General features: G+C 39.9%; 2 pseudogenes across 2 annotated transcripts; both read right to left on the bottom strand.

The window, feature by feature from the left end:
* Window positions 1-18,224: 18,224 nt before the first annotated feature.
* On the bottom strand, window positions 18,225-19,859 carry LOC308515496 (pleckstrin homology domain-containing family G member 5-like; annotated as a pseudogene). Its single transcript has one exon. The product of its transcript is annotated as a pleckstrin homology domain-containing family G member 5-like (transcript).
* A 29,969-nt stretch (window positions 19,860-49,828) lies between these two features.
* On the bottom strand, window positions 49,829-50,200 carry LOC308516000 (ubiquitin-like FUBI-ribosomal protein eS30 fusion protein; annotated as a pseudogene). The gene has a single exon. The product of its transcript is annotated as a ubiquitin-like FUBI-ribosomal protein eS30 fusion protein (transcript).
* Between the last annotated feature and the right edge of the window lie 21,889 nt (window positions 50,201-72,089).

Below are 72,089 nucleotides of genomic sequence, written 5' to 3' on the forward strand. Positions count from 1 at the left end.
CTAAAGGGAAACTAACAACTAAACCATGATGTTACCAATAGTACTAAATATCTGAGGAATGACAATAAACATATATTTGTTATAAAATGATGCTCAGATTAAATTTTTAACCAAGCTCTATTTAAAAGTGATACTTAAAGCCAAGTAATCAGAACTGTTTTAAAGAGAAAAATGGAAAAAGATATATTGGGCAAACACAAGCAAACTGAAATTAGGCATAACTTTATGTGTATCTATTAAAATTAATATTAGTTGTTGTAGTTACAGGACGCAAGAATGACTTAGTATTTTTAACTATTAATATAATCAAGTTAATTGGTATAAAGGGGGAAACAAAAAGCTTAATGAGTATCTCAATCGGTCTAAAAATTACATATATATTTATTTATATATGACATATTTTTTTAAAAATATGTTTTTTATTGATTTTTAGAGAGAGAGGAAGGAAGAAGGATAGAAAGATAGAAACATTGATGAGAAAGAAACATCATCAATAGGCTGTCTCCTGCACACCCCCTCCTGGAGATTGAGTCTGAAACCTGGGCATGTGCCCAGACTGGGAATAGAGCTGGTGACCTCTTGGTTCATGGGTCAACATTTAACCTCTGAGCCACACTGGCTGGGCTATAGATAATATTTTATATAAAAAAATTCGTCTTTTTTGCCTGTATTTTCTTCTCTGTCCATTAATTGCCAAATTTTTTAAATGCCCAAATTTATTTTCATCTGATAATAGCAGAATTACTATTAAATCATGGATATTCCTGTGATGAATTACTAGGCAGTCATGATGGAATCATGATTTTTGTTCTGTTGTCTTAGATTCTATATTTGTCTATTTGGCACCTATTTATCATAAGGCCAATTATATATATATGGATATGGGTGCTATATCCATAATTTAAATATATATGTTTTAGTCCTCGCCTGAGGATATTTTACATTTATTTTTAGAGAGAGTGGAAGAGAGAAGAAAAGTCAGAGAGAAATATCAATGTGAGAGAAATACATCAATTGGTTGCCTCCTGCATGAGCCCCAACCAAGTCTGGGGCTGGGGAGGAGCCTGCAATGAGGTATGTGCCCTTGGCCAGAATCAAACCCAGGACCCTTGAGTCCATAGGCTGACGCTCTAAGTACTGAGCCAAACTGGCTAGGGCTATATGCTATATATTTTTATTTCCTATATTCTTTATGCTCTGTTAATCTATGAGTCAATTATTATTATTATTTTAATCCTCATCCAAGGATATGTTCTTACTTTTTTTTTTGAGAGAGAGAGAGTTAGAGAGAAACATTGATGTAAGAGAAACATTAATCAGTTGCCTCCCATATGGGCCCTGACTTGGAATCAAACTCACAACCTAGGTGTGTGCCCTGACCTGAAATCGAACCTGCAGTCTTTTGGTGTACAGGACAGTACTCCAAGTGACTGAGTTACCAGGCCAGGGTTATAAGCCAATTTTTAAAGATAACAAAGGACTCGGTCTGGGGCAGATTTTTCATATACAAACCAACCAACCTCAGCTCAATGTTCGCCAACCACTTCATTATCCCACTCTCAAACACCAAACCAATATTTTTTGTGCCGTAAATCAACATAGGGTCAGGAAACTAAAGACCACCTCCATGCCTCAGAGTCCACCAGAATCCTTCAAACCATCCATTCTACGCTGATTACCTTGCTCTGCCTTTTCTTTCCTATAGAAACCCCAAGAAGGACTCTGGTCTTGGCTTTCCACACCTGTCTTATGCCTCATGACCAAACATGGGCTTCCCTGTGGCCCTGCTTGGCACGTGGAGACCTCAACTCTGAGTCCTGTGACTATAAAAACTTCTTTCCAGACCTCATTCTTATTTCCTCATGTGGCCACACTAACTTTTCCCTACATATCCAACATGTACATTCTTAGAACATCTTTCAACGATATTCATGTCATTGGAAACTGATACAAAGCAGTACTCCAGTTTCTAATACATATATATATGTTGCATATTTAGGAAAAATATTGGATGGAATTATACCAAAATGTTAATAGGGATTATTATCAGTGAGATAATACAGAATGGATTAAATATTTTTCTATATTTTTCAAAGTTTCAAGTTTTATAATAAATTTAAGTATTGCTATGTATATCTCTACCTCTACCTATTATTTTACATTCACAAAATGGAATTAAAACCTGTTCTCTAAGTTCCAGAATCCAATTCATATAATAGATTTTCAAAGCTGAGATTTTTAGAATGGCTTACAAGTCATGCATTCTCTTATCCATTTTACATCTGACTTCTGATTTATTTTTGTATTATGATTCTGACTTCTCAAATTAATAAAAGGGCAAAGAATGACACATTTATCCTGGCTGCCATGATATAGAAGAGATACCATTGTGACTAGAATTGATGTCTTATAGAGTCAGCAAGTTTCCAAAAGAAAAACTGAGTAACAGGAGAAAACATGAACAGCTCTAATCTAAGAGATTATGACTCAGTCTTTGATCTCCCTGAAAAATGAACTTTTTGTAAACTATGAACTATGAATGTTCGTGTTTGCAGAAAATATTTTCATATGCCTGCTGATTTAATTTTGAACCAAGCTAGTGATTTTCAGTGTGTGATGAGGCAAAGCCCAACGGTAAATAGAGGCCTGCTGTGGAAAAGGGTTTTATCATTTTAATTTGAACCAACTGAAATAGAGCCTTTGATTCTCAAACTTTGACTAGCCCGCACCCAAACTGAACATAAACAAGGATTTGATGCTATACCCATAACTGAACTAAAAAATATTAAGTGTGATGAGCTAACCAATTGTGCAAGACAAATAATCTTGGGCAGAATGTACAGAAATGTTCTTGGGGTCTTCCCAGTTCTAGAAATTTACTAGTGTAGAGCTGAGGCCAGGGTATTTCTTGTGCCATTGAAAATGTGAATCTAATGCTAGAAAATGAGAAATAAATGTATGCAAGAAATATTAATACATGTCAATTCTATCAGTCTGGATAGGAGCTTAGATTTCAGTGAATTATAAAAAAAATTCATGCTTCTTATTAAATTTTCTTTTCTATACAGGAATCTAGGTGTGTGTGTGTGTGTGTGTGTGTGTGTGTGTGTGTGTGTGTGTTTCAGTATGCAGTAGAACTAATGAATAGAGGTGGAGAAAATGTTTGGTTATGAATCAGACTTTTACAAGAATTTCCTTCATTTTATTTGTTTTTAGAAACAACTACAGAAAGATGTTCATCTAACTGAGGTATAGTGGAATGGTTTCTTCTAAACATTGAGTTACATATTTTCTTAAAAGTAAGATCTGTGATTAAAAGTGTTCTGCCTTTACAAAAAAATTGGAAATAATTTGGAATTGCAACTTTTATAGCACATTGTGGAGATTTAAAAATCTGTTATACAAATATAGATAATATGATCTATACTAAAGAAAAGAAAAATGAACATATGTTGAAAATATTCATATAAGATGCATGATTTCCTACTAAGTAACAAAACCCATGCCATCTAAATCACTCAAGTTGTCTATCAATCTATATATATTTTAAGTGCATCCTGCCAGAATGCTTATCACCTAAGAGGGAAAATATGTATATTTATTTTTTCTTCTGAGTATAGAATCTTTTTTCACTGTCCACTCCTTATAGTTTCTCTTATAAAACATTGAATATTGCCAACAACCATGAAAAGTCTAAGATTTTACTCTACTCACATGATAATATATTAGCTTGACACAATTTCATGGGTGCTGGCAGAAGACATGAGATGCCAAAGTCAGAAATGAAGGACAGTTTACTACTCACAGCAGTAACAGTAGCCAGGCTGATTGGTCAATTTCCCTTTGTCCCATGTTCTACAGAGATTTAGCAGATGAATCCAGATGAATGTCTCATATACAGAGAACTGTGTTCCAGGAAAGGGATATCAACTTGGGAGTCTGAATGTTTTATAATGGGCAGGAAGCATGCCTGCCCTTTGCTTTGAAAGGAGATACTATTTTTATTAGACATGCTGGTAAGCAAACATGCTCTTTCCTCTGGAGAGAGACACAATACCTATCTTCCAAGATTGTTTGCTTTACAAATATTTTTTTAAAAATACTACAAAAGGTAGTATTTACCTCTCTGCTTGCAACATGTGCAGAAATGCAACATATGGAGAATTGTCTTACAGCATTCCAACCCTTTAGGAATGGATTTCCAAATGAAAAAAAGAACAAAAAATTTTTCCTAGGAAAGCTGTATTAGTTGTCACTAAGGGTTGTATGTGCCATGTTTCTCATCATAGGTTAGTTGGCACTAAGGGTTGTGTTTTATATTCCATAGATGCCTCCTATACTTCACTTCCATGAATCACATCTTGAGACGCTGCTATGCTCAACATGTAGGAACTGTGAAGAGATGTGGTAGGCAGAATTATTAGTGATTGCCGATGATCCTCACCTTTATATAACCCTCTCCTGGTAAGTGTGGGTGGGAACCTCTGAATATGAGATATCACTCCCATGATTATGTTGTGTTGTATTGCAAAAGGGAGTTTATCTGGGGTGGGCATGAGCTAATTAGGTGATCCCTTTAAAAGCATATGGTTTTCACTGGCTGGTCATGAGGAAGAAGTCAGAGAGTAGCGTTCTCACTGTCCTGGAAGGAAGCAGACATTCATGTTGTGACCTGCCTTTGGGGGTCATGAGGCAAGGAACTGTGAGCAGTTCTAGGAGTTGAGAGAAGCTCTTGATTGACAGCTGCCTCACAGCTGGAAGGAAGTAAATTCTGCAATAACCACGTAAGATTGGAGGAAACCTGAACTCTGTGACACGTGAGCCGTGTGAGCCAGTGCAGTTGGAAAATGTTTTAAGCCACGTGGTCTGTGATAATTGGTTATGCAGCACTAAAATGCTAATATAGGAAAGAAACAAGGAAAAGAATCCCTTGTTTATGGCATATTCTAATTTATTTCTGCTTCTGCTTCACTGAATATTTCATTATATAACCTAAGGCAGTGGTCGGCAAACTCATTAGTCAACAGAGCCAAATATCAACAGTACAACGATTGAAATTTCTTTTCAGAGCCAAATTTTTAAAACTTAAACTGTATAGGTAGGTACATTGTTATTAACTTAATTAGGGTACTCCTAAGGCTTAGGAAGAGCCACACTCAAGGGACCAAAGAACCACATGTGGCTTGCGAGCCACGGTTTGCCGACCACAGACCTAAGGTAATCACTCTAATCAGCTGTTTTATTACAATCTTTTTTTTTTTTTTTGCAAAATCTGCTCTTGACTTTTTCTAAGTTGTAATTTCTTGACCAATCCAAAATAAAACCACTATTGATTGGGATCATACTATTTCATAAACACTTATGTGTTTAATATGTGATTTCATTTAAACCTCAAAATAGTCTTGGAAGGGTAATGTCCCTATATTTACAAAAAGAAACAAGAAAAAAAAAACACACAAAAAAATGCAGTTTTGAGGGTTAAGTATCTTGACCAGAATAAATGAGCTGTGGAGTTAGGATTCTAACCTGGTTATGAATGACTTCAAATCATATTTTTATGTGCTGCATGCTATTACCTTTTAATACTAAAAGATATCATTATGGTGTGCATTACTCATAATTACTAATATCCAGTACTGCTCGACTTCAAAGTACAAGTGGGAGTGTACTTCCTGCCCTTCTAAAGTCAGGCCAGATTATGTAACTATTGTTGGAAAATGAAATATGAGTGAAAGTGACATACATCACTTCTGGGCCAAAGCGTTTAACCACTGGGGCTTGACGCTACAATCCTCTTTCATGCCAGAAAAATTTCGGAAGCCATGAGTTAAGGTGGAGCCCACATTAGCCTTGATCTCTGTGTGGCTCTCATAAGCAGAGCTTCTCACATTGGGCATGTCATATGAGCAAGAAATAAACATTTGTTGTTTTAAGCCACAGAGATTTTGGAGCTGTGTTGTTATAGCAGCATAGCCTCAGTCTTTCCTAACTAATCCAATCACTTGAACCAACAGAGCCTGCAATCCTCATGGATAATTTTAGATTGATTTTAGGTGCTCATTAACTATCTTATACACCATGCTTTAACTATAATGTTATATTTGCTGATCTCTGAATGCTTATTGTTTTTCTAGATCTCAGAGCTTTTGAACCCATTCTTCCCTCTGCTTGAAAGAGTTCATCATAATGGGTGGTTAAGAATGAGCTCCAAATTCAGGCTAGTCTAGATTCATATTTGGAAACTTCAGTTTCCTCTCTGTATTGCCTTGGGCAAATAACTTAACCCTCTTTGCCCCTAGCTCCTTATATATAAATTAGTAATATATATATAAATTATATATTAGTAATCCCTTATATATATATATTTTATATATCTCTTATATATAAATTATATAATATTAGTAATCTCTCATGGGGCTGCTGTAAAAGTTAAATGGAAAAAGAAATGTGAAACATTTAAAAAGCATAGTTGTTATTATCACTATTAATATTTAAAACTTCACTGAGGTGTCACCTCCTCCAGGAAGCCTTCCTGATTTTTCAAGGTTTGATCAAGTGGCCCTCCATTGTGCAACTGTAAAAAGATGGTCAAGACATTTATAAAACTATATTAAATACATCTCTTTTGTCTAATGTTAGCATCTGAAAAATGTCTATTAGAAATAAAACAATGTTCTATTCTTTGCATAGAACAGTCAATACATGTTTTCTGAATGAAAAAGAAACTTTAGAGTCAATAGCTGTGTGTTTAAGCTAGTGATTACAAAGGAAATATGTCTTATGTAAAATTAATCTTATAAAAGATAATCACATGCTTTAATCTAGTTATAGAAATGCTCTTTCAACTAACTTGATTAATAGAAGCTTCATTTTTTTAGTTATATTAAATAGAATGTAATTCTCAAAAATTGCAATCATTCTTGCTTTTCTGAAGTTTGTATTATAAATAGTTTAAAATTGAGCTGATCATTCTGGCATTAGCAACCTGCATTATGTTGAGAGAGGTATTCTACTCATTACATTTAATAAATGTCAACCATTAGCATTATTGTTTATGAACACCCCAAATTACTGCAAAGCAAAAATAAATGCATTATTTATATATTTTAAAATATTTTTGCTATTGTCCAATTTGCAATCACGAATTGATTTAGACATTTGGTAAGACTGTCCCCTTTAGCTTAGTGAGAAAAAAAACACATTTTTGGTTTTAATGAGTTTGTAATTTCTCTAAAGAAAACATTGGAAAATTTTTTTGCTGGAGTCTGATTGTAAAGTTGGTGACTTACCTCCTGGTGTAAACACATTTGTAGTTGGCAATGCCTCCCCCACAAAGCTAACCTTTCTAACAATAATCTTCCAAGTTAAAACTTGTTAAATATGGAAAATGGATTTCACTCTGGATATTAAACATTTACCATGCTAAAGTTTGGAGACTTTTTTCACTCATGATATTTAGAATTGCTGCTTCACCATGTGGAGCCATCTCTCCCATTGCCTGATCTCTGAATGTAATATATTTCGCTCTCCAGAGGGACAAATGTCTTTTCTGATCAGGGGCTGCTGCTGGCAGAGGGGGAAGCTCCTTTTCTCGTGCTTGAGGAAAATGAAGGTTGTTAGAGAAGGTAACTAGGTTTTACTTGTTAATATGGAAACACATGACGGTAGTGAATAAATTGAGAGAGGAGAGGAGGAAGAAACCAAGATTCATATCATTATGTAACTTGTGTAGGGCAAGAGGTGACAGGACATGGTTCCCTAGAATCTGAACACTTAAAAAGCAAAATGCATTTTATTTTATTTTATTTATTTATTTTTTTAATATATTTCATTGAGTTTTTACAGAGAGGAAAGGAGAGAGATAGAGAGTTAGAAACATCGATGAGAGAGAAACATCGACCAGCTGCCTCCTGCACACTCCCCACTGGGGATGTGCCCGCAACTCAGGTACATACCCTTGACCGGAATCGAACCTGGGACCTTTCAGTCCGCAGGCCGACGCTCTATCCACTGAGCCAAACCGGTTTCGGCAAGCAAAATGCATTTTAGTTACCAGCATGTTTAGGTTTGCAACTAATGAGAATGTCTCCAATCCGTCAGTGTGCTCAGTATTTCAAAGTAATGCACTGGCCAAGCATTAAAACCCTTTCACATGGGTGGGCAGTGGAAGTTTCATTTGTACCCCCAGACAGAGATGTGCTGGCTGCTGCGGTTAATATTTTTGGGAAACGTAGGAATGTTGTGGTGAGGATGATGCTGTGAGCTTCCACTTCCATATTTCAGAATTTGGTGATGGAATGCAGGAGGAAACATTGACAACTGTCAATAAGACTTCAGCTTCTACTGTAGTCTTTATGTAATAACCCAGATTTGTAAAAGCCAGTTTGTCCTAAATTGTACAATAAATAGTTTAACCTGTGTTCATTTCCCATGCAAGTTTTCTAAACAGCTAGAAATTCTGTGAGCAAATTCAATGTGTCAAAACAACAACAGAACAGCCCTTGCCAGTGTGGCGCAGTTGGTAGGAGTGTTGTCTTGTACACCAAAAATGCAGGTTGATCTCCAGTCAGGGCACGTGCAGGAGGCAACAGATCAATGTGTCTCTCTTTCCCTCTCTCTCCCTTCCTCTCTCTCAAACTAATTTAAAAATTTTAAAAAAGCACACTCCCCTGCCCAGTTTGTGGTAATATGTAGAGGACCCAGCACTATATGTCTGTGACTTCTATATTCTGTTGGTATTTATGTGCAACTTTTTCTTAGTGCAAGAAAAAGCAATTTTCATTTCTAAACTTTTTTCTCAGTTGTTCCACAAAATGTTTTCCTAATTCTTGTGTCTAACAGTTGCTATTGAAACATAGATTAAATGTACAAAGCAGATATATTGAAAAAAAATCCTTAACATGCTTTATATATTCAGCATTTATAATTTGTTTTTCCATAAATAATTCTGGGATTGATCAAATGATAAGGTGAGTTATAAGTTTTTGGTCTTTGTTCTTCTCATAATCCTCACTGTTACCTCCTTTTCTTAACCTAAATATTATTCTTGATTTCCATGGCTCTCTTTCTTCAGTATTTTCTAATTCACTTCCTTCTTTTGACTTTATTCTTTTCTATATTCTTTCCTTTCCCCAGTTTTCTCCCTTTCATTTTCGAATTTCCCTTTCTTTCTTGGTTATCTTTCTCCTTTGTTGTATCATAAAACCATAAAGAAATAAGTGATGTACACCAGAGGGCAGTCTGATCACACACACACACACACACACACACACACACACACACACAGTCCTCTTTTCCTTCTGATACACTAGCTTTCTGGAGGAATGTGATGCTTTAGAGAGTAGGTGGTTAAAGAACTCTAATGTATAAACTCCTTTCACTATTGCTTATGTGTGGGCACGGTGTGTTGATATGATTTGTGAAGACTTAACCATTTTCCCTGGGTTTGTGTGAGGAGTATATAGACCCTTACTCTCATAGTCTGAAGGAAACAATAAAATGATCTGGTCTTGTCTCAGAGGCTCCCAAAATACATGGTGAAAATGAAAACTTGGGCCATGAGATTTGGGGTATATTAGATATGAAAAGTTAGTAGACTCATTTCTGTGATCCCTGTAAATATGTGTGACTCCTGAATTCAAGAATTTTTTACACTCTCATTTAAAAAATTAATAATCCAGACTTAGTATAGTCAGGCTTTGACTAACAGGCTTTCTATGTAATTAGCATGAACTTCAGAATTGATTGGAATCTCTGAGCAAATTTGATGTTATAAAGGGGAATTTAGAGTTCACTAGCTTCAGAATATTAGGATATTTAATAGGTAGCTCTGGACATTCTAATTTAGGTCAAAATAAAGTAGATGGAGAAAGTATCTGTGAATTTCAAGCGAGCTTTCTGTTGAATTTGGATGTAATGATCTAGTGCTCTTTCCAAGGATTTCAATGGACAGACACTTCCTGTCATGGGAATAATTTCTCTAAAGACTTGATCTCTCTGTGGTACAGAATGGGACCCTCCTTATGCACAACTTACTCTAGGAGTAGCTGGGTTGGTAGCTATTTTGGAACGTGAAGTGCAGTTCTGAACTCCTGCCTGCGGGAACACTGACGAGATACAAGTGAAGCGGTATTTTCGATTTGGTCCTGATCCAGATTAAAAACAAATTGCTAAATATACTGAGCTCAGAATTTTAAAAAGCTGCAAATCTGAATTCTTACCAGGAACCAAACATGTTGACTCAAAAAGAAAATTGGGATCCATGTTGTGAAATCTTAAAACTAGAGGGAACCAAGGTTTGTTTGTGCTCCTTTTTATTTCTTTATTGTTGAAAGTATTACAGATGGCCCCTTTGTTTGTTTGTTTGTTTGTTTGTTTGCTTGTTTTTCCCATTGACCCCTCCACCAGAACTTGCCCTTCCCAGGCCTACACCACTCTATTGTCTGTGTCCAAATAAACATATAAGTTCCCCAGTTAATTACTTTACCCACCCCCGCCCCACCTTCTGAAATTCATCAGTCTGTTCCATGCTTCTATGTCTCTGGATCTATTTTGTCCATAAGTTTAATTTGTTCATTGGATTCCACATATGAGTGAGATCATGTGATACTTTCTCTGACTGGCTTATTTTACTTAGCATAATACTCTCCAGGTCCATCCATGATGTTGCAAATGGTAAGAGTTCCTTCTTTTTTACAGCCACATAGTATTCCATTGTATAGATGTACCACAGCTTTTTTATCCACTCATCTGCTGATGGGCATTTAGGCTGTTTCCAAATCTTATCTATTGTAAGTTGTGCTGCTATGAACATAGGGGTGCATATATTCTTTCTGGTGTTTCAGGTGTCTTAGGATATATTCCTAGAAGTGGGATCACTGAGTCAAATGGGAGTTCCATATTTAGTTTTTTGAGGAAACTCCATGCTGTTTCCACAGTGACTGCACCAGTCTGCATTCCCACCAGGAACCAGGGTTTTTAAGTGGGTTTCCACATTTTGCAGGCAAGGAACTGCAGTCTACATAGGTTAAAACAAATTGTTCCCTAGTCATAGTGGTAATGTAAAATATTTAGTTCAGAATACTTTTAGATAAACTAAAGACTAGAAAAGACAAATAATCTGTGACATCAACACATATGCATTTAATGACTTCAAATACTTATCAGGCCATTGTTCCTATGGCTCAGCATATGGCAAGTTATCCTTTATCCTAGATAAATGAAGACAAATTTTCTTACGGTCAGAGGATGGCATTAAGGAGTCATGTCCTAAGCAAGAGAGTCCCTTTTTATATTATAAATAAACTGTTTATAAACATTCTTGCACTAATGAATTTCACTAAAACAAACAAATTTTTCAGTTATTGTGAGTAAATAAAATAAAGATAATACATATAAAGTGTTTCATTCTAACTTTTAAATAACTTACTAAGATGATTATGTATAACATTTTTAAATTTTATTTTTGTTAATCCTCACCCAAGTATATTTTTCCATTGATATTTAGAGAGACTGAAAGGGAGGAGGAGAGACAAAGAGAGAGAGAAACATTGATGTGAGAGAGACACATTGATCAGTTGCCTCCTGCATGCACACTGACCAGGGCAAGCGATTGAGTCTACAACCTAGGAACATGCCCTTGACTGTAATCAAACCAAGGACGCTTCAGTCCCCAGGCTGACACTCTATCCACTGAGCCAAACCAGCTAGGGCAATATTTTGTTTTAAAAGGCAAGGACTAGCTCTGGCCAGTTTGACTCAGTTGGTTGAGTGTTGTCCTATGCACTGAAGGGTTATAGGTTTGATTCCCATTCAGAACACATGCCCAAATTGTGAGTTCCCTGTCAGGGTACAAGATGTTTCTCTTTCTCTTTCCCTTTTCCTTCCCCCTTTCTAAAATCAATAAAACCTATCTTTTTTTAAAAAAAAAAAAAAAGCAAGGAGTAATTATTTCTTTTAGGGATTCCGACCTACTATTTGGATAGCTTTCTCTAGGAAAGTGGTTTTCAAAGTATGGTCCTTTTGCTTCATTAGAAGTATCAGTATCATCTGGGAAATTGCTAGAAATGCAAAGTCTAGCCCATCCCAGACCTATTGAGTCAAAAACTTGAAGGAGGAGAGATGTGAACCCAGCAACCTGCATTTTCACAGCTCTCCAGGTGACCCTGATGTTCGCTCTAGTTTGAAAAACACCAAGAACCACAATGTTGGTTTATGAGAACAAAAGTCTGATGACTTCAATATTGAAATGTTTTTTTGCTAAGTATATCTGGATAGAATGTTTGTGTTGTGGTTTTTTTTTGTGTTTGTTTCGTGTTTTTTTTTTTTTTTTTTTTTTGCAAAGGTTTAGGCAATTTCTCTTTATAAGAAAGAAGCATGAAAGGTATGAAGAATTTTTCCTTTTCAGATTTTTAGATTCCTTCCTTTTATTCCTTCATTTGTGGATTCAAAGTTTGCTTGTTTGTAGCTTTTTTTCTTTGTAAGAATAGAGTCCTACATGGACATGTCAGTCTGTGTAGGCACTATCATGTGTTCACTTTGACTCCTAGTTGTACGTCCACAACTTCCCTGCCAGAAACAGTCCATCTCTCCTTGTGGTTCTCTGATGGTCCTGCTACACACAGTTCTGAGCATCTCATGACTGTATTGTTCCCACAGCCCCGCAAAGCCTTTACCTAGAGTCCAGTGTTATCTAACTCCACGTTCAACGTTTCTTCCAGTTAATGATGTGAAATGTAGAAGTGTAAAAGCCCTACTTGAGTTTCTTGAAGGTGGCAATAAAGAACTAGTTGAGGGACTGGGCCTAATTGAAATGCAGCAGGTACAGTAGTGAAGGTACCTGAGCCTCACTGTGCCACGTCTCCGGCAATCAGCAGTCCCCAGTTGCCCCACACTAATTGACAGGAGACGCCGTGCTCCTGAGTGCGCACATAGCGCGTGATAATGGAGTCTGCACATGCTGCTCTTCCTGCCTGACTTGTCTCATTATCGACCTTGAACCGTCAAAGGTCAGAGGACGGTGCTGCTTTCATCAACATGACAGGTGTCTGAAGAGCTTCTCTCTGTAGTCTAGTAATTTGGCAGTTGTCTTATCCTGTACATGAATTAGTGATCTGATGCTTGAGGTATGATAGATAAAAAGAATGTCAGCTCTGGGTAGGGATGTAGGTCTAGGTATCTGTATTAGCCCCATCACTAACCCAGACCGGGAAGTGTGTGTTGTAGGGGCGCCTTTTTTCCCAGGGAAAGAATGAGCCAACATGCAATCATTACATCAAAAGAGCATTTTCCTAAAAAATTACTATCTATGGTATTAACATTGTTTACCAAGGTATTAACATTCACAAGTCAATTTCTTTCTACCAAGCAGACATTGACATCTGACACTTTTCCATTGTGGCCATAATGATAATAAATGTTCTTTGATAAAACAAATCAATTAATAATCTCTCTTGAGCATCCCTTATGTGCTGAAAACTATTACAGGCATTGTATAGGGGTGCAAAAGAGATAGAAGATGTTATGCTGCAGCATACACTGTATATGACACACACCAAGATATACCAGTATAAATATATTATAAAAATAAAGAACATCATCAAAGACATGTACGTGTAAGCATCTATTTATGTAAAGGGAACAGTGAAACTGGCATTGTCATTTAGCAAAGATCTGAGAACACTTATAAGCAACACACAAATGGCCTACCTTCTTATGAGTGAGCTACAGACCAGAGGAGGGAATTGGAAGGTGAATAAATGAGAAAAGACATCTTAATTAGAGACAGAATTGTGCAATGCTGGGTTTTGGTCCAGTTTTTCAAAGAGAGAAAGCATACAGTTAGGGAGAAAGAAAAGAAGGATAATTCTTACCAGAGGCAAAAATCCTGAGACAGAGACAAAGAGTATTTTGGCGTTTTCTAATTGTCACTGAGTGTTCTTTCTTCCCTGTCCATTTGTAAAATTCCTACCTAATTTCAAATTGCATTGCAGAATTCACCACTCTATTTAGGCATGTCTGAGCCACCCCAAGGAGCAAAGTTGATCACTCCTTCTCTGTCACTTCTCTGTGTTGTTGAGTACTTCTAGTATCACTTATGTTATAGTGGGCTGTAATTATTTAGTCCCACATTTATCTCCAGTGTGTGATACAGCTTGGTTTAATTTAATACATCATGGTAAAGTTAGAGACAGAGTAGGAATTTGGATCAGATGAATTGGAGTAGAAATTAGATCTTTATGTTTCACTAATAGTTAATATGTATGGTTGAGGGCATTTTATGGATGTTTCACACATGTGTTTAGTTAAAATTGTCATGAAAATATGTTTCTTCAAAAATATGGATACATTGACTTTGTATTAACATATCTAAGACCAGAATAGCTATTATTTATCTAAGATTAATTTTCTTATATTTTAAAATAGCTATTATGATTACTGTAAATATAAAGATATTTCTATGAGATGATAGTATAGAAATATGAATATTATTCTTTCAACATAGGCATTGAACAGGAACTATACAATTGCTCCATTGATATTTGTATACATAGGACTTTTCTAAAACATCTCTTGAAATAATAGAGCTTATATAGTATTCTTAATTTTTTTATTGTAGCAAAATATACAAGCTAGAGACTAAATGTTTGTATCCTCCCCACAATTCATATGACATAACCTAACCCCCAATGTGATGGTATTATGAGCTAGGGTGATTAGGTCATGAGTCTGGAGTCCTCATGAATGGGTTTAGTGTCTTTATGAAAGAGACTCCAGAGATTTCCTTTGCCCCTCCCACCATGAGAAGACACAACAAGGTGATGGTTATTAATGAACCAGAAAATGGGAACTGACCAGACCCCAATCTGCTGTTACCTTAATCAATGGGGAGGAAAGAAGCTTTTCTTGCAACAGAATACTAATTAATAATTGTAAAAAAGAGATTGTGCTAGAAAACCACCATTAGGCAACTCTGATGATGATAATTAATTCAACCAAAAAATGTCAATGGAAGCTAAACATGAATGGGTGAAATTTGATGAGGTACTGGATATTCATAAATTCAAAGTGTATCCTTTTTCTTATGGGGAAAAACATTGCAATGGAGAAACCTGGCAAACAAAACCTGTATCAAGCAACCAAAGTTAACATCACCAGTAATGAAACATAAGAAGATCATGTGCTGTATCTTGAGATGCAACCAGAAGAATCCAGCATCACTCTGTGCTCTTCTTGCCCTGAATATAATCATGAGGAAACTTGTTATAAACTTAAACTGAGGTTATTGCATAAATTAAGTAGCCAATAATTTTCAAGTGTCACAAATTTAAAAGTCAAAGGAAGACGGAAGGACTATTCTAAAGTGAAGGTAACTTAAGAGACATGTCAATTACATGCACTTTGTTTATCTGAGGAGATTATTTTTTGTACAAAAGGCATTAGAACAATAGGTGACTTGACTGGAGTTTGTGGATTAGATGGTAATAACCACTTCCATTGATGGTTGTATGGTGGTTAGGTAGAAGAATATCTTTATTTGTGTTCAGGGATAATGGAATGTTATGACATCAACTTACTCTTAAATACCTCAGGAAAACAAGTATTAGTAATATTCTTGCAAAAATTATTTTAAATACTAAATAGGAAATATATAAAAGTGGGAAAAATAGTGGATATTCACTGGAAAATGAAGTCTTCCAGGGTCCAGTTTGAAGGCAATAACATTTAGAATGTAACAGCTCAGATGTCCTTAAAAATCATTGCTTGTATTTAAATGTCACTCTTATCTCCTTTAAAATTTTTAAGATATCAATAATCATGGAGAAAAACCATGGATAAAGTTACCCAAGAAAACACTAAATGAAACTACAACCAAGACCATCAGTAGTAAGTCATGTTGATATCAGATACCTCTGATATGATGCAATAAAAATGGCACTTCTCCTCTGTGTAATTCTCTTCCCAAATTCACAACCAAAGTCTAATCATGAGGAAACATCAGAAAACACAAATTGAAGGAGGGACATTCTACAAAGTGCCTAATGAGTATACTCTTTGGAAGTGTCAAGGTCATGAAATACAAAGAAAATGAGAAACTGTCACAGATAGAAGACTCAGGACGTGGTCACTAATTGTGATGTGGTGTCCTGAACTTGATACTGGGACAAATAAAGGGCATTAGTGGAAGAACTGATGGAATCCAAATACAATTTGTAGTTTAGTTAGTAGTATTGTACTTATGTTAAACAAATCTACCAAATGTGAACATCAGGGAAGCTGGGAATGTGTATATGGGAATTCTCTTTACTCCCTTTGCAACTCATCTGGAAGTCTAAAATTATTTCGAAATAAAAGGTAAAAAATATGTATGCACAAACCAGAAACGAAGTTATAGGAAATATTTAATATTTGTTCTCTTAAAAATGCAAATGAAATATCAATGAAATATATTCATATTATTTCATTAGCCAAATATACATGTGGCTCTACTATTTTGACTCAGAATGACAAGTACAAACCCAGTCTATAATCAGAAATACAAATTTGGCTTGTCTTATTTCTTCAAACCAAGAAGATATTTTAATAAATATTTCTATTATGCTGACCTCGGCTGGCCCGTTTTTTTAGGGTTGAATCTACTTATTTTGAATGTATAGAATTCTATCTCTCTCTTCCATTGTTTTCTTCCCTTCTTCCTTTGTTTATTTTATTTTATTTTATTTTATTTTATTTTATTTTATTTTATCCTTACCTGAGGATATGTTTATTGATTTTAGACAGAGAGGAAGGGATGGAGATATATATATATATATATATATATATATATATATATATATATATATATATACTAGAGGCCCGGTGCATGAAATTCGTGCACTGGGGATGGGTGGGGGGTCCCTTAGCCCAGCCTGTGCCCTCTCGCAGTCCGGGACCCCTCCCTCCTTACCACCCACCTGCTTGCTGCTTCCTACTGCTTGGCTTGCTGCTCTTTAGTGCTGCCGCAAAGGCCTTGGGTCTGCTGGGTGCTGGGGCTGCGGATCTGTGTCTTCGATAAGGGCCCCAGCAGCCCAAGCACCAAGGTGGTGGGCCTTGGGGCTGCTGGGTGCCAAGCCTGCAGGTTTGTGTCTCTGATTCTGCCCCCAGCATCCCCAGCTCCGTGATGGCGGGGTTTGGGTCTGCTGTGCTGGGACTGCTGGGTGCCAGGCCTGTGGGTTTGTGTCTCTGATCAAGCCCCCAGCAGCCCCAGCACTGCCTCAGCGGGGCTTGGGGCTGCTGGGTGCCGGGCTCCCCTGCATGTTTGTGTCTCTAATCCGGCCCCCAGCAGCCCCAGCACCGCCTAAATAACTTAAGGGAAACTTTATTTAGTCTTCTTTTAAAAGCAATCTAGTTTAAAAATGAGTTGCAGTTAAGAGAGAACAAAGAACATGGCACCTAAGAGTGAGATAGGCAGACAGAGGAGAGGCTGGGCACTGGTCAGGGGCTTACATGCCAACAGTTCTCCACCTGGGAAATGATGTAAAATCGGTTTCTTTAGTTTTCTGCTCAGTGGTCTTCTCCAGCGAGTGGAGTGGCATCCGCTCGCCTCTCCCTGGGGCCTGGCTTGGGGGTCGCCTTGGGGTGTGGCTGCGCTCCAGCGGGCTCCGCACGGGCCTGCCTGCTCCGCCTGGCCCTGTCCACACGTTGCTTCCTCCGAGTCTTCCTTGGGCGCAGCCCCGGTCCATCACCTCCTGTGTCTGCACCGCTTCCACAGGCCGTGAAAGAGGCCCACACGGAGCTCAGGTCTGCAGGGAGCTGGTCCTCTGCTCTCAGAACCTTTGGGATCTCCGCTTGCAATTATTCCCTTCCATGACCTTCCTTCCCTACCTCCGGCATCTTCCCGGAGCACCGCATGCCTGCCCTCCAGCAGCAGGTTGTCTTTGTGTGGTTTTCAGGGCAGCCTTCAGGGCCTGGTGGCCTCACTGAGGACCTTCTGGTTGGGCGCAGGGCCTGAGGCCCGCCCGGGTAGGCGGGTGGCTCCCCAGCAAGTCCCACTGCACCAGGTGCACGTGCGCACACCCCTGACCGCGCCCTCCAGGCATGGAGGCTCCACACTGTGCTCAGGGCCTGGGAGTTAAGCAGCGGGGTGGTCCTGATGAGGTAGAGCTGGGCCAGCGTCAGCTTCCTGTGCTGGGCAGAGATGGGGGGGGGGGGGGGAGGCGGCCCAGGCTGGACCCTGGGGGAGGTCCCTAAGGGCAGTTCTCTGCTCTGACCAGCAGGCCCTTTGGGCTCCCCGCCAGGCAGGAGGTCCTGCCCTCCATCTTTGATAGCTGGGAGCCACTGCCAGGGCTTGGTGCACCCCTGCAATTCCAGCAGGGCCCAGCTTCGTGAGGGGAGCCCCAAGTCCTAGTGCCGGTGGCTGAGGCAGCCAAGCAGAGTTTCAACAGGCTGCGGCTGGGGGCTGGGGGCGCCCCCTGGGTGGCGGCCGCTGCCAGCAGCTGCAGGAGGCTGGCCTCAGATTTGGACTTGAGCAGGTGGGGCAGGTGGGGCAGCGGCTGGACAGGGGGGCGGCGGCGGAGGCGGGGCAAGGGCGGGGGTGAAGGGGCCTGTGGTAAATCTAGGGGCCGGGCGATGGCTTCACCACAGCGGCTGTGACAGATGAGGCGGGAGGGACGTCTCATCGGACTGGGAGCTGAAGGGGCTGCCCTCGAACTCGGGAGAGGAGAGCGTCTCCCCGGGCTCCAGCACCACCACGGCCAGGGTCTCCTTGGAGCCGTCCGAGGCGCAGTGCTGGGTGTCCAGGCTGTTGTAGCTTTTGCGCAGGATGGTGCGGGAGCTGGCGGCGAAGTGCTACTCTCCCCACCTCCTCTTCCTCCTCATCTTCCTCCTCATCCTCCTGCTCCTCCTCCTCCTCCTCCAGGCTCTGCAAGTGCTGCTGGCTGCCCGCGTGCTCCTGCACATGCAGCTGCTGCAACTGGTTCTGGGCACTGTAAATGGAGTCCACCCAGCCCCGGCACAGAGCCTGCCCGCTGGCCTGGAATGCGTAGGCCCCCACGGCACTGTGGACTCGTTCAGGTAGATGAGGAGGAAGGAGCCAGGGTCCCGCAGCTCCCGGCACACGATCTTGTCCAGCAGCAGGGGTGGCCTGTTGACCCTGGTCCCCTCAGCCTTCTTCACTGCCTTGGTCACTAAGAGTAGGTCCGTGAAGAGGAAGCAGTACACATCCATCTTGCTGTCCTTTCCCTCCTTCATCCTCAGGCTACCCACATCCTCAAGCTGTCAGCATCAGCTGACGCGTCTCCTCTGGGGAGGCACCTGGGATGGGCACGGTCAGGTCCAGGTGCAGAAATTCCTTCAGGAGCTTGTCCACCTCCTCGTTGCTACCCTCCACCACCTCGTAGGCGTCCATGCTGCTCACCACGGCCGCCAGCTGCTGCCGCTCCTGTCGCTGCCGCATGCACACGTTCACGTGGTGGATGAAGCGCTTCACGGATCTGATCATGGTGATGACGGCCTCCTTGGCACGTGGCTCGTCCCTCTTCCTCGGCACCGACTTGAGCAGCAGCGGTACTTGGTGAGCTGCTGGTGGGGCTTGGCGAGCATGTCGCTCAGCTTCAGCCGCTGGCACTGCTGGTGCTTCTCGGCCCACGTCACGTAGGCCCGGAAGAGGTTGTTGTCGTGCAGCAGGCTGCGAGTGTACTCCATTAAGCCCTCCTCCATGCAGTACCGGATGTAGGGCTTGAAGAGGGAGCCCGACATCTTGAAGCCTTTGAGGAGGTCCTGGGCTGCAGCAGCGCCCGCGTGTGCAGCGCCTTCTCCACCATCGGTGGCATCACGCTGCCCCACAGCCCTCGGTGCAGTCAGGCGATCTCAGGGATATTTCTGAACAGGAGCAGGGCGTGCAGGTGTGGGGAGTCCTCTCCAAGGCGACCCTTCACCCGGGAGTGCTGCTCCATTCACCCTCTCGACCAGCGGGGAGCTGCCCTCGGTGGGTCCGCTGCTCTCGGTGCTGGGGAAGAGGAGGCAGAGGAGACCGAGGCCCTGAAGCAGGAGGAGGCCCCGCCGGCGGCTCCCCAGCACGTCCAGCTGCACCAGGTGCATGTGCACCTGCCCCCACCCACGCCCTCCAGGCCTGCGCGGCTCCACGCTGCGCTCAGGGCTTGGGCAGCGCTCCAGCAGCAGGGGTGGAGGTGTGGGGACTCCTCCCCAGGGTGACCCTTCACCCGGGAGTCCCCGCCGCTCCATTCATCCCCTCGGCCAGCGGGCAGCGCTCTGGGTGGGTCCACTGCTCTGGTGGCAGCGGAGGGCCAGGCCCTGAAGCAGGAGGAGGCCTCAGAAGGCAGGCAAAGAGCCCAGGATGCATGGCGCCCCCGCCACCACACCGCATCCTGCAGGGGCGTGCACCCAGGAGTGCCATGGTTGCGGCAGTGCCACCGACTGGGCTTGGAGGTGAGTCCTCCATGCACAGTCCCAGCGGCCTGCCTGGTGTGGGTAGGGATTTCGGGTCACTTTGAGGGAGTCTCTGGCCTTTCTCTGCTCCTCTCCTGGTGGAGCGGCGGGACTCCAGTGCTGAGGTCAGAGGAGCCGCCTTCCAGCCCCCAGGCCGCTTCTAAGAGTTGGAAGTTGGGCCATCGGCTTCTGCTTAGGAAAGGACCTCTGCACCCCCAGGGTGCATAAACACACAGGGCTTCCATCAGGCTCCGCTGATCCCGGCCGTGAGGCCTCCTGGCTCTGCTGATCCAGGGACTGTGAGGCCTCGGGGCTCCACTGATCCCGGGAGAGAGGCCTCCTGCTGGGCTGGCTTCCAGCTGTTTGGCTTCGCTCCACCGCTTGGAGCCGAGTATGCAAATTAACCGCCATCTTTGTTGGCGGTTAATTTGCATATCACTCTGATTGGCCAATGGGAAGGGTAGTGGAGGTATGGTTAATTACAATGTTTCTCTTTTATTAGATACTAGATGCCCAGTGCAGAAAAATTTGTGCACTGGGGGGGTGGGGAGGGGGGTCCCTCAGCCCGGCCTGTGCCGTCTCTCAGTCTGGGACCCCTCGGGAGATAACAACCTGCTGGCTTAGGCCTGCTTCCGGGTGGCAGAGGGCAGGCCCAATCCCTAGGTGCAGCCCCTGGTCGGGCTCAGAGCAGGGCCGATTGGGGAGTTGGGGTGCCGCCCCCTGTCATGCATAGAGCAGGGTGGATCGGGAGGTTGTGATGCCACCCTCAGTCATGCTCAGGGTAGGGCCAATTGGGGGGTTGGGGCACCGCCCCCGTCACACTCAAGGCAGGGTCGATGGGGAGGTTGTGGTGACAACCCCTGTCACACAAAGAGCAGGGCCGATCAGGGGGTTGGGGAGCTCCCCCCTGTCACACAAAGAGCAGGGCCGATCAGGGGGTTGAGGAGCTCCCCCCTGTCACTCACAGAGTAGGGCCGATAGGGGAGTTGGGGCACCATCCCCTGTCACAAACAGAGCAGGGTGGATCAGGGGGTTGGGGTGCCGCACCCTGTCACACTCAGGGCAGGGCCAATTGGGGAGTAGGGGCACTGCCCCCTGTCAGACACAAGGCAAGGTCGATGGGGAGGTTGCGGTGCCAACCCCTGTCACGCACAAAGCAGGGCCAATCAGGGGGTTGGGGCACTCCCCCCGTCACACACAGAGCAGGGTCGATCAGGGGGTTGGGGAGATCCCCCCTGTAACTCACAGAGTAGGGCTGATAGGGGAGTTGGGGCACTGCCCCCTGTCACACATGGAGTAGGGCGGAACAGGGGTTTGGGGCACCGCACCCTGTCACACTCAGGGCAGGGCCGATGGGGAGGTTATGGCTCTACCCCGTCACACACAGAGCAGGGCCTGTGGGGGGGTGGTTGGGGCACTGCCCTCTATCACCCACAGAGCAGTGCTGATCAGGGAGTTGGGGTGCCGCCACTGTCACACTCAGGGCAGGGCCGATGGGGAGGTTATGGCTCTACCCCATCACACACAGAGCAGGGCCCATGGGGGGGCAGGGGTTGGGGCGCCGCACCCTGTCACACTCAGGGCAGGGCCGATCAGGGGGTTTGGGTACCACAGTCTGTCACACACAGAGCCGCAGGGTGATCAAGGGGTTGGGGCACCTTCCCCTGTCACGAACAGAACAGGGCGGATAGGGAGTTGTGGCCCCGCCCCCTGTCACACACAGAGCCACAGGGCAATCAGGGTGTTTGGCCCCTGTCATGCTGATCCCGGTGCCGGGAGGCATATTACCCTTTTACTATATAGAATAGAGGCCTTGTTCACGGGTGGGGGCCGGCTGGTTTGCCCTTAAGAGTGTCCTGGATCAGGGTGGGGGTCCCCACTGGGGTGCCTGGCCAGCCTGGGTGAGGGAATGATGGCTGTTTGCAGCTGGTCACACCCCCTTCAAGGTGGGGGTCCCCACTGGGGTGCCTGGCCAGTCTGGGTGAGGGGCTGAGGGCTGTTTTCAGGCTGGCGGGTGACTAAAGCTCCCAACCGCTCCTTTTTTTCTTTTTTTTTTTTATACTGGGCCAGCTTTAGCTCTGAGGCTTGGCTCCAGCTCTTAGGCCTCTGCTCCTGAAAGCAGGTATCTGGTTTGTTTGGGTTCTACAATCAAAACACTCTTTCAACTCCAGCTCTGAGATCCCGGCTGGCTGAAAGCAGTTTTCTGGGGTTTGTTTAGATTCTATGTTTGTAACAATGTTTCAAACTCTAAGCTCAGAGGCCGGCAGTGGCAGGAGGGGAATGTTGGAGTCCTCCGTCACTGAAGCAAGCAAGCCTCATGTTCGCTTCAACCTGCCTGGCTGCCGGCAGCCATCTTGGCTGGCAGTTAATTTGCATATCGCTCTGATTAGCCAATGGGAAGGGTAGCAGACATATGGCTAATTACCATGTTTCTCTTTTATTAGATAGGATATATATTGAGGGAGAGAGAGATATTCTATTGAAGAGTTGCCTCACATATGCACCCCAATGGGGGATCGAACCTGCAATCTAGTTATGTGCCCTACAACCTTTTGGTGTACAGAATGACGCAACAACCAACTGAGCCACAGGCCAGGGCTCTCTTTCTTCCTTTGGATCCCACTTCACCCTGCTGCAGTCTTTGGCATTCAAGCAAGCAGGCCCAATTACTCTGGCTTTTCACATTGTTGAGACTCATAAAACAAATAAACTACCCAATATATCTCTTGATAATTTTTTTTTTGTCTTTCGTAGCATAAATTTGAGGCATATTCCCATTCTAGAAGATCTTCTCCCAGGAGTGAGACCAAAGACAAAGACAGTAGATGATGAGATAAAATTCCATCCTACTTTGAAACTGCATTTTCTTGTAGGGGTTTGGTACAGTATGAGGATCAAGTCTATGAGTTAGCAGTGAGAGGAAATAGAATTGGGATTTTATTTTCTAGTATAAAAACAACAACAACAATGAAACAATATATACCACCTGAAATCAAGGAAAGCAAGCAAACCCAAAGACACGAAATCAACAGAAGCAAACAAAATAACAACAATAACAAACTTTGGAAAGCTGATGCCTAAGAAGGCTGGAAGGAAGTCAGGAATGATGTGCAAATGCAAGGCTGGGCTGGGGTGTGCTCACTGTTACTGACTCCCATGCATTGCCAGAGGCAGGGTAAAATCATTCAGTGTTTTTGGAAAGCAACTTGAAAATATGTACCAAAATCCATTACTGTGTTTGAACCTTTAATTAGACTACTCATTCCACATCTGTAAAAGTAGTCTAATTAAATACTAATTCAAAATATGGAAACATAAATCGATTGCTGTATGATTTACAATTGTGGGAGGAAATGGAGCTAACTTACAGGTTCAATAAAAAGAGGATGTCTAAGTAAATCCAATGGCATATTATGAAGGCTTGAAAGATGATAACTGTAAAGACTACAACTTTTAGAAACATGGAAAAGTGCCCTTTCAAAATGCAACTACCCTTTCCTGTACAGTGACCACCAGCTTTATATGGCCTTTGAGCATGGGCGATGGTGTTCACCCAAGCTGAGACATATTGCAATAATTAAAATAGATACTGATTTTAAAGATTTGGTATCAAAAAAATACCCCACTTTATTAGCAATTATAATAATTACTAATAATTATCAGCATAATATATCAATTTTTAGATTGATTACATGTTAAGATGATAGAATTTTTGTATAGTGGTTTAAATAAAATATATCAATACATTTAATTTTACTCATTTCTTTGAAAATTTGAACTTACGTATGTGGCCTCACATTATATTGTTATATTGTTAACCTCTGGTTGAACCCATTGAAGACAGGGTTTTGTTCTTGGTTATGTAAGTCACATGTCCAGAAGAGCACATGGCTCATTATTTGTGCTCATTGAATTTTTGTTAGCCACCTGATAAATGAGTAATTATAATATTTACTTAAAAATATATGTAGATTTTTTTTTATTTTATTTTTTCTTTACCTGCCCTGTGGCTATTGGGAGAAGCTAGCTCCTCTCAGAAAAAAATGGCTGTTTTGGTGTTTGATGTGTACGAAAGATCAAATGCAGGATTCTCGGCTGTTGCTTTTTCACGCCTCCCTGCAATGCTTCCCATCTCAGCCTCTTCTTAGACACCTCAAGTCTGCACCTCCTTTCCTGGACCAAAGCCTCAATTTCAAGATTCCCAAGAACCCACAGGGAGCCAGCGAGTCCGATGCAAAAGCAAAGAGTCATTCATTTCAAACCTAGGTTTGGCTCCCCTGCCACACTCACCGATGCAACAGTAAGCTCCAGTGGCCGAGAGAAACTATCTTCCGGGAAGAAGCTTGCTGAGCACATGGCCAAGTGCCTGGTACGTTGTGCCTTGTTGTGTTGTATTTTGTGCCTTTAAATCAACGCAACAGATCCAAGCAACAGCGGCCTCCTGATCTCCACACGCTCTGTCTGAGGAACAGCTGCTGTGGGTGAAGCCTCCCTCCACCAGCCAGAAGAGCCACAACAGCTGTGAACAGCACCCATCAGAAGACCCGCTAACAACAGAGGAGCAGCTGCTACCACAACCGCCCAAGGAGCAACCACAGCCCGGGGAGCCACTGCCACCTAGGGAGCAGCCACTGAACGACTCAATATCTATATACGTCAGTGAGATCAAACATGGGTAGACAAAGAAATCCCCAAAGGAAAGAAAAGGAGGACTCACCAGAAAAGCAGCTAAGTGATACAGAGGCATACAACATGACAGAAAAAGAATTCAGAATAAGGGTCCTAGAGTGCATACACCGGATGGAGGAAAAAATCGACAACTTATCCAAGAAGCAAGAAGAAACAGATGAAAAAATCGACAACTTAACTAAGACCCAAGAAGAAATGAAGTGCGATATAGCTGCAATAAAGAACACCATTGAAAGTATCAACAGTAGACTAGGAGAAGCGGAAGACCGAATTAGTGAATTAGAAGACAGGGAAGCAAAACACACCCAAACTGTACTTCAGTTGGAGAAAAAAATTAAAAGACAGGAGGAGAGCCTAAGGGAGCTTTGGGACAACATGAAACGAAACAACATATGAATAATAGGGGTGCCAGAACAACAGAAAGAGGAACAAGGATTAGAAAACCTATTGGAAGAAATAATATCAGAAAACTTCCCTGAGGTGGGGAAGAAAAAAGTCACACAAGCCCAGAGAGTCCCAAGCAAGGTGAACCCGAAAAGACCCACACCAAGACACATCATAATTACCATGGCAAATGTTCAGGACAAAGAGAGAATCTTACAGGCTGCAAGAGAGAGACGGAAAGTTACATTCAAGGGATCTCCCATTAGATTATCAAATGATTTCTCAACAGAAACACATCAGGCCAGAAAAGAATGGACGGAAATTTACAAAGTGATGCAAAGCAAAGGACTGAATCCAAGAATACTCTATCCAGCAAGGCTATCATTCAAAATTGAAGGGGAAATAAGAAGCTTCACAGACAAAAAAAGGCTAAGGGAGTTTATCACCACCAAGCCAGCAATGCAAGAAATGCTAAAGGGACTGGTGTAAAAAGAAGAAATAAAAATCCCAGAAAGAAAACAGCCACACACACAAAAAAAGAAATGGCTACAAACAAGTACCTTTCAATAATAACTTTAAATGTAAACGGGCTAAATGCTCCAACCAAAAGATATCGAGTGGCTGAATGGATAAAAAATCATGACCCATACATTTGCTGTCTACAAGAGACCCACCTCATTAGAAAGGACTCACACAGACTGAAAGTGAAGGGATGGAAAAATATCTTTCAGGCTAATGGAAAAGAAAAGAAAGCTGGGGTAGCAATACTTATATCGGACAAAATAGACCTCAAAGTGAAGGCCATAACAAGAGATACGGAAGGCCACTTCATAATACTAAAAGGATCAATACAACAAGAAGATATAACCCTGATAAACATATATGCACCCAATGCAGGAGCACCCAAATACATAAAAAATCTTCTGGAAGATATCAAAGGAGAGATCGACAACAATACAATCATAGTAGGGGACTTTAATACACCACTGTCATCACTGGATAAGTCCTCTAGACAAACAATCAGCAAAGATACAGCAATACTAAATGACTCACTAGATCAGATGGACTTAATAGATATCTTCAGAACACTTCACCCCAGTGCTACGGAATATACATTCTACTCAAGTGCTCATGACACATATTCAAAAATAGACCATATATTGGGTCACAAGCAAAGTATCCCCAAATTCAAGAAGATTGAAATCATAAAAAACGTCTTCGCAGACCACGATGGCATAATATTAGAAATAAACTGCAATAAAAACAACCCAAAATACTCAAACACCTGGAAGCTGAATAGCATGCTATTAAATATTGATTGGGTTACCAATGAAATCAAAGAAGAAATTCAAAACATCCTGGAAACTAATGACAATGAAAACACAACAATCCAAAACCTATGGGACACAATGAAAGCAGTCCTGAGAGGGAAGTTTATAGCTCTACAGGCCTATCTCAAAAAACAAGAAAAAATGGTAGCAAATCAGCTAACTCTACAACTCAAAGAATTAGAAAGAGAGCAACAAGAAAACCCCAGAGTGAGCAGAAGGAAGGAGATAATAAAGATTAGAGCAGAAATAAATAACATAGAGACCAAAAAAATAATACAGAAAATCAATGAAACCAAGAGCTGGTTCTTCGAAAGGATAAACAAGATTGACAAACCTCTAGCCAGACTCACCAAGAAGCAAAGAGAGAGGACCCAAATAAACAAAATCAGAAATGAAAGAGGCGAAATAACAACAGACCCCACAGAAATACAAATGATTGTTAAAAAATACTATGGACAGCTCTACTCCAACAAACTAGACAACCTGGAGGAAATGGACAAATTCCTAGAAAAATACAACATTCCAACACTCAATCAGGAAGAATCTAAAAATCTCAACAGGCCAATAACTATGGAAGAAATTGAAGCAGTCATCAAAAAGCTTCCAGCAAACAAAAGCCCAGGACCAGACGGCTTCACAGGGGAGTTTTACCAAACATTCAAGGAAGAACTAAAACCTATCCTCCTCAGACTACTACAAAAAATTCAAGAGGAAGGAACACTTCCAAGCTCATTCTATGAAGCCAGCATCACCCTAATACCAAAACCAGGTAAAGACAACACAATGAAAGAGAATTACAGGCCAATATCCCTCATGAACATAGATGCTAAAATCCTCAACAAAATCTTAGCAAATCGGATCCAGCAGTACATCAGAAAGATCATACACCATGACCAAGTAGGATTTATCCCAGGGATGCAAGGATGGTACAATATCCGCAAATCAATAAACGTGATACATCACATAAACAAATTGAAAGAAAAAAACCACATGGTCATATCAATTGATGCAGAAAAAGCATTTGACAAAATTCAACACTCATTTTTGATAAAAACTCTCAGCAAGGTGGGAGTAGAAGGATCATACCTCAACATAATAAAAGCCATATATGACAGGCCCACAGCCAACATCATACTCAATGGACAAAAACTTACACCATTTCCCCTAAGAACAGGAACAAGACAGGGATGCCCCCTCTCACCACTCCTGTTCAACATAGTACTGGAAGTGTTAGCCATTGCAATTCGGCAAGAAGAAGAAATAAAAGGCATCCAAATTGGAAAAGAGGAAGTAAAACTGTCCTTATTTGCAGACGACATGATATTATACATACAAAACCCTAGAGACTCCATCAAAAAGCTACTAGACTTAATACATGAATTTGGCAATGTAGCAGGATACAAAATTAACCCCAAGAAATCTGAGGCATTTCTATAATAGTGAACTTTCAGAAAGAGAGATTATAAAAACAATCCCGTTTACCATCGCACCAAAAAAAACTAAGCTACCTAGGAATAATCTTAACTAAAGAGGTAAAAGACCTCTACTCAGAAAACTACAGGACGTTGAAAAAAGATATAGAGGAAGACATAAACAGATGGAAGAACATACCGTGTTCATGGATTGGTAGAATCAACATCATTAAAATGTCCATACTACCCAAAGCAATCTATAAATTCAATGCACTTCCCATTAAAATACCAACGGCATACTTCAGAGATATAGAACGAACTCTCCAAAAATTCATCTGGAATAAAAAAAGACCCCGAATAGCTGCAGCAATCCTGAAAAAGAACAAAGTAGGTGGGATCTCAATACCAGATATCAAGATGTATTACAAAGCCACTGTTCTCAAAACTGCCTGGTACTGGCACAAGAATAGGCATATAGATCAATGGAATAGAATAGAGAGCCCAGAAATCGGCCCGAACCAATATGCTCAATTAATATTTGACAAAGGAGGCAAGAACATACAATGGAGCCAAGATAGTCTCTTCAATAAATGGTGTTGGGAAAATTGGACAGATATATGCAAGAAAATGAAACTAGACCACCAACTTACACCATACACAAAAATAAACTCAAAATGGATAAAGGACTTAAATGTACGACAGGAAACCATAAAAATTCTAGAAGAATCCAAAGGCAACAAAATCTCAGACATATGCCGAAGCAATTTCTTCACTGATACAGCTCCTAGGGCACTTGAAACTAAAGAGAAAATGAACAAATGGGACTACATCAAAATAAAAAGCTTCTGCACAGCAAAAGAAACCATCAACAAAACAACGAGAAAACCCACTGTGTGGGAAAACATATTTGCCAATGTCATATCTGATAAGGGCCTAATCTCCAAAATCTATAGGGAACTCATACAACTTAACAAAAGGAAGATAAACAATCCAATCAAAAAATGGGCAAAGGACCTAAATAGACACCTTTCAAAAGAGGACATTCAGAAAGCCAAGAGACATATGAAAACATGCTCAAAGTCACTAATCATCTGAGAGATGCAAATCAAAACAACAATGAGGTACCATCTCACACCTGTCAGACTGGCTATCATCAACAAATCAGCAAACGACAAGTGCTGGAGAGGATGTGGAGAAAAAGGAACACTTGTGCACTGCTGGTGGGAATGCAGACTGGTGCAGCCACTATGGAAGACAGTATGGAGTTTCCTTTAAAAACTGAAAATGGAACTCCCATTTGACCCTGTGATCCCATTTCTAGGAATACATCCCAAGAAACTAGAAACACCAATCAGAAAAGATATATGCACCCCTATGTTCATAGCAGCACAATTCACCATAGCTAAGATCTGGAAACAGCCTAAGTGCCCATCTGTAGATGAATGGATTAGAAAACTGTGGTACATCTACACGATGGAATACTATGCTGCTCTAAAAAGGAAGGAACTCTTACCATTTGCAACGTCATGGATGGAACTGGAGAGCATTATGCTAAGTGAAATAAGCCAGTCAATGAAGAAAAAATACCACATGATCTCACTCATTCATGGATAATAGAGACCATTATAAACTTTTGAACAATAATAGATACAGAGGCAGAGCTGCCTCAAACAGATTGTCAAACTGCAGCGGGAAGGCCGGGGAGGGTTGGGTGGCAGGAGGTAGGGGGGTAAGAGATCAACTAAAGGACTTGTATGCATGCGTATAAGCATAACCAATGGACATAAGACACTGGGGGATAGGGGAGGCCAGGGTACTGTCTAGGGCGGGGGGATAAAATGGACACATATGTAATACCCTTTGTAATACTTTAAGCAATAAAAAAAAATATATGCAATTGCATGTACATTATTATTACAATTGTAAAATGGTCATATGTAAAAATTATTAGACTTAATAAATTAATTTGGCAATGTAGCGGGATACAAAATTAACTCCCAGAAATCTATGCTATTTTTATATACCAATAGTGAACTTAGAAAAGAGAGATTAAAGAAACAATCCCACTTACCATTGCACCAAAAAAAAAAAGAGAAATACCTAGGAATAAACTTATTTAAGGAGATAAAAGACCTCTACTCAGAAAACTACAGGACACTGAAAAAGGAGATAGAGGAAGTCATAAACAGATGGAAGAACATACTGTGTTCATGGATTGGTAGAATCAACATCATCAAAATGTCCATACTACCCAAAGCAATCTATAGATTCAATTCACTCCCCATTAAAATACCAACGGCATACTTCAGAGATCTGGAACAAACTCTCCAAAAAATACATCTGGAATAAAAAAAGATGCCGAATAGCTGCAGCAATCCTGAGAAGAAAGAACAAAGTAGGAGGGATCTCAATACCAGATATAAAGCTGTATTACAAAGCCACTGTTCTTAAAACAGCTTGGTACTGGCACAAGAACAGACATATAATAGGTCAATGGAATAGAGCAGAGAACCCAGAAATTGACCCAAACCACTATGTTCAATTAATATTTGACAAAGGAGGCAAGAGCATACAATGGAGTAAAGACAGTCTCTTCAATAAATGGTGTTGAGAAAATTGGACAGATACATGCAAAAAAAAAATGAAACTAGACCACCAAATTACACATACACAAAAATAAACTCAAAATGGATAAAGGATTTAAATGTAAGACGGGAAACCATAAAAATATTAGAGGAATCCACAGGCAGCAAAATCTCAGACATATGCTGAAGCAATTTCTTCACTGATACAGCCCCTAGGGCAATGGAAACTAAAGAGAAAATAAATAAATGGGACTACATCAAAATACAAAGCTTCTGCACAGCAAAAGAAACCATCAACAAAACAACAAGAAAGCCCACTGCATGGGAGACCGTATTTGCCAATGTTATCTCCGATAAGGGTTTAATCTCCAACATTTACAGGGAACTCATACAGCTTAACAAAGGAAGATAAACAACCCAATCAAAAAATGGGCAATGGACCTAAATAGATACTTTTCAAAAGAGGACATGCAGAAGGCCAAGAGACATATGAAAACATGCTCAAAGTCACTAATCATCCAAGAGATGCAAATCAAAACAACAATGAGGTGCCATCTCACACCTGTCAGAATGGCTATCATCAACAAATCAACAAATGACAAGTGCTGGCGAGGATGTGGAGAAAAGGAACCCTTGTGCACTGCTGGTGGGAATGCAGACTGGTGTAGCCACTGTGGAGAACAGTATGGAGTTTCCTCAAAAAACTAAATATGGAACTTCCATTTGACCCAGTGATCCCACTTCTAGGAATATATCTCAAGAAACTAGAAACACTAGTCAGAAAGGATATATGCACCCCTATGTTCATAGCAGCAAAATTTACAATAGCTAAAATTTGGAAACAGCCTAAATGCCCATCAGCAGATGAGTGGATTAGAAAACTGTGGTACATCTACACAATAGAATACTATGCTGCGGCAAAAAAGAAGGAATTCTTAACATTTACAACAGCATGGATGGACCTGGAGAGCATTATGCTAAATGAAATAAGTCAGTTGGAGAAAGATAAATATCACATGATCTTACTCATTTGTGCAATATAATGAAGACCATCAACTGATGAACAAAAACAGATCCAGAGACAGAGAGGCATTGATCAGATCATCAAACCTCAGAAGGAAGGCAGGGAGGGTGGGGGTAAGGGGGAGCGATCAACCAAAGGACTTGTATGGATCCATATAAGCATTATAAATGGACACAGACACCAGGGGGGGTGAGGGCATGAGTTGGGAGGGGGGGGCAATGGGGGTATAAGAACACATATGTAATACCTTAATCAATAAAGAAAATAAAATTTAAAAAAAGACAGAAAGGTTATATACAAAACTGGAGAAATTGGTTGTCTTGGAATGATGTGATTATGAGCAATTTATTCCATTTTTGACAGTTTCTTAGAATAATGTTCTTCCTTTTTTTAAAAAAAAAAAAGAATGAAGGCAGGGATCATATTTTTGTTTGCTTTTGGTGGGGAGAGAGACATACACATTAACAAAACCTCCAGAGACACCTGAAAGTTGCTTATTCCACTAATGGGAGGGAGGGTGTGCCTCTTGAGGGGGCTCGGGGTGACCTGTGATTCTTGAGACTTATAGTACTTCTTGCTAACAGCAGCCTGTTCTTGGTTCTGGGTAGAAATCTCTTTGGCCCAGAGCAAGTAAGAATGATTTTATTATCTTCAGCTTCTGCAAGGAGCTGCAGTTATTTTTCAAGGTCAGGTCAGAGAGAGTCTTAAGGATGAGTAATAACAGTCCTCTGAGGGCATTCCATCCTGGCAGCGGTTTATAACCATGTAAAGGTGATAATAAAATAATTCCAAATAAATAAACAGTGGGTACATAAGTGCCCTTAGAGATCAGTAAATCTGAACATGTGAACTGCCAGTGCAAGGAGCAGATAATACTTTTTCTTCTAATGTCCTGATGCATTAGGAGGTGTCAGCATTATTTCAGGGTTTCAGAAGAAAGAAAAAAGAGACTAGTGGCTCTCAATCAAAGTTTGAACAAAGTTCCCAACCATTAAAAAAAACAACAACTCTAGACTGTGACTGATTTCGTTGATGCAAGAGATAGTTTTTGAATCCCTATGTGCTAGGTATATTTTTTGAGACTGAAGATACAACCCTAGACAATGTATACAAAATTCCATGCCTTGATGGTATTTACATTCCTGTGGGATAAATTAAGACAATAAAGGTATATAATTTAAATATAGCAGGTTGGATGACTGTAAGTACTAAGGAGAAGAATAAAGTGTGGTATGAGGGCAAGAGACAGTTGTGGGAGAAGAGGCTGACATTTTAGGGTAGGGGGCCAGATAAAGCCTTCAAGGAGGTGATATTTGAGTAGAGAAAGACCTGAAGAAGATGAAGGAATAAAACGTGGAATTCTGGTAGAAAAACATTTCAAGAAAGCGAATCTCAATTGCAAGGGCCCTGAAGTAGGCACTTGTCTGGTATATCTGAAGAACAACAAAAAGCCAGTGAAGGTAATGCAGAGAGAAACAGAGGGAAAAAACAGAAGGTGAAGGCAGGCCTGTGTTGTGGGGTCAGATTGTGAAGCCTCCTTGGTCATTGTGAGGATGCTGGCTCTTATTCTGAGTGAAATGGGAAGTCATTGTAGGATTTTGAGCCCCAAAATGAGATTTTAACTTACACTTTACCAGGATCTGATGATTGATTGCCAGTATGAGAAGGTCATCCTGACAAATATAAGTGGTTATATTCTGCTGTGTCTTGAAGGCATATCTGATGTTGATGGTATGAAAGAAGTAGAGGAATTGATGGTTATGCAAGAATTTTTAGCCCAAGCAACTAAGGATGGATTTTGCCATTTATTGAAATAGGAAAGAGTATAGAAAGAGCAGTGTTATTGGAGACCAGGTGCTTAGTTTTGGATATGTCTTTTGAAATGGCTTTGAGATAAACCAAGTGATGGCAATATCAAGTAGGAAGTTACACATGCAAATCTGGAATTCAGAGGGAAGTTTTTTAAAGTTATACATTTGGAGGTGTAAATCTGGGGTTATCCATTTATAGAGCCTTGAGACTGGGCGAGATCAAAGAAATAATTGTGGACACAAGGAAAAAGTCCAAGGAGAGGTTCCCCTGATACTACAGCCTAAGGAATACTAAGGAATCTTTTCAGCAAAGAAAACTGAGAGGAGTAGCCATTGAGGAAGGAGATGATCCCAGGAGTGTGATCTTCTATAGGCAAATAAGAAACTGTCTTGAGGGGACAAGAAAGGTCAGTTGTGTCAAGAATTATTCACATGTCAAATAAGATTGAAGACTAAATATTAATTCTGGGATTTGCAATATGTAGGTCATAGATAATACTATGGTTTGTTGTAAGGAATGGCTCTAGAGTTAAGCCTCAGAGTGACCTGTGGCAGAGCCACAAACAAGTCCCAGCTTAGAGGGCAGAGCCCTCTTAGCATAATTAAGCTTGACTTTATGGCCACTCCCTAGATCCTTCCTAGGTAGCTAATGGGCTGTGGGAGGTGCAGCAAGAGCTGCCAAAATGAGTGAAACTCACAAGAACATTGTAACTATGTTGACCACTACCTTGTATTTCTCTGACTATAAAATAAAGCCTCAGCTTGCTAGCTGGATCCTTCTCTATGGCCTCATCCAGGCACAGGAGCTCCACAAAGCCCCAGCTATATTCTCTTTGTCTGTCTTTTCTTTAATCCTTCACCACCCCTCCTCAGGCTCACCGAACCCTTGGCTGTGCTGGCATGGCACAGTTTATAAGTTTGGTAAGAACAAAAACACAAAAAATTACATGAGATAAATTGTATACAGTGAGTGTTGACAACTTCTTTGTGGGATTTTACTGTAAAAAGGAGAGAAATTCAATAACTAAAAGGGAGGTGGAAGGTACTGATTTTTACTTAGGATATAGAAAGGTAAAAAGAGACCATTTCTACTCTTACCACAACAAGAACAAAAAATGATGTAATCTGAAAATTTACATTTTTTTCTTAAAATATTAGAGAGTTGAGGTCTCAGAGAAAAAATATTATGTAAATTGTACAGAAAGACCCGGGACTCCAAAAAGAGATGGACTTCATACAATCTTGTGAGAAGACTTCAGCTAAAAGGTTTACTAAATTCTGAAAACTGAATTTGGTCTAGCATGAAATAGGTCAATAGAAATTACCCAAACTGAAACACAAAAAGAAAAAAAAGGAGTAAAATAAAAAAGGAGAGACTCCAGGAGCTTTGCGATAATATCAAAAAGTTAGTTAGTTAGAATCTAAGAAGAAAAAGAGAAAATGCACAGGACAGAAGAAGTATTTAAAGTTATAGTGGATAAGAGTTTTCAAAAATCAATAACAGACACAAAAAGGAGGCTCAGAAAATACTATGCTAAGTAAATACTCTTCCCTCCAGATGTATCTAAAAAGTTTTCATTCAAACTTGAAAATCAAAAATAATGACAAAGTACTCAGAGAAAAAAAGACATTATATACAAAAGAGCAAACATATTTTTAAAAACCTACTAATCTAGAAAACAATTGAGTGATCTTTAACATGCTAAAGACAAAACAAAGAAAAAAGAAATTGCCAACTGAGAATTTTAAACCCAGGGAAAATTAAGGAAAGATAAGCATTTTTTTTTTTTAGACCAGCAAAAAATGAGAAAATGTATTGTAGCAGTGTATGAGAAATCTCAAAGCACGAACTTGGCAAAGGATTATAATATCATAGATAAATTTAGATTCACACAAAGAAATAAAGAGTATGGGAAATGGCATACATGAAAGTGAATGTACATTTATTTATTTTTCTTAATTTTAATTTCTCCCTTAGTGGAAAGAGGAATATAAATGTATTGTGTGTTTATATCACATGAAAAGTGAAATGAATGACAATAATAGCATAAAGACGAATTTGGAAATGGAATGTTGTAAGGTCTTTAAACTACATGAAACTGTGATATTATTAAGTGTGTATACTGTAAACCCTAGGGCAACAACAACAAAAATTTTAAATAAGCCAACGGTAGAGATAAAATAGAATCATAAAAATGCCTGATGGAAAAGAAGGCAGAAAAAATTTGTTCTCTTGTCATTTCTTCATGTGATCTATTCCAAACAGCAAATAGAGTACATCCTAAAATCAATCAATCAATCAATCAATCAATAAAAAAATAATAAATAAAAAACATTTTAAGTTTTAAAAAGTTTCATTCTCTACTCTTAAACTCTACTTACCCCATTCCAGTTTGTCCCTTTGTGACTATCCAGCCACATCTCAAGCTATTGTGTTCTCACTGACTGGGGTGAGCTTGGCTGGTGACTTCTTTTGTTTCCTTTTAGCATCCAGCTCCTCCCTGAATCAGAGCCTTTACAGTTGATGTTTTCTCAACCAGGAATGTTCTTTTCTGACCTTTCTATATGCTAAATTCTCTTCACCCTTCACATTTGAATTTACATGTTAATTTCCTCAGGAAAATTTTTCTTAACCCCAGAAACTTAAATTACGTCAAACTCTGTAATTGTCCTTCAAAACACTTATTAAAATTAAAATTATTTATATATTATTTTAGAATCTCAGCAATGGCACCTGCCTTTAGAGTTCTGATCAGTCTAATTATTCTTTTCTGTTCTATAATCTTAATAAAAGTGTGGACCTTGTCTCTCTTGTTCATCACATATCCCAGTGCCTTGGACAGTGCCTGACATAGAGTAGGAAATCAATTAATCGAATAAATGAATTAAGTTTAAAGAGAAGAAGCATTCTACTTAAAATATGAGGGAAACGGTATACCAGTTGCAAAGCATTGCTCTGATTATAAAATAAAAGCAGCATACAGCAGTCAATTCCAAAGGTCAGTTCCATGTAAATCCTCTTCTACTAATGGCTTTCTTACCTAAAATTTGTCCATAAATTTTTCATTACTTTATTTTTTAAATTTTAATCATTATTTATTGTTTAAAGTACTATATATGTCTTCATTTTTCCCCCACTGACCATCTCCAGCCCCCTTGCCCCAGGACCTCACCACCCCAATTGTCTGTGTCCATGGGCCATTTTTCATTACTTTATATTTGCTGCTAGGCTTCTCTTTGTATCAATGTATTTTTAACCACATATTATCTACTTAGTGAATGTGTGCTTACTTTAATTGTTTCTAATTTGCACTGCTTATGAATAAAGATTTAGGGAAGCAATCTAGGAGTGTGAAATAAACACAGAATTTGAATATTGAGTTTAAATTCTGACCCTACCCTCCAACACCTCTGCACTCTTATCTATGCAATGCAAGGCTATTGACACCTACCTCCTAACATAATTGCTGTAAGGTAAAATGAATGTATGTAAAAGGTCTGCCACATAAAAATTAATTAATATTAAGTTCATTCCCATCCCAGTTGTTCTAGATTTGGGAGAGCTAATCATTTCAATCATTTCACTCATGTGTCTGTTATGATTCTAGATTTTGACAATAGGTCTTTCAACTCAATATTCTCAAATGGCATCCCAATCTCTTTAGTTTCTGCCCTCATAATGGCATCTGCTTTTATAATTGTGACCATTCTACTTGTTCTTTTTTGGTCTTCTCTACTTTTGGGGTATCCTTTTAATATCTTACTCAATATTCCAGGCATGGGCCATCGAAGTTTGATTCTATATAATAAAAGCGTAATATGCAAATCAACCAAACAGTGGAACTACCAGTTGGTAGGGGCGTGGGGGGCGGGGGCCAAAGCCAGTAAGCAGGCAGCACTAGGCCAGCCAAGGCATGTGCCAGTGGGTAGAGGGAATAGACTGCGATCGGGAGGGGGGGGTGAAAGGGGGTCAGTGGCCATCAGCAGAGGTGGAGGGGTGATGTGGGGGGGCTGGCTGCTTGTGGGCTCCATCCCCTGATTGGCCCACCCAGTTGCCTCCCATAGAGGGAGGACAGACTGCAGCTTAGGCTCATCAGTTGGACATCCCCTGAGGGCTCCTCCTGGACTGCAAGAGGGTGCTGGCCGGGCTGAGAGACCCCCCGCCCTCCTTGAGTGCATGAATTTTCATTCACCATAGTTAAAGTTTCTCAGTATCTCTATTGATGATTGATTGTTATAAATATTGAGAAGAAAAATTTCATAAAATTGATAAACTAGGGATTCACACATTTATTTATTAGGTTTTTTTTTTTTTTGATAATCCATTTTGTACATAAATTAAGGTTGCCCGAGTTAGCACATAAAATATAAGATGCTCAATTAAATAGGTGTCTTGTATTTTATTTGGGAACTTTAACATAAATAAGGGTTGATCTCTGCATAAGAAGAAACAAAATTAAGATTTATTTTTTTCCCTAAGGATTTTTTTACAAGTTAAAGATATAGGCATGGACTTAGACTTAGAGATAGGTAACCAGGCAACACATGGAATAAAAGGGTTACAAATGGATAGTGTACAAAGCCCCCAGGGCTACTATAACGAGGGACCACAAATAGGATGGCGTGCCACAACAGAAATTTTTGTCACAGTTCAGAAGTCTAGAAGTCTAAAATCAGAGGGTCAGCAATATTCATTGTCTGTTAGGGGCTCTGAGGGAGAATCTGTTCCATGCCTCTCTCTCCTAGCTTCTGGTGATAGCAATTCTTGGCATTCCTTGACTTGTAGATGTATCACTCTAATTTCTGCCTCAGTTTTCACATGATACTGTCCCTGTGTGTCTCTTCTCTTTCTTTTGTCAGGACTTCAATCATATTGGATTAGAGCTCACCCCAATGACTTCCTCTTAACTTGATAACTTCTTCAAAGACCCTATCCTATATAATAAAAGGGTAATATGCAAATTGACCCTAACAGCAGACCTACTGGGAATGACTGGTCACTATGACACACACTGACCACCAGGGGGCAGACGCTCAATGCAGGAGCTGCCCCCTGGTGGTCAGTGCACTCCTACAAGGGGAGCTCTGCTCAGCCACAAGCCAGGCTGACGGCTGCCAGCATAGTGGTGGTGGCAGGAGCCTCTCCCACCTCCTCAGTAGCGCTAAGAATGTCCGACTGCAGCTTAGGCCTGCTCCCCACTGGCAAGTGGACAGCCCCCGTGGGCTCCTGGGCTGCCAGAGGGATGTCTGACTGCCAGCTTAGGCCTGATCCCCCGGGGAGGGGACCTAAGCCAGCAGGTAGACGCCGCCTGAGGGGTCCCAGACTGCGAGAGGGTACAGGCCAGGCTGAGGGACCCCCCCCCCCAGTGCACAAATTTTTGTGCACTGGGCTTCTAGTCTATAATAATAAAAGCGTAATATGCTAATTAGACCAGACAAAGCATGGGCTGTGAGGGAAGCCAGTGCTGGCAGCCAGGGGAAGGAAGTCTAGTCAGATCTTCACTTAATCCTAGCCCCAGCCAATGTATAACCATAACCAAAGGGAAGAACATAAGTGATAACAACCCAGGTGAGTATAGTTTCTGGGGCTGACTAGTAGACCCTGAGTGATGGATGAATGATTATTCTGACACATTTGCTGTAAAAGAGAGGGCTAAGGGACTGCCTGGCTAAAGGAACCAGACAACCTCAATTTCCTGCCTCATTAGGCTTTCATTGTAACAGCAGTTTGAGATAAAGTTTATCTTTTAGATCCAATCAGTAGGTAAATAATCTTGGGAGCACACATGTGTTTGTAGTGTCCTTTAAGCAAGGACACCCAAAGATTAAACATAAGGATTCCAGTAAACACCCAGGGGTCTGCACAGACTTGTTTGGAAGGGTCAAGGAATAATTAGGGGTGCTGACTTCACCACTCCCCTAAGTTGGAATTCCGATAAATAGGACAGGCCACCTTCAGCACACTTCTCTTATTTTGGAATATCCTCCTTACAAACTTTCCAACCAAGTCTCGTGTGCTCCCCAACATATAGTCAACGGACAGAACCATAAGCAATAATAATAATAAATCATTGTTTTAAATCAGAGGTGGGAAAACTCGTTTTTTCCAAGGGCTATTTGGATATTTATAACATCATTGGCGCGCCATACAAAATTATCAACTTAAAAATTAGGTAGGTATATTTGGTCAAACATTATTTAACTCACCCCTAATGCCTTGTCAGGGCCAGACCAAATGATTTTTCTGGCATTATATTGCCTGAGGGTGGGACATTCCCCACCCCTGTTAAACTACAAGGCTTTAAGATGGTTTGTTGTGTAGTAACAGAAATAAATACAATGGATTAATACAGAGGAAATACAGAGAGTAAATGAAATACTTCTTCTTTAAAAATTTGCAGCAAGTAAATTTTGGCTCTGTCACTGATACCTTTTGTCAAAATGCTGTCATAGTAAATATCATTTCCAAATTAATTGATAATGAGAGTGGAGAAGCGAAAGGCAATTAATAAATGAGCAGGGCATAGGTTTCACATGGGGTTGATGGCAGAGAGAATTGAAAGAGGCCTGGTCAAGTAGTCATTAAGGATCAGTTGCTACAGTATGCATGTCAAAGGTTGAGGTGGCTTGGAGATTTGGGGAGACTAAGAGATAAGATGTTTTGGAAGGAAATTTGAAGAGTTAAACAACTTTTTGTTTTGACTGTCTGTCCTGTTATAGATTGATTGATAGATTTTTGTTTCTGTCTCATATAGTGCCAGAAAGGCCAATATCTAGGGGCAGGGTCTATATATTTCACATATATTGATTTCATATTAGGATGATTTATTAACATGATGTCTATGTATTCAGTTTCCAATGGTGTTTTTTTAAAAAAATATCATCTTGTGAGTTTAGGGTGTGTACTAACTACAAATTTTATTTTATTATTTAATTTACTTTATTTGTAACTGGCAGTTAAGATTATATGTTTGGGCACCCTAGCTGATTTGGCTCAGTGGATAGAGCATTGGCCAGTAAACTGAAGGGTCCCAAGTTCAATTCTGGTCAAGGGCACATGCTTGGGTTGCATGATTAATACCCAGTAGAGGGCGTTCAGGAGGCAACCGATCAATGATTCTCTCTCATCATTGATGTTTCTGACTCTCTCTCCCTCTCCCTTCCTCTCTGAAATCAATAAAAAATACATTTAAAAAAAAAGATTATATGATTGGGCTACATAGGATGTGTCAGAGTTTAATTGACTTAAAAATATACAAAATGACAATGTAAAGAAATTTCATTTTATTTAGTACTGTCTTAGCCACCTTTTGTCATTTTTGGTGGCCCCCAAACTCTACTGAGTTTATGAAAGTTTCTAGGACAGTCTTCATTGACAAATTTATGGAGAGGAAATTCTCTTGAAGTGCTATTAATGAAACCATCAGCCAATGCTCTGGATTAATGAGAGGACAGATCCAACTCCCTTGGCTTCCCTTTGAGGAGTGAGCTCCCAAAATAAAAATTAGTATTGAGAGACCTTTACTCTTGACATTGGATATATTACCACTTTCTTACCACTTCCAAATTGCAGTCAAAGTCATCTGTTGCTTCAGTACAGGCTGTTTATTTCTTTAAAGAGTTTTCTTAAGATTTTTAATACATGGACTTAATTATGTAATTACATAATAGACCTGATAAATGTTTCAGAGGACCCATTTGAATCTGTGAAGTACCTAAGATAGTTTTTAAAGAATATCTAATTACATAATTACAATGCCTAATAGACCAGAATAATAGGTATCAGGAATATCTTTGGAGCCATAACAGAAAACTTATGGCCTTTAGGGCAAATAATATCAGTTATAAAAATAACCTCACAATTATATCATTATGTAACAGCACATGATGGAAAATGAGATATTAATGCTAGATATAATAAATGGTATATGCCTTTTGCTTTTTATGCCATAAACAGCATTCCTTAATTTTCCAAAACTTATGTAGAAGCAATTGGAAATGTGTTTATCCTGAAAGACAGAAAAACCTACAATATTTTAGATACAGAATGGCTGTGGCATTTGAAAGAAAAAAGAAAAGAGATTGCAAACATAGCAAGTTAACTATGAAAGCATGTCTATTAATTTAAAAAAACAAAAGTGCATTCAAGATTTCAGAAACAATTTAAATTATTGTAATCATATATTTGAATCTGGCATACTATACTTTCTGAGTAGTAATGAAAAAAGATATCAGGAATAAAACTAAAACATGCTTGGCCCTTGAACACTATGATTGCTTTAGCTATATGCTGGGGATGAAGGTTCTGTTCAAATTTAGGCAGAAGAAAGAGTGAATTTTAATTAAAATCCATGTTGTTCAAACATTTTGGCGTTGGTGACATCATCTTTCAATATCTGTTGAGGAAGGTATAAGCATCTCTAACATCTGTATTTTACAGAACTCAAAAATCTGTCTTGATTGTTTTACGGGCAAGAGGTTTTATTGTAGTGTGTTTTTAAAGGAGGCATTTTATAAAAACGTCCAGAATTTGTAAAAGCATTACATGGTTGAATAGTTATTACCCATTAAAAACTTTCATACCACAGTTCATATCTGGTGACAAAACAAACAAAAACAAGATATGATTGGCAATGGGTCCTGATACATGTTAAATATACTTTCCTTTTGTTTACAATTACTCTTCTTTGGTTTGAATAAAAACATTGATATATTGGTAAAATTCTACATGTATCTGCCACAGGCACAGGCTTATATTTCTGAGACCACGGGTATGAGAGAAATAGTTGGCATCTGTAAATAAACATTTAAAATGTTCCACAGAGCCAACAATTTTGGGAAAGTTTGTTTAAGGCAATATTGTTATAAAATTATTCAACTTTGAGTCATGAAAAATATTTAAACAATGCATTTTTTATTCATCTAGGGACAGTTATGAAAGTATGGTCCAAGTGTTCACATTCCTACGTATTATCTTATTTTAAAAGTCAAATTTTGCTTGATATGTATAAACTCTCTATCCTTACTATCTTTTTTTTTTTCTCCCCACTTCCAAAATTTGAGTGACATTCTAACAAGAGGATATAACCCTTGTAAAAATGTATACACCCAACATAGGAGCGCCTAAATATATAAAGTAAATCTTGATGAAAATAAAGGGAGAGATTGACAGTAACAGTAACACAGTCATAGTAGGGGTATTTAACAACCCATTGACATCAATGGATACATCTTCCAGACCAAAAATTAACAAAGAAAGAGGGGCCTTAAATGACACACTATACCAGATGAACTTAACTGATACTTTCAGAGCATTTCACCCAAAAGCAGAGGAATATACATTCTTTTCAAGTTTACATGGAACATTTTCTAGAATAGACCACGTGCTAGGACACACAAAAAAATATCAATAAGTTTAAGAAGGTTGAAATCATTATGAAGCATCTTCTCTGACAATAATGGTATAAAAACTAGAAGTCAATCACAAGAAAAAAACGAAAAAGTGCACAAAGACATGGAGGCTAAATGACATGTTACTAAACAATGAATGGGTTAACAATGAGATCAAGGAAGTAATTAAAAATGTCTTAAAACAAATGAAAATAAGAACCCAGCAACTCAAAATCTATGGGACACAGCGAAAGCAGTCCTAAGAGGGAAATGAGTATCATACAGGCTTACCTCAAGAAACAAGAAAAATCTCAAATAAACAAGTTAACTTTACAATTAAAGCAACTAGAAAAAGAACAACAAATGAAGCCCCAAGTGAACAGAAAGGAAATAATAAAGATCAGAGCAGAAATAAACAAAATAGAGTCTAAAAGATCAATGACATGACAAACCCTCAGCTGATACCAGACTCATCAAGAAAAAAAGAGAGAAGACCCAAATAAATATAATCAGAAACGAAAGAGGAAAAGTAATAATTGACACCACAGAAATACAAAAGGTTGTAAGAAAAATATTACAAACAACTATATGCCAACAAATTGGACAATCTCGAAACACACAATCTCCCAAGACTGAATCAGGATGAATCAGAAAATCTGTGTAGACAGATTACAACTAATCAAATTGAAGCAGTAATTACTCCCAACAAACCAAGGTCCTGAATGGGATGGCTTCACAGGTGAATTTTACCAAATATTCAGAGAAGAACTAACACCTTCTCAAACTATTCAAAAAAATTAAAGAGGAAGGAAGACTCCCAAGTTGATTTTACAAGCCCAGCATTATCCTAATCCCAAAACCAAATAAAGACACTACAAAGAAAGAAAGTTATAGGCCAATATCCTTGATGAACATATATGCTAAAATCCTCAATAAAATATTAGCAAAACAGATCTAGCAATACATTAAAAAGACAATATACCATGAGCAAGTGGAATTTATTCCAGGTATGCTAAGATGGTTCAACATATGCAAATCAATCAATGTAATATACCGCATTAACAAAACAAAGGATAACAATCATATAATCTTATCAATATATGCATAAAAGCATATCTGATAACATACAATATTTAGTTATGATTAAAACACTCAATAAATGGGTAGAGAAAGAAAGTACCTCGACATAAAAAGGCCATACATGACGAACCCTCAGCTGATATCATACTCAATGGGCAAAAACTAAAAGAGTTTCTCTTAAGATTGGGCATAGGACAGGGATGTCTGTTTTTACCACTCCTATTCAACATAGTACTGGAATTCCTTGCCACACAATCAGACAAGAAGAAGAAATAAAAGGCATCCAAATTGAAAAAGAAGAAAAGAGCTTTAATTATTTGCCGATGACATGATACTGTATATAGAGAACTCTAAAGACTCCACCAAAAAATTACTAGAACTGAAAAATGAATTCACTAAAGTAGCAGGATACAAAATAAATATCCAGAAATCAGTTGCATGTTTATACACCAATTAGGAGGTATCAGAACTCAGTATTTGGTGATTGGGCAGATAGACTGTCTTAGATTTTATGACTAATAGTCCTTTCCAGGCTTTATACAACTCTACCATATTAAAATTAGTTATGGCCATGTAAATGAAAGAGATAAATGTGGTGAAAGTGACATGTGTCACTTTAGAACAGGAAGTATAAGAGTAACACGTTTCTTTTCTTTTTTCCTTGAGACAGCCACTGTTCTAGATAGAAGTGGGTCCATCAGCCTGGAATAATGATGACATGAAGCAGAGACATAGCGGGCCCACAAATGACATGTGACAGGAGCCAAGAGATATAATTGTTGTCATTAACCATTGTGATTTTGGAATTGTTAACACAGCCTAACCCCAACTGATACAGGCAGCCAGGTTAACTTCAGACTGCACCTTCTGGGGAAGTCAGAGAAAACAAAGGCAGATTGATAGCATGATACTCTAAAAGAGAATATTTATATATCTTGCAAAGCCCTTAACAATCCAAACTATGCAAATATTTTTATTATGGAAGGAAGGTGATTGGTACCTAATGAAACTGAGGCAGACAGTAAAGAGCTCTCTTGCTAGTCCAGATTTAAAAAAGATACAAATCCTATATAATAAAGAGGTACTATGCAAATTGACCATCACTCCAACACACAAGATGGCCGCCCCCATGTGGTCAAAGATGGCCTGCAGGAGAGGGCAGTTGTGGGTGACCAGACCTGCAGTGGAGGGCAGTTATGGGTGACTGGGCCAGCAGGGGAGGGCAGTTAGGGATGACCAGGCCTGTAGGGGAGGGCAGGTGGGGGTGACCAGGCCTGCAGGGGAGGACAGTTAGGAGCAATTGGGCAGGCAAGGGAACAATTAGGCATCAATCAGGCTGGCAGGGGAGTGGTCAGGGGGTGATCAGGCTGGCAGGCAGAAGTGGTTAGGGGCAATCAGGCAGGCAGGCAGGCGAGTGGTTGGGAGCCAGTAGCCCCCCCCACCCCCCAAACCCGCTCCACCAACCCACCATGTTCTTTGCTCTGCCGCCTGCTGCAGACGCCCTCCATGTTCCGCACATGCCCCCTGATGGCCAGCATATGCTATAGCGACCAGTTGTTTGGTTTTTCTGTTGTTCTGAAGTTCAGTCTATTTGCAATTAAAGTTTTATAAATATACTAGAGGCCCGGTGCACAAAAATTTGTGCACTCGGGGGGGAGAGGAGGTCCCTCTGCCTGGCCTGTGCCCTCTTGCAGTCTGGGACCCCTCGGGAGATAACGACCCGCTGGCTTAGGCCTGCTCCCGGGTGGCAGAGGGCAGGCACAATCCCTAGGTGCAGCCCCTGGTTGGGCTCAGAGCAGGGCCGACTGGGGAGTTGGGGCATCGCCCGCTGTCAGGCACAGAGCAGGGCGGATCAGGAGGTTGCAATGCCGCCCTCAGTCATGCTCAGGGTAGGGCCAATTGGGGGGTTGGGGCGCCGCCCCCTATCACACACAGAGCCAGCAGTCCTGGATTATGAGAGGGATGTCCAATTGCCACCGGAGGGATCGGGCCTAAATGCGCAGTCAGACATCCCTCGAAGAGTCCCAGATTGGAGAGGGTGTAGGCTGGGCTGAGGGACACACCCCTCCCATGCACGAATTTCATGCACCGGGACTCTAGTAAATAATGAAAAGAAAGGAATAGACCCAAGACACATTTAAGTGGATACAACCACCCAGTGAAGCTTCAGGGAAACTAAAACACCTTATGAAACTTGAAAAATAGCTGAGGGCAACAAAAGATTTGGTTAACAAGAGGAAAAACAAGAAAGTGATAGGTTTTGTGTTTGAAGTTGGTGGAATATTAAAGTATACATAGGAGAAAAGCAAAAGAACTTGCTGAGAAGGCCATCAAAGACTTACGTGGAGGACGAAGGAAGTCCATAAGTAAAGAGAGCATGAGTGTACAAATACAAAAATGAGTGCAAGTTTCCAGTTTAGAAACACTCTGTCCCAAGGCCATCAGTGGTCATTTTACTGTGATTGTTGAATGACTGCTGATATTTTTATACTGCTATTATATTTTCCGTGGTTGTTTTTTTGTTTTTTTTTGTTTTTTGTTTTTGCTGAGCTATAGAGATGAGATAAATTTGTATATTGATTCCATGACATTGCTGAGCTCTTATTAATTCAAATTTGTTAAAAATGCTTTTCTGTTGTTGTTGTTGTCAGGAAAGCGACATTTTGCTACTTTTTTGCAATTCGTCTAATATACTTTTTAAAGATTTTTGAACTGGGTAGAACATTCATTTTTCATTCCTAAATTTTAACCTTTAAACACATTGTCTGCTGTGTTTTTTTTGAGATTCACTTTATGAGATTATAAATGTTTCTCCCTTTTTCAGTTTCTAAGACTTTCTTTTTAAACACAATTAGGCCTCAGAATATTAGACCTTCTTTTCTTATATCTATTAAGATGTTAGTGTTTTTTTCTCATTTCAACTGGTAAAAATTGATAGATATTTAAATTTTAATGAATTCTTGCATTCTTGGTATAAATCTAATTGAGCCATGATGTTGTGGTAGCTGTTTTAATATATTGTTAGTTTCATTGTATTTAGGATTTTTTAAAAATCTTTTTTTAAAAGCCAAATTAATACATATATATTATATTATAATATATATATATATATATATATATATATATATACATATATATGTATATATATATATATATACATACACATGCATACATATGTTTTACTCTCGAATCTTATTTTTTTTCCCTTTTTTTGCATCAGGGTACAATATACTTCATAAAGTTAAAGTACATTTATTTTTTAAAATTTTTATTCCTTGAACAGTTTATGTAAAAATTGGAATTTTATCTTTCCTTGATTGATTAAAGCAACATTATAATTATCCAGAGTTCAGTTTTTAATTTTTATTTTTTTGGTGTAATGGGTTTTAACCCTTTTAAATCAGTGCATTTAATGGTTATGACTTTATTTCTTTTCTTTTAAAAAACTTTATTAACTAGAGCAGTTTTAGGCTCACAGGCAAAATTGAGCAGACGGCACAGAGATTTCCCATATACCACAGCCCCCACATATGCATAGCCTCTCTCACTATCAATATCCCCTACCAGAGTGGTTCATTTGTTACAATCAATGGACCTATATTGACACATTATTGCCCCAAACCCATAGTTTACATTAGGGTTCACTCTTGGCATTGTGCATTCTATTGGGTTTTGACAAGTGTGTAATGAAATGTATCTGCCATTATAATATTGTGTAAAGTAATTGTACTGCCTTAAGGTTTTTGGGGTACTAGTGTATATCTTAGCCCCAAACTTGCATGGTTCAAATTATTAGAGGAGGCCATTTTATAGTACTTAGATTGCATGATCAGACTGAACAGGCTTTTTTGTTTGTTTGTTTGTTTTTCTTTTTCATCTCTTTTTGGTGACAAAAATAATTTTTATCCACCCAAACTTTTGAGTAAAGGTATAGCCTTCTAAAGCTAAATTCAAGTTGGGAACAGGGGATAGTTTCAAGTTATCAATTTGTGTGAGCCCAAATTTCCCACAGTATACTATTAAAATCTATCCTATATAATATGCCATTAAAGTCCAAGTCTCCTGACTACTGAGATTAACAAATACCCTCAAAGAAGTCAAAGATTTACAGCCTGTTCAGCACTCTGGTTTTTAGCATCTTGGTTCCTGAGAGTTCAGCTGCGCATTTATTAGGATGCTTGTTATGTTTATTCCCTCAGAAATTCTAGTTTCTTTGATTGTTTGTCATGGGGAAATACCTAGTCTTATAATCTTTGAAAGAGACATAATCTTGGGGACATAAAAGATCAAAATAAATATTTTAATAATAGAGATGCTTAATTTATAAAAATAATAAACAAAAGAGTATCCTATAGGTTTGTTATATATTATGTTTTGTCAGATCAATGGAATATTATAAATGTTAGTAGGAAATAAATAAGCAAAAAGAATGAGAATTTAGAATTGAAATATTTAATATAAGTTATAAGAAAAATATCATTTTTGGACAAGTTCACTGATACAATAGAGCACCAGACATAAGCATTGCATCTATAATATTAGGTAACAAAGAGTATTCAACAAATTTAAGTGGGTGAATGAGAGAATGGGTGATGGGATTGATATTATGTATCTCAATTTAAAGGAGACATTTGAAAGGAAGTCTTGTGCAATTTTACTGGATGAGTTGCAGCATAGCAGATAGCAGATGTTGGTGCTCCGTCCATATCCCCTCAGTACTCAGCATTCTGATAGCTCATTACTACAAACACCTGCCACTTTCTGCCTGAGGACTTCTCTGTCCCCAGCAGTGTTTGTGGCCCATATACAGGTCAGGGAGTTAACACCCCCTGTGAATAGCACTCAATTAGTGAGAGTCAACTCTGTGGCTCCATACCCCATGTTCCTCATACCTCCACAGAGCATCTGATGTGAGCTTCCTTCCTTGTCTCACTTACCACTCTCCTCCACAGCACTTTCTGAGGAAAACCTCCCCACTACTCCACCTTTCCTCAAATCCTAGTCTTAGGGTCTATTTATTGGACGAACCCAACCTAAGACATGGAGAATTATGGCCTAGATTCTAGGATAAGTGACTCATTTCACAATCCAGTTACTGCTAATTGGGTTATGTAAGTCAGATATAACAATCAGTTTCTTTCTTAAAAAAAAATATTACCTAATATTATAGATGCAATGCTTATGTCTGGTGCTCTATTATATCAGTGAACTTGTCCAAAAATTATATATATATATATATATATATATATATATATATATATATATAGTTATTGAATTTAGAGAGGAAGAGAGAGGGAGAGAGAGATAGAAACATCAGTGAGAGAGTCATTATCTGCTGCCTCCTGCACTCCCCCTACTGGGGATTGAGCCCACAACCTGGGCATATGCCCTAACCAGAATCAAACTGTGACCTCCTGGTTCATAAGTTGACACTCAACCACTAAGCCACAGCGTCTGGGCTAACAATCAGTTTCAAATTATACCCTTTGAAGGTATTTTTGCTTCACCTTTTTCAATTTTGATCAATGCCTGAATAAAAATATAGAAAGTTTCTTAACGAAATCGAAGATGACACAGCACTGGTTTAAGGGAGATATAATGAATATATTAGTTGACACTCAGAATCAGGATCCACGCTTATTTTATTTTTAAACTACACTAAGTTACTCTATTAGAGAAAGCCAGGATTACAGAGAATTTAAGAGTTGGTATTGGGACCCTTCTTCTTGTCAAAGCGGGGCACAACATTGACAAAATGCCGGTTGTACTACATCCGCTGCTTGGCTCAACCAGTCTTCTTCTTTTTCCTGTTTGGCAACCTTGGGAGTCTTACCTCTTACTTTCCCAGCCCGGGCCAGGGAACGATGCTGTGGCTGGCTACTTCTAGAGTGTCAGAGCCTCCATCCCACACTGGCCCAGGCAGCGCCATCCTCTAGGGGCGTGCCTGCCAGGAGCAGATTTGATCTGCAGAGATGCCCTCTGGCAAGGCATGAGCCTTGATCTGGGCAACCACATCCTGGCTCATCACCCTGAGGGTGTGTAGCTCCTGGGTGAGGACAAAGAGCTGCATGTTGGCAACTGAACTGTGGCCTCTGACACTATCATGAAGAGGGAGTGAGAAAGACTAAGGAGCAAGGGTGCACATGGCCCAGCTGCCTGCTGCTGCATCTCATGTCACTCCATGCAGTTTTCAATAAGCTGGACAATGGATAAAATCTAAAAACTTTTACATGAATATCTTAAGACCCTGTAATTGAGTCTCTTCAAATATGTGATTACCATTATTTGATAAAATTTTGGATGTGTTTATAATAATAAAAGCATAATACGAAAATCAACTGAACGACTGAACAGCAGAATGACTGTCCGGATGACTTTTTGGACGACCACACTATGACAGCACTGATGCCAGGCCAGCCAAGGTGAGTGCAATGCGATTGGTCGGAGGGCTCCACCATCGCCCCAAAATCGCCCCTCAGAGGGAGGCCCAAACCATTGGTCAGTGACGCTGTGGCAGGTGTGCAGAGCTGGCCAGCAATCACCCCGAAGAGGAAGGCCCAGGCCAGCTAAGCGATTGTACCTCACGCCTGTCGCCCACACAGGGAGGTGATTGGTGGTGGGGGAAGAGGGGCAGTGCCGCACAGAAGGCAAGCAGTGGCAGCGGTGGGGATGGGGCCAGCTGCCGGCAGCTGGGGGAAGGAAAGCCCCAATAGGCCCTGATTGCCGGCCAGGCCTAGGGACCATACCCGAGGGGTTCCGGATTGCAAGAGGGCACAGGCCGAGCTGAGGGACCCTCCCCATGCACGAATTTCATGCACTGGGCCTCTAGTTGGTTAATAATAAACAGAAAGTTAGTTAATGGGTGAGGCTGCTGAAGAAGCAGATGTGATTATGAGTTGGATTAATGAAGTAATACCTAGACCAAAGGAGGTGGAAATTATGTTTAATTTCACAATACACAGACAATACTATTCTGAACATCCTGATTTTGATAGAAATTTTTGATAGAAACAATTTCCTGAACCCTAGCTGGTGTTTCACAATGGTTAGAGCATCAGCTGACACACCAAAGGGTCTTGGGTTTGATTTCCCAGTCAAGGGCATGTACCTGAGTTGCAGGCTGGATCCCCATCCCAGTTGGGGCCCTGTGGGAGGCACCCAGTCAGTGCACATCCATGTTTCTCTCTCCTTCCCTCCCTGCACTCTCTCTAAAAATTAATAGAAAAAAATATCCTGGGGTGAAGATTAACAAAACCAAAACAATTTTCTGAATGCTAGAGAAGAGTCTAAAAGCACTTGGGAATATTTTATGGAAAAAGATGACATGACTATGATTTTTGATATAAAAAATAGTAAGAACATGATAATTGTCTTCAGTGTTTGAAAAGCTGTGGGAGAGGAATTAGACATGCCTGAATGGCTTTTAGAGTCATTCATGTTTGTATATCCAGTGTCTAATCCAATGCCTTGCATAGAGTAGGAGCTCAATAAATGTTTGGTGGATGAATGAAAAATTAATGACACTGCTTATGCATCTCATTTAACTGTGTCACTGAGAGAGTACACACACTTTTTTTATTAAAAATTCATCTTTATTGCTGAAAGTATTACAGATGTCCCCTTTGTTTTCCCATTGACCTCTTCTAGCCTGCACCTCTCCATCCCCCACTGGCCTTCACCATACTATTTTCTGTGCCCATGGGTTATGCATATATGCATATAAATTCGTTGGTTAATTCTCTTCCCACCCCCCCACCCTTGCCCTCCCTCTGAGATATGGCAGTCTCACACACTCTTTTTATTTTCCTGTGTCAATTCATATTTTTTGTACCTCACATGTGAAGCTGTTCTTTGGATAAGTGAAGTCTGGGTGCAGGGCCTATGTTGTTCCCTGTGCAATATCTCCCTTACAGATGTGATTCTGGAGATGCAAGCTATAATGATTACGAGGCTGATGTCTCTTGGTGAATATATCTTCCATGTTTCCTAATGCCTTATATAAACTTTCCTTGAGTTGATTATCTGCAACACTAACGAATGTTTGTGGTAATGTTTGCTTCAGTCTTCTATCCTGGTCATTATATCTCCCCTCTACTTCCTGTTTGGGTCATACCATGCTTCAAAACATTCACATCTTCTTAATATGCCAATCAAATTTATGGCATACGGGATTAAATCCACTGGCTTCTGCTGTTATCCCCCTCTAGATTTCCCAATCATTTTTTTAAAATATATTTTTATTGATTTTAGAGAGGAAGGGAGAGGGTTAGAGAGATAGAAACATCAATGATGAGAGAATCATTGGTAGGCTGACTCCTGCATGCTCCCTACTGGGGATCAAGCCCGAAACCCAGGCATATGCCCTTGCCCAGAATCGAACCTGCAACCCTTTAGTCTGCAGGCCAAGGCTCTATCCACTGAGCCAAACCGGCTAGGCTTCCCAATCATTTTTTTAACAGCATATTGCAAAATGTGAATCAGATTAGATTAAAACTATATAATCCATCCCTTTGCATATGCATTTGGGGGCTCTTCTCTTATCGAGTCCAGTGAGACAAATGGTGGTTTTAATTTACTTTTGACAGAGATGACTGCCTTAAGTACATAGGCTCTTATTTACTGGGGCATTATGAGGAGGCCAGATCCTGCTGTGCATCCTTCAGGTCCTGGTTTGATGGCCTTTCTTCTCAAATGCTCTTCCCCACTCCTCAAAATCCAGCTCCTCAGCACTCTCTCCTGCTGGGCAGGGTTTGCATCCCACCGTTTTGTAAAGTCTGTGTACTTGTCTACACTTCCTACTGGATAGCAAAAGTTTCACCCTCAGCACTTCATATTGTGCTTAGTACACGATAAACGCTCATTGGTTATGTGATGAGTATTTGTTCAGAACAATACTTTTCTTAATCTTCGGAAATCAGTCGCATTTATTTTTTATTACATTTATTGGAGTTACATTGTTTGATGAAAGTTATATAGGCTTCAAGTGTATAATTTTGTAATACATCGACTGTGTATTGCATTGTGTGTTCACCACCCAAAGTCAAATCTCCTTCCAGAATAATAACTTTTTCAAAGGTGTTTTTGGCTTTGGGAAGGAGTCATTATTTTGTTTCTTATATTCTTTCTCATTTTATTTTCTATCTCAGTATAGTTGAACCTAAAGTCATATACAGCCCGTAGTACATCTCAATTATCATGCAAATTTTACACATGATAATTGTAACAGAACAGAACAACTTTCTGTTGTTCAGGGGTGATCCGCTCACACTATTATAGAAGCAGCTTTGGGAAAACCTAGACTAGGAAGACACCCTTGCTTTTTGTTTGTTTGTTTTGTTTTGTTTATTTATTTTTTCGGTCAGAAGTGTAACCTAGCAGCCAGCGGGCTCCAATGGACATCAGTTTCCTCGCATGTAAAAGAAGGAAAGGCTGGATAACACCTAAGGTGTGCTCGAGAGAAAACATTCTTTAATTCTATGATTGAGAAAAGTTTTCTATAAAAGCTTTGTATTTCCATGCCCTCCCCTCTCCACCCCCTGCAAAGGCACCCCGATCATTTTTCCTTTTCTTTGGGCCTGATTGTCTCTTCTTGTTTATAGCTGCCACTAATTTGCTCGTTTGCTTGCTGGAAAATAGCTAATTAAAACCCACTTCAGCTAACAAGCTGACTGGGACCATGCAAATGTCACTCTCTGCTGTCTGCTATTTCCGTTTATACTTTACATTATTAGCGTTGTTTTTCCTCCCTCCGTTATAATGAATGCGAGGATGGATTCAGCGCCCTCATCACAGGTGTGCACGGTACCACCGCCACCAGCCCTGGAAAGCGCTGCTGTTAGTGCACTTCAACACTTGGAGTGTTATTACCCCTGACAGTTAATGGTTTCAGACTACATTGCTTGTTAGCGCTAGATTTTTGAACAGCTTCATCCATCTTTTTGTTTTTACAGTGACTGGCCACATTAAGGATATGTGTCTGAGCTATTAGTCCCGTCTGTTCATCGCATGCATTTCATTTGGTGTAGGGTTATTTTTTCCTCTCTAAAATTAGTATGTATTGTCATCCATATACTTCAACACATCGACTTTTTGTTATAATTATGCTGTCATCATTGTGCTTCCACACATTTACTAATTTATTGTAGCTAAATTAGACCTAATATTAGCAATTTTGCAGCTGTTCCTTTAGAATGTACATGGCCATATATTTTACGTTATTTAGTAATTATATTTCACAGGGGAAAAAAAGGGACCATGTTTTCAAGAGGGAGAGAGAGGAACGATAGGAAAAAAGAGGATAAAATAAGAACAAAATCACCCAAGAGTGGGAAAGAAACAAGAAAATGAAAAAAAAATTCCAAACAAGATTTAAGGGTAATAAACAAACAGCAGTGTATGCTTATGAAGGACAGTGAAACTCATTATGTCTGAGCCTTGCAGCAAGCAAGCCTCTGAGAAAGGGTTTTCTCTGCTATACTTTCTGTTACCATGAACACGCTAGCTGCTGGGCTAGCTGAGCAAAGACTACCACAAGGAAGTGATGGAAGGTTTTTTGTGGGAATTGCGAAGAAAAGGAGATGAGAGGGTGTGTGGGTTCTTCCATGAAAACATGATACCCAGTGTACTTAGGTGCAAGGCTTAAGTGATTTGGCTTAAAAACAAGTCTGAAAGGCAGACTGTGTGGATAAGAAAATGAAAATGGTTTGGATTTTTACATTGTTCAGAATAATAAACAGCTTTAAATGCAGGTTCCTGCTTTGATTATATCTGGAGATGATATTTGAAGGAATATGAAAAAAGTGCCTACAGTGTGTGCTCTTTGCATTTTAATTAGATTATGAGAGTTTAATATGATACAGGCATCTAAAATTATACAATGCAAGTTTGGGTATAATGTATGACACAAGATAAATGGCCAACAAGACAGATTACCCTAGAACACAAGCTGCCTGCTGTGAATAGTTGGGTATTTTGTAAAACCACCTGGATACTACTTAATACTAGGGGCCCAGTGCATGAATTCATGCACATTGAAAGGAACTGTGGGCTGCAAGGCTGTGGTGGGCACAGGGGCGGGTCTCAGCCCATTCTCTGTGCCCCTGCTCAGCCCCTCCCACCATGGCCCTGGTCTCCTGTCTGCAGGCAACCCTGCTCCAGCAGCCGCTGCTCCCATGCGCTGAGAGTACTGGCCCTGCTTGCACCCACTGACAGCGCCGAGCGATTGGGGCCAGCGCCAGCAGTGGGTGTGAGCAGGGCTGGTGCTGTCTGCGGGTGCGAGTGGCAGCTGCTGCCCTGATTGCCCCTCAGGAGCAGGTGGAGGTGGAGAAGCCCTGAGGGGCGAGAGGTGCCGGCAGCCGCTGCTGGCATCCACTGATGGTGCCGAGTGATTGGGGCTGGAGCCAGGCGCTGGCAGTGGATGCAAGCAGTGGCTTGGGCACCAGCAGCAGCTGCACCAGGCGGGGCTATGGTGCGTGGGAGCAAGGAATTTTCAGTAACCACCAGAGGCTGACCCCGATGACAGCGACCGGTGCCCCACCTTGGTCTGGCACCGCCGCCTCCCCCCCCTCACCTGCTCCACCAACCCGCCATGTTCTTTGCTCTGCCGCCTGCTGCTGACGCCCTCCATGTTCCGCACACACCCCCTGATGGTCAGCACATGTTATAGCGACCAGTTGTTTGGTTTTTCTGTTGTTCTGAAGTTCAGTCTATTTGCAATTAAGGTTTTATAAATATACTAGAGGCCCAGTGCACAAAAATTTGTGCACTCGGGGTGGGGAGAGGAGGTCCCTCAGCCCGGCCTGTGCCCTCTGGCAGTCTGGGATGCCTCAGGAGATAACGACCTGCTGGCTTAGGCCTGATCCCGGGTGGCAGAGGGCAGGCCCAATCCCTAGGTGCAGCCCATGGTTGGGCTCAGAGCAGGGCCAAATGGGGAGTTGGGGTGCCGCCCCCTGTCATGCACAGAGCAGGGCGGATCAGGAGGTTGCGATGCCACTCTCAGTCACATTCAGGGTAGGGCCAATTGGGGGGTTGGGGTGCCGCCCACTGTCATGCACAGAGTTGCAGGGCGATCAGGGGGTTGGGAAGCTCCCCCCTGTCACGCACAGAGCAGGGCTGATCAGGGTGTTGAGGAGCTCCCCCCTGTCAGGAACAGAGCAGGGTGGATAGGGAGGTTGTGGCCACGCCCCCTGTCACACACAGAGCCTCAGGGCGATCAGGGGGTTTGGTCGCTGCCCACTGTCACGCTGATCCTGGTGCTGGGAGGCCTCGTGGCTCCGCTGATCCCGGTGCTGGGAGGCATATTACCCTTTTACTATATAGGATAGAAGCCTGGTGCATGGGTGGGGGCCAGCTGGTTTGCCCTGAAGGATGTCCTGGATCAGGGTGGGGGTCCCGCTTGGGTGCCTGGCCAGCCTGGGTGAGGGGATGATGGCTGTTTGCATCTGGTCACACACCCTTTAGGGTGGGAGTCCCCACTAGGGTGCCTGGCCAGCCTGGGTGAGGGGCTGAGGGCCATTTTCAGGCTGGCAGGTGACTGAAGCTCCCAACCTCTCCTTTTTTTCCTTTTTTTAAAATTCTGGGCCAGCTTTAGCTCTGAGGCTCGGCTCCAGCTATGAGACCTCCACTGCTGAAAGCAGGTTTCTGGCCTTTGTTTACCCTTCTGTATTTGAAACAATGTTGTGGTCCTGCTGGCTGAAGCCCGGGGTTTTGTTTAGCTTCTATATTTTTTACAATGTTGCTTAGAGTGCAGCTGAGAGGCCAGCAAGGCAGGCAGGGAAGCTTGGCTCCCTCCTTCACTGAAGCAAGCAAGCCTCCCTGTTCGCGTCAGCTGCCTGGCTGCCAGCCGCCATCTTGGCTGGCAGTTAATTTGCGTATCTCCCTGATTAGCCAATGGGAAGGGTAGCGGTTGTACGCTAATTACCATGTTTCTCTTTTATTAGATAGGATAGATATTGAGTTAGTAACCCATTTAATGGGACCCTTGGGGTCTAAAAGAATTCATGAGGTGTCCCAGGATACCTGGTCCTACTCCTAGGAGGTAACTTACTAGGAGAAACTAGTTCAATAAGTTCTGGTGGTTATGGATACTGTTCTATGTTTTAATGGATCCAAAACATTGTGCACAAAATAAAATAAAACTTATAATGGTATTGATATCTTGATGTTGAGAATATATTCTAGGCAGGTATGTTCCTCTGGGGGTAATATGCTGCTGCCTAATGTATTAGAGATTTGGGCATACCATCCCTCTTAGATATTCATATTTTCATTACAACTGGGTCATAGGAAATGGATTTTCATTGCTGACTGTGCCCCATTCTGACTGTCATCTTCTGCTCCTTCCTCCGCAGAGATGAATATTTCATTTCTCTTCTCCAATTGACCAAAGCCTGCTCTTCAGCTCTCAGAATGCAAAGCAAATTAAAATGGCTGAAACATTTTTCACTGTCACTCCACACTGGGTTTTTATGAGGAGCTACATTAAACTTAAAAACATGATGTTCTAGTAGTGGGATTTGGGGGAGAGTAAATGGGTGGGGGAGGCAAAAAATTTGAGGGTTTTGGAGCTAATAAAACCAAAGCACATAGAGAGTTATGGAAGTGTAAACCTGGCTTTTCCCCTTTGACAGGACAATGGTCTTACTGGAATTTGCAAGGCCAGCAGTAAACCTAACCCCAACCTCATAGACAGTCTCAGTTGGGATTTGAGGTCAAGTTGATTTATTAAATAACTGTTGAAAGTCAAAGAGATAGCAAACACCCAAAAATACCAATAGCAAATTAAACAAACAAACAAACAAACAAACAAACAAACCCATCTTTATGCCTTGGTATTGTCCCTTTCAGTTCACATTGGACTGAAGCACCATTGTGGTATGTCCTTTGCATGAGTTTTTTGATTACATAGCTCAAGTAGAATTGAAATGACAGGAGGAGATGTCCTGTCATTCTCCTGATAATCCTTTATAGAAGTGATTCTCACCCTTTTCATTACATTGCACACATAAACTAATTATTAAAATTCTGTGGCACACCAAGAAATATAATAGTTTTTGCTGATCTGACAAGAAATTAGGTATAACTATGATTCATTCATACTGGATGGCTATTGTTGTATTAGCCGTTGTCATTTTTTTTTCGTTTGACAATCTAAGGGAAAGGATGTCAGGGCCCCTGACTAAATGGTCAGGTATTGCATATTTTAAAAATTATTGCAGCACACCAATGTGTCTGTGGCACACTGGTTGAAAATTGCTGCTTTATAGACTCCAGGCCCTATTCCACAGGAATCTACTACATCAGCCTAACTTTGCCCACTGGGGCAGCTGATGTTGAACTCTACCATCTGTATCAAGAATCTAAAATGGATTAAAGTTCGCTCCCTTCCTCTACAACACAGTATACCTCCTCAGGTCATAGAAATAGGAGAAATGTTCCCACTTGACTTCTTTTTCCTAATCTCTAGGGCTCCAGGGCAAGCTGCTCTCCCAGATACCAGTGCAAGAGAAATGGTTGATAAAAACAGACAGCAGATTTTGAGATTTTCCGAAGCAGGCAGTAGACTTTGAGATTTTGCAGTTTTGAACAGTTTGGAAGGTACTTCCTGGGATAGAGCCCACACTCTTAATTAATCAGATCAGTTACAATGGAAAAACAAGAAGTCATCCATCTGAATTTCATTTAAGCCCATTTCTGTTTACCTCCTTTATCATTTTCCTTCCTTGTCCCAGATTGTGCGGCATGTTATGTCTTTCAGAAGATATGTCTGTAATTTTGGTTTGGTTTCTTACTATTCCAGCTTTGCCAATTTTATTCACAGAACATTGTCATTTTGCCTTCATGTTTATTGGTAGTGGTTAATTATTGTGTTTAAATTCTGTATAACTCTAGGTAGAATTACTCCACCAAATATTTATTGAACAGTTAATAAGGGCCCGACATTTGTTGTTGTTTTTTTTTTACAGGCAATTATGAGATATCAAAAGGCTCTGTTGACTGAAAATCAGAGTCTGAATTACTCAATATTTTATAGACTTAAGTCACAATCTTTAATTTTCTGTCTTCACATCATTTCTATGGGCAACATACTCATCAGTATCCTTAAATCATTACATGCTCTGTTACTCAATAGGGGATGGAAGTGGAGAATAGGTTAAGATATCCAACATCCCTTTCTCAATGATAATTCAAGTTCTTTTTGGCCCAACAGAAAGTGAAATAACTTTTTAAAAATTTGCTGCCACTTTTACCTCCAAATTTTCAACATTGTGCCAGAAATTTTGATTTGTCTCTCCATGGTGTATAGCAGGTATGCCTGTTTTTTCATTTTGAGAATTATGGCACTGTAGAATGGAAACAAATTAATACATACATCAGTAGGGACTGACATATTTGATATTTAAAATAAAAGAGAACAAAATAAAATAAAATAGAAAACAGGCAAAATATGACCCTGCATTGTTAATAGTCCAGGGAAAGCAGTGTCCTGCTTGACTAGGTCACACAATGGATACATTTTAAACTAGGGCGAATAGTAAGAAAGTCTACTGGAGTCCTGGTGTGCTGCTGCATTAGGGACTCTAGGAAGCCAGGCAGAGAGAGCATGGCTGCTTAGGGTTGGGGAGAAACATTGAAGCTGTAGGAAAATATTTTCTGAAAACTTTTAGGGCTCAGTATTACAGGATTCATGTTTTCATTGTAGGTCACCGCTCTCTTTAGCAGAGTATTTGTGAGGCCCTAGTATGTATGTATGTATGTATTAATTTATTATTTTAATTTAAATTCTGTATTGTTGAAAGTATATATGTCTCCCTTTCCCTCCATTGAGCTCTTCCCACCCACTCCCACCCCCCAGCACATGCCTCTCAACATCCTATTGTCTGTGTCCATTGGTTATGCTTATATGCATACATACAAGTCCTTTGGTTGATATCTTACCTCACCCCCCCACCCCCACAACCTCCCCACTCCCAACCTCTCCTGCCTTCCCTCTGAGGTTTCACAGTCTGTTTGATGCTTCTATGTCTCTGTATATATTTTTGTTCATCAGGAGCTTTTAAATGTCCACATTTACTCTCTTGGGCCTATGAGTTCAAAAATTCTCTGTATAGGAGTATGTGTGTGTGTGTTACATGTCCAAAATTGTGCAAAAATACAAGTAAAGTAACTAAAATTAACTAAGAATTTCTTCACATAGATCAATGTGCAGACATTAAAATGCAAGCTTACACGACTCCCCAAAATTTAGGACTAGTCAAAGGCTAAAACATAAAATACTCAGGAGACATTTTGGTCTTCAGATTTCTGTGTCTCAGATTACATGGTAAAATTACAATGCTCTTATTCACCTTAAGATGTTAGCATAAACTGTGTTTTTCAAACTTTTCTATTGAAGTAATCTTAAAGCATTTTCAATGGCAGAGAAAAGAGAGCAGAGAATGGGGGAGGGAGTGATGGTTGTGGTCAGCAGCCAGCTGCTGCAGCAGAGAAAAAAATGTTTTTGAAGTCTTATATTTTATCTTGACAGTTAATGTGAATTTTCCATTCCATTTAACCATGCATTTATGGTTGTTCTAATCTTAAGTGTTTTTACCCAAAATATTTGAATACAGGAAGAAGCCCCATATTTTGTTTTAATGATTAACAAATGAGCTATCTGAAAACACACACACACAACCACATATACACACAAAACCACACACACACACACACACACACACACAACCACTGTGTAGGCATATTTGTATCCCATTTTGGGAAGAAGCACCTTTATTTATCAATGGCTTCTTAAGGAAGTCATGGGAAAATTAAGAAAGAAGAAAGGTTAATGAGGAATTTTATTAAAGGTCATTATTGTGATTATCTTGAGAACAGAAAATATGTGAGCTATTAACTTAGGCTTTAGAATATACTCCTGTAGAGATAGTTTGGATTTGTCTGCAAGATTTGATTATAAGAGCATTTTCTTCTATTACTTCAAGACTTTCTATTGTCTAGCAAAATAAGTCAGTTAGCTTCCCCCTTCTTCTATTTTTAAAATTAAACTTATTGGGGTGATGTTGGTTAATAAGATCATATTGGTTTCAAGTGCACATTTCTATGATACGTGATCTGTACACTTATTGCATTGTGTGCCCACCACCTAAAGTCAAATCATCTTGCATCACCATGTATTCAGCCCCCTTCCCCCTTTACTACTTCCCCATCCCCCTTCCCTCTAGAAACCACCATACTGCTGTCTGTGTCTGTGTGTTTCAGTTTTATATCCCACTTATAAGTGAAATCACACAGCTCTTAGCTTTTTCTGACTGACTAATTTCAGTTAGCATATTCTCAGCGTGCATCCATATTGTCTGTCACAAATGGCAGTATTGCATCTATCCTTATGGCTAAGTAGTATTCCATAGTATACTATATGTACTCTATAGTCTTTATCTAATCCTCTATTGAAGGACACTGGTTATTTCCATGTCTTGGTCACTGTGAATAATGCTGCAATAAACACAGGGGCAAATAAATGTTTTCAAGTTTTTCTGGTAGATACCCAGAAGAGGGATTGCTGGCTCATATGAGAACCACCATATTATTTTCCAAAGTGACTGTACCAGTTTACATTCCCACAGCAGTGTATAAGAGTTCTTTTTCTCCTCAAGCCAAAACTTACTACCTGTTTTGTTGATAATAGCCAATATGACAGGTGTGAGGTGGTATCTTATTGTAGGTTTGATTTCCATTTTACTAATAGCTAGTAAAGTTGAACATCGTTTCACATATCTGTTGGCCATTTGTATGTCTTCTTGGGAGAAGTGTCTGTTCATGTCCTCTGCCCATATTTTAATTGGATTGTTTGGTTGCTGTTCAGTTGTATGAGTTCTTTATGTATTTTTGGATATTAACACCTTGTCAGAGTTGTTGTTTGCAAATATCATCTCCCTTTCAGTTAGTTGCCCTTTTGTTTAGTTATACGTTTCTTTTGCTGTACAAAAGCTTTTTAGTTGGATATAGTCCCATTCATTTATTTTTGCCTTTACTTTCCTTTACTTTGGGGTCAAATTCATAAAATGTTCTCTACAACCAAGGTCCATAAGTTTAGTTCTATATTTTCTTTAATGTAATTTATTGTTTCAGGTCTTATATTTAGGTCTTTGATACATTTTGAGTTAACTTTTGAACATGGGGGACAACTATAATCTAGTTTCATTCTTTTGTATGTGGTTTTCCAAATTTTTCACCACCAATTTATTGAAGAGGCTCTCTGTTCTCTACTGTGTATTTTTGGCTCTTTTGTCAAAATTATTTGCCCACATACATATTGTTTTATTTCTAGGCTCCCAATTCTATTTTATTGGTCTGTGTGTCTATTTTTCTACCAATACTGTGCTGTTTTGATTATCATATCTTTGTAGCACAATTTGATGTCAGGTAGTGTGATACCTCCAGCTTCGTCCTTTTCCCCCCCAAGATTGCTCTGGCTATTTTGGGTCTTTTGTGATTCCACACAAATATAATGATTACTTATTCTATTTTTTAAAATGACATTGGGCCGGAACCGGTTTGGCTCAGTGGATAGAGCGTCGGCCTGCGGACTGAAAGGTCCCGGGTTCGATTCCGGTCAAGGGCATGTACCTGGGTTGCGGGCACATCCCCAGTAGGAGATGTGCAGGAGGCAGCTGATCGATGTTTTTCTCTCATCGATGTTTCTAACTCTCTATCACTCTCCCTTCCCCTCTGTAAAAAATCAATAAAATATATATAAAAAAATAAAATGACATTGGGATTTTGATGGAGATTGCATTAAATATTTATATTTCTTTGGGTAATATGTCCATTTTAACTATGTTGACTCTTACAATCCATGAACATATAATATCTTTCCATTCTATTGTATCTTTTTCAATCTCTTTTAATAATGCTTTGGAGTTTTCACAATATAGATCCTTCACATCATTTGTTAAGTTTATTCCTAGATATTTTATTCTTTTTGTTGCAATTGCAAAAGGTTTTTTTTTACATTTCTTTTTCTGAAATTTCATTGTTAGTATACAGGAATACAGTGGATTTGTGTACATTAATTTTATATCTTGCAACTTTACTATATTTGTTTATTGTTTCTAAAAGTTCTTTTTGGTGAAGTCTTTAGGGTTTTCTATATACAGACTCATGTCACCTGCAAAATATGACACTTACTTTTTCCTTCCCAGCTTGCATACCTTTTATTTCTTCCTTTTGCCTGATCACTCTGGCTAGGATTTCCAGAACTACATTGAATAAGAGTTGTGAGAGTGTGTATCCTTGCTTTATTCATGATTTTAGAGGTAAAGGTTTCAGTTTTCACCATTGAGTATGATGTTAGCTGAGGGTTTGTCATATATGGCCTTTATTATGTTGAAGTGTTTTTCTTTTATACCTATTTTATTGAGTGTTTTAATCATAAATGAATGTTGTATCTTATCAAATACTTTTTATATATCTATTTTTAAGATCATATGATTTTTATACTTTGTTTTGTCAAGGTAGTGTATGACATTAATTGGTTTGCATATGTTGAACCATCCTTATGCCCCTAGAATAGTGATATGTAATTTTTTTAATGTATTGTTGTATTTGATTTGCTAGTATTTTGTTTAGGAATTTTGCATCTGTATTCATCAGAGATCTTAGTCTGTAGTTTTCTTTTTTTGTGTTATCCTTGCCAGGTTTTGGTATTAGGGTTATGTTGGTCTCATAAAATGCATTGGGAAATATTGCCTCTTCATCAATTTTTTGGAAGAATTTGAGAAGGATAGGCATCAAATCTTTGAATGTTTGGTAGAATTCACTAGTTATACAATCTGGTCCTGGGTTTTTATTTTGAGGAGTTTTTGATGGTTGCTTCAATTTCCTCACCGTTGATCAGTCTATTTATTCCAGTTCTTCATGATTTGGTCTAGGAAGGTTATAAATTTCAAGGAACTTCTCCATTTCTTCTAGATTATTGAATTTTGTGGCATATATAGTCTTTCATAGTATTTTAGCATGATCCTTTGAATATCTGTGATGTCTGTGGTAACTTTTCTTCTTTCATCCTGATTTTGTTTATATTAGTCTTTTATTCATCAATCTTTTCAAAAAACCAGCTCTCTGTTGTCTTAATTTGTTCGTATAGTCTTTTTGTTCTCTATTTCATTCAATTTTGTTCTAATTTTTATTTATTTTTATTTTTGTATCAACCACTGAGCCATGCTGGCCAGGCAGAACAATTAATTTTTTAATATACCATGTTTTCTTTAAACAGTTGAATCTTTTTTAGTAGTATTAAGAGTTATTTTACTGGGTTCTAATACCCCAATTTTGTTCTAATTTTTATTATTTCCTTTCTTCTGCTAATTTGGGGTTGCTTTTGTTTTTCTTTTTCTAGTTCTTTAAGATATAATGTTAGATTGTTTACTTGGAATTTCTCTTGTTTCTTGAAATAGGCCTGTAATGATATAAGCTTCCCTTTATTTCTGCTTTCACTGCTTCCCAGAAGTTTTGATATGTTGTATTGTCATTCTTATTTGTTTCTATGTATCTTTTGATCTCACCTTTTATTTTTCTTCGACCAAGTCATTTAGTAGTATGCTGTTTAATCTCCACATATTTGTGGGTTTCTTCACTTCTTTTTTGCAGTTGATTTTTAATTTCAAAGCATTGTGGTCAGGAAATATACTTAGTATGGTTTTAATTTTCTTAAATTTGTTGAGTCTAGTTTTGTTACCCTACATATGATCTATCCTTGAAAATGTTCCATGTGCACTGGAGAAGAATGTATAATCTTTGTTTTCGGATGAACATCAGATTGTATTCCCTCTTCTTCTAATTAAAGTAAAGAAGTTATGAGGAAGTTAAGTCCACTTTGACATAGCAACCTTGGGAAGATGGACCAGGGAGGTGTAGACATAGGTTTCTTTTTAAAATTTATTTATTTCATTTTAGAAAGAGGGAGACAGACAAAAACACACCGACTTGTTTTTCCACTTATTTATGTATTCACTGGTTGCTTCTTATATGTGCCCTGGATGGGATACAACCTGCTATCTTGGTGTATCAGAATGATGCTCTAACCAACGGAGCTACTCGGCCAGGGCTAGACCTAGTTTTGATAGAGAAAAACAAGAAGAGGGAACATATGAAATCTGAGCCACAGTTATGAGGTTTGCCTAATGGACCAGAATCTCCTTCTTATTTAGAAGATGCCTTACAATGAATTCAAGCCCTTCACCTCTTCCTGGACAGAAGCTTGGTAGGGACTCACCTGTAGAGGCCACCCAACTGTGTATTCCTGCTGTCTTGTGACTTTTGAAGGGTGAATTAGCATTGTGAGGACAGACATGATTGGTGTCACATTCTACTTTGTCCAAACAGTCAAAAACAATTTTGCCTCTTTTCCCTTTCTAGAAATACCTACTGCTAATACCAAGTAGATATTTCTGAGGTCTGACCCTCTCCAGAGCATTATCTGAATGAAGCCAATTTACTAATCAGGCTGACTATGCTCATTTACTCAGGGACCTCAGAAACTTGTTACATTTTGATGAATATACTCTTTTAAAAATATGTTTATTGATTTAAGGGGAATGAGGAAGAAAGAGTGAGAGAGAGATAGAAACATTGATGAGAGAGAAAAATCAACATTGATCCATTACCTCCTGCACGCCCCTCACCAGGGATTGAGTTCACAACCCCAGCATATGTTCCGATCAGGAATAGGACTGGCGACTACTTGGTGGTTGGGTTGATGCTCAACCACTGAGCCACACTGAGCTGATGAACATACTCTATAGGAGCTAAACTCAGTGACACAATCGAGTCAAAGCTGGCTCTAGTTGCTTTTCACACCATTTTGAAAGTTGAAAATTCTTTTGAATATATTCCTTAACACGAGTTCAGATAATGCATATTTCCTCAGAGCACTAGTTATGAAGACTAATTCCACAAGATAAGTACTATGAAAGCAATGGTGACATTATAGTCAAAATGTCTCTTTAAAAAGGAAAAGGGGTAAAAAATGAAAAGTAGTGAAAATAATCCAGTGTCTCCTTGTTTGGACATAGTGTGTGTGCTTCTGACTCCTGGGAAATTGTGTCACCTTTGTTTTATGCTTCAAAGCCTACTGTGGTAGGTGGAAACAATGAAAATTCAGTGTCTGTTGAGTAAATACAAGGATTGTTGATTTCATCTTTATTATAAGGAATTATAGAAATTCTTTAGACTCACAGCCTGGTGAGTAATTTAGCTGTCTCATCCTACTGTTGAAGGTAATCTACCAGCTGCAGAGCTACCTGCACTAAATAACCTGCATAAAGGAACTCTAACTTTAGCATTGATTCTATGATCATTAACATAAAAGCTGTTGAACTGTAGCTAAAAATAATTATGTTCTTAAAGAATTTATTTATACCAGGTTCTTAGAGAGGAGTCAAATATCTTATATATGCAAAAAAAAGGGTCTGGGCCTTTCAGGATTTGTTCGAATCAGAACCAGAAAAGAGAACTGGTGGGACAATTAGGGAGAAGAGTGGGTTTTTCTTGTTGTTGTTCAGGTGGGAGAAATAGCTGTGATTTGATATGCTGATGAGAATTATCTAGTAAAGGACAAAAAATATATAACATGAAGATAGGAAAATTGCTTGAGTTTTGGCATCCTTGAGTAGGTGAGACGGCACTAATGGCTGGACTGGTGTTAGGAGCACAGTGACAGCTGAAAGGTGAAGGGGTGGCATGGGGCTGCACACTTGGTAGGTTAGTAGATGTGGGGGTGGTGGGAGACAGTATAAGTTCTTGCGATTGTTTCAATTCTTTTAGGAAAGTTTGGTCATCTGCTGAGAATAAAGATCAGAAGTGTTGGGGGTATGAACAAGAAAAGGAAGGAAGAGTCAGTTAGAAAAAAAGGGGATGACAGCCAAGGAAAATGTATGAATTCTGGCTGCAGTAAGGTCTTGAGGTTCATGAGACCTGATACCGTTGCTGTGTGGTTTGCTTTAACCATGTTAGACACATAATGAAGGAACAATTGAATTTAATAAAAATGTGGTTTATCAAGCTAATACTTTAAAATGAGAAAGGAATTAAGGAGTTGAGAGTGTTTGCAAAAAGCTACTTTGTAGTGGTTAACCATGGAATTTAATCTGAGTAAAGAGGGAGAGGGGACACTGGTCAATTAATTTAGATTGTCACAATGTCGTTTAAAAATTATTGGTATTAGGTATGTTATAGAGAATAAACTGAAAAAGTTAGGAGCTTGTGGTAAAATAAGGGTATGTGGGAGTAAAGAGTTTAAAAGTACTTGCATATACTCTAAAGACAAGGTGAGGGTGCGATAATGTGTGATTGAGAATATGAATACAGGCTCCTCTGTGCATAGGAATACAAGGAATGGAGAGGCCAGACTACTGAAAGGATCATGACCAGGAGTGGAGTTTAGAGTAAGAGTGAGCTGGGAGGTACAGGAATGATAGGGAATGACCTGGGAGTCAACAAGGAGAAGAGGTGGAGGGGCTAGTCCTGGTGATGATTCAAAGCAGGAGTTTAGGAAACAGAATAGGTCCGGCAGTGGTGATGAGAAAAGACTAGGTCAAATGATTCAGTAAGTGGAGGAAAGAATGTGACACAGCTGAGAGGCCCATAGAAGGCAAAATATCTCCATATCTTCATATGACCTGATGTGAGTAGGAACATAGTACAGAGTCAGTATTTCCTTCTGTACATGGAGCTATGTATATTATCTACTAAAGTAAGCATGTTTATTTTTCTGTTCATACTGAGAGGATGAATTCTCAGTGTGTCTTGCTACTCTGCTCTGCCACTGACTACAGTAGTTGTGTAAACTGCAGCAATTTATTTAGACTCACTGTGCCTCAGTTTCTTCATCTGAGAGGTGGAATCAATAATGGCATGTGTACTTTATAGGCTTGTCATAAGGAATAAGATGCGTAAAACATAAGATGACAGTTTTGAAACGTCGAGTCTCACCTCAGACCTCCCAGTCATGCCTATGGAATAAAGCCTGCATAAAACCTAAAAAGACCAATTCAGAGAGCTTCCAGGTGAGTGAACATGTGAAGGTGCTGGGAGAGGGGTGTGCCTGGAGAGGACATGGAGGCTCCATACCCTTGCCACATAGCTTGTCCTGCACATTTCTTCCATCTGGATGTTCAACTGAATTCTTTATCATATCCTTTCATAATAAATTGATAAATATAAGTAAACTTTTTCTGAGTACTGTGAGCAAAAAAATAGAACCTGAGGAGGGGGTCATGGGAACCTCTTATCGCTATAGCCATTCAGTCAAAAGTACAGGTAATAACTTGGACTTCAGATTGACATCCTGAGCTGGAAGGGGTCATTGGAACCTCCAGCTTGTAGCTGGTCAGTCAGAAGCACAGTTAATAATTTGGGCTTTGCAGTGGTGTCTAAAGTTGAGGGGGGCAATCTTGTGGGAGTGAGATCTTAACCTGTAGAATCTGAAGCAATTTCTGGGAGACAGTGTCAGAACTGAATTGAATTGTAGGATAGCTGGCATTCAGAGAATTGTTTACTGTGGTGTTTTAATCTTGTTAAAACTTTTCATGCTGAATCTGATTACACCTCTAGATTAGTTGTCATTTTAACCCTTTGAGTGCCAACCAATATCCTAGGAACTATGCTAAAATTGCCAAGGCATTTTTGCTGATTTTACAGCAGTTTAGGAAAAAAATTATGAATCGCAAGTAAATGAAGTTACATATTCAAAAACTTAAGGAAACCTTTACTACATTTGTTTTCATCTTTGACATATATTGTTTGCTGATTGTATTATAAAATACTAGTAGAAAATTTGAACAAAACATATAATGTTAAAATAGAGGGACACCCTTCTCCAATATCTTCCACAAAATCGTCATCTTCACAGCAAGAATTGACATATTTAGCAATATCATCATCACTAATAAAAGCAGACTTAGAACTGGACTCCATTTCGAAGCTTTAGGGCTACAAAATCCGAGTAAACTTCATAAAATCGTAGTACCTGTAAAAAACTAGGCAGATAAATGCCAGTGGTCAATTTTAGAACTACAAACATTCGGCACCATAGTAGTCTGCACTTAGGTGCCATCTGTCAATAAAGAGTGAACTACTAGCACCTAATAGTGACACTGCAGGAGGAGCGCCATAGCGCTCCCGTCACTTTCGGCAAAAGACAGGAGGATTATGATCGCACTCCCCGGCACTCTAGGGGTTAAAGGAGAGAAACCTGTTTAAAGGATTCCATTATAACATGAAATCAAAATTGTGACATATGCTACCACTACACACAACTGAGTTTCTTCAAAAAAAATAATTGCAAGGGAAGAGAGGTTTAGTGGGAACTTCTACATGAGTCTTAAGAGGCATATTAACTTACTGTAATATGTGGACTTTATTTGAATTCTAATTAAAACATATTATTAAAAAAACTATAGGCTTGGAGTTAGTAAACACTAACTAGATATTTGATGATATTAAGACATTTCTAATTTTTTATGTGATAATATGTGGTTAAGTTAAAAAACTTAAGCTTTTAGCAATAAACAATGAAATATTTAAAGAGGAAATAATATATCGTCTGAGGTTAACTTTAAAATAAGAAAATAGGGTGTGTGGGTGGGAGTATAATTTAAAAGGGACCCACTATGATTTCATAATTGCTTAAGCTGGATTATGTGTGCATGAAGTTCCTCATACCATCCTCTTTAGTTTTGTATTTCTTTGGAACTTTTAAATAAAATTTAAAAAATAACAATCTCTCTTCTTGAGAGAGAGAGATATGATGAATTTATGGCATGATAACAGTCTTATATCCCATATGCCAATAATTCCCATATTCTTCTTACTCAAATCCTGGCATACAGCAAACAAACCAAAAGCTGGAGGTGGAGAGTCTACTTGCACTGCACATTCAACAAAGTCACAAATTTGTTTTCAAATATTTTGCAATAAGGAAAAGCAAGATGTGTTTTTCTAACACTTTACCCTCACAAACCACATTTAGTTTTTACGACATTTGGTTTGTTTCCACTGGATTCATCAAAATGTTTATGGGATTCATCAAAATGTTTGTGGGTAAAATCTATTTGCTAAGTAACATTTCTTAGAAAATTTTTCTTAGAAATTTGCCAAGACCTTTCCTACTCTCCCTTATGAATAAAAAGTGAAATAAAGAACTTGATATGAAGACACTGTCTTTGGATTTCTTAATAAGACTAGACAAACAAGAGAGTTATGAGTTCAGCCAACTTTATTCTCTTAGTTTCACGATGAAACAGCATTTTCCAAACATCAGAAAATGTATGTTCTTTCTATATATTTAAGATAAAGTTCAAATGAATCATTGATCTGACTGCTGATTTATAGATCTGTGAGTTTTAAAATACATTAAAAAAATTAAAGCAATGCTTTAAGAGGGCTGAAATTCAAATAGTGCAAACAACCTTTTCATGAAAAGCAACATACTCTTGTCTTACTCATTCTCCCCATTTTTCCTGCTTCTTAGGGGAAAACACTGGCTTTAGTTATTCTCTCAGACATATGGAAGGGTAACTCTTAGGCATAATCTGGTATTATTTATCCCCAAACATGCTGATACATTTTTATTTTTATTAAATTGATGTTATCTATTAATGATAATAATAGATGAAGACTTAACCTCCTCATACCACCCAACTTGTTTCCTACTTCCTTTCAAATTATGCAGTCTTTCTACACTGGATATCACTACAATTTCAAAAGATACACTTAATTTTCTATTTATTCTTCCATTAATCATAGGCAGTGGCTTGTGACTTGTATTCTGTGGAGTATTATATCCTGCTTTCTTTCCACCTTACATCCTTCCTATTACTTTAAATATTTTTCCAGCTCTAACTTTGCTTGTATAGAATCAAGCTTTTTTAACATTAATATTTTGTACTGTAACTATTTCTTATTACTTGACTATAGAATATCACCTCCCTCTGATATGGTGATTTCCACTATCTTTGTTGAGACCTACAGAGTTTTGATTCTATTATCTTTTCACCTTCATTTATCCCTCACAGCCACAATTCCTTACTTAGCTTGATTAGATTCAATTCCTTACTTATCTAGTTTAGATTTAATCATGATAGCAACTCCCCTTTATAATTTTCTCCTCTCTTCTCTTTGTCTTACTCATATAGCAAAGCCTCATTCCTGGTATATCTACATCTTCACCTGCTTTTGTCAGTACCTGCATGCTTGTACATGTCTGAAGGTAAATATACAACTGAGGTGAATGGTCTCACTCTACTTTCATGACCACTAATATACAATACTAGAGACCAGATGCATGAAATTTGTAAAAGAGTAGACCTTCCTTCCCCTGGCTGCCAGCACCGGCTTCCCTCTGGCACCCAGGACCCGGGCTTCCCTCACAGCTCTGTCTTCATCTGGAAGGTCTTCCCAAGGATGGCCAGTCTAATTAGCATATTATGCTTTTATTATTATAGACTAGAGGCCCGGTGCACGAAATTTGTTTGGGGGGGGGGGGCAGTGTCCCTCAGCCCGGCCTGCACCCTCTTCATTCTGGGACCCATTGGGGGATATCCGACTGCAAGTTTAGGCCAGATCCTTCTGATCTGGCCTAAACTTGCAGTCGGATATCCCTCTCACAATCCGGGACTGCTGGCTCCTAACCGCTCGCCTGCCTGCCTGCCTGATAACCCCTAACTGCCTCTGCCTGCCAGCCTGATGCCCCTAACTGCTCCCCTGTCAGCCAGATCCCCTTAACTGCTCTCCCCTGCAGGCCTGATTGCCCCTAACTGCCTCTGCCTCGGCCTTACCACTGTTGCTTTGTCCAGAAGGACGTCCAGAAGGTCGACCAGAAGATGTCTGGTCTAATTAGCATATTATATTACCTTTTTATTAGTATAGACTAGGGACCCAGTGCACTAATTCATGCACCTTGA

This window comes from Myotis nattereri (genome assembly GCF_964212035.1).
Source record: "Myotis nattereri genome assembly, chromosome: 3".
NCBI classification, from domain to species: Eukaryota; Metazoa; Chordata; class Mammalia; order Chiroptera; family Vespertilionidae; genus Myotis; species Myotis nattereri.